This window comes from Myodes glareolus, chromosome 4 (assembly GCF_982192425.1).
Source record: "Myodes glareolus chromosome 4, mMyoGla1.1, whole genome shotgun sequence".
Classification (NCBI taxonomy): Eukaryota; Metazoa; Chordata; class Mammalia; order Rodentia; family Cricetidae; genus Myodes; species Myodes glareolus.
Window position 1 is genome coordinate 2,086,989 of NC_142029.1, and position 65,725 is coordinate 2,152,713.

A 65,725-nucleotide genomic window follows, 5' to 3' on the forward strand; every position below is an offset into this window, starting at 1 on the left:
CTCTTTGGAGCCCAGAGATTCCATCACAAGCCCCACTGCCAGGCATGGAGCTGCAGGACCCATGACCAGCCCCAGGCTTCTCTTCGGGTATAGGGATGTTCACTGGGAACCACTGTATGTCGGAAGCATGTAGTTGGTTTATAGGCACTCACAGCTAAGGTACTTTGAGCCTCAGGTAAGACTCTGGACTTTTGAATAGTGGAACAGTTAAAGACTAGGGGACTCCGGAAGTTGGACTCATTATTTTGCACTGAGATAGCCATGAACCTATGGAAAGGGGAAAGAGGCTGTGGCTTCAAATTGCTGTTTGGAAATCAAGTTGGCAGGGGGTAGACCTGTCATGTCAGAGTGACAGCATCCAGAGTCACCTAGGAGACAGTCCTGTCCATACCTGTGAGGACTGTCTACACTTAGCCTTTGGGGAGGTCTGTGAGGAATTATGGGCTAGCTGAGGCGAACCTCCCTCCCCCACTGTGGACAAATAAAAGGTGAGCTGAGCCCAGCATTCAACTCTGCTCCCTGGTTGTGGACGTGCATGACCAGTCAGTCACCTCGAGCTCCTGCCTTCCCTGAACCAGAGTAAAGCCCGCCTTCCTCAGGCTGCCAGCCAGGTGTTTTGTTACTGGGTGAGACAGGTCACTGATACAGGCTGCTACCAAGAATCCTGGTTCACAGAACTTCTGTGACTGCCATCTGATGGGCAGGAGGCATTTCAAGGGCAAGTCGGGGGCTTGGACACTGCGATTCTCTCTGGATGGATCTAGGTGTTCAGTCAAAGAGGGGACTAAAATATGTCCCTGGCAGAGAGGTGGATGTGTCTGGAAGACCGGCGGGCGTGTGGTTTGGAGCCCGCATGAGTTGGTCAAAGTGAATGTTGAGGCAGGGAGGAAGAAAGGTCTGCTAGAAAGATGGGGCTTTTCCAGCTTGAAGAGCCCAACCACCATCCTCACAGGAATGAAGCTGGACCCTGGACGGTGACAGCTTAGGCCAGCGGGAAGGCTAAGGAAAAAGATATTGACAAAAGACCTTTTTGGATGTGTAAAAATGGATTATGGAAATGGTGACACAAACCACTGAACTGTGTAAGAGACAAACTGTACCATGGCAGGAGCCCTCAAGCCTGGAAGATTTGTCCCCTGGGTTCTGCAAGTGGAGGTGACAGCGTGTCACCAGTGAGAGGGAGGGCGCAGGAACAAAGGCTGACAGACCGAGGCAAAGGCTCGATGGCTCCAGGGGAAGAGCAGACCTGGAACCACGAAGACTGCAGGGTCTTGTGGTTTGCGAAGCCAGGTGAGGGAAAGCAGGTGAAATAGTTACAGTTCTGTCTGCCCAGGCAGTGTTCAAGGAAAGGCTGCCGTGTGGCTGACACTGCAGGCAGCAGTGTGTTTTCAGCTCCCCACCCCCAAGCGATGGGAAGCAAACTCCACCTCCTTGTGCTGGACTGGCATGGACAGAGCAACACTCACGAGAAAACCACACAGACTCGGCGTCTATTGCTGAACACTGTATGTCACTTTATTATTGATCACTTCCCGTCTGTCACACACCTGTCAATGTTCACACAAGGAGAAAGACTGGTCAGAACTAGAGGCGATGACCAATCAGCCAACGAGTCTGTGTTCTCAGTGCACACCAACTCTGACTCAGTAGGACATCTTTGTTCAGTCTCATGACTATTAAAATTGGTGTCAAGATTGTCACATCTTTAAATACAGATAGAATTCCAGAAGTACATAATTATATATATACACACAGAAAAATACAAGACTAACTTTTCCCACAATATTTAATTTATACACTACTGTAACTCTAGGTGACTTCTGAAGACAGGTTAGGGGACAAGTCACTGGTCAGAGCAAGAAGTAGTTTGGTCCACTATTGGTGTGATGGTGTTCTGCTCCTGCCCCGTGACAACATCCCAGGACATAAGACACATGCACAGACATCCACTTGTCAACGAATGGGTAAGACACCACTCAACAGACATTTATGTGCCCAGAGGGTCACCAACCACACACAACTAATAAGGCTATGATACAGCTCTGCAGCATAAATGGCCAACACTGATCTAAAGTGAGCACCGTATATACACCTGAATATAAAAACCACTGGAGACCAAACGCATACGGCTGAGTTCAGAGGCGCCACTCCAAGGCTGGACGTGACCACAGAAGAGTATGTACATTACTCGGAAAACAGCTGCGACAGTTTATTGCAATGCCCCTTATAAACGTCTCTCCTCGCTCACACAGACACAGCTCTCACTGTCTCTGTGAACCACACTGGTTTCTGGCCCTTTGAAGATCCCTGCTTAAGAGTTTCAAGCAAATATGTTCTATGGCTTCACCCACACATCTATCTTCATCACTTCAACTGTATAAATGTCACGCTGAATGGGACTGTAGCTTAAAGCACAAGCAGTTAGCCTAGGTCTAGGAAGTATCTTAAGTATCGTTTTTACTTAGCATAGTCAGATTATACTGTGAAGTCGGAGTAATATACATTAACTCTAACGGAGCTGAGTCTGAGCACTGACGAAAGTGACCAGCCTGTGCCCTGCCCGCTCTGAGTTACACGGTCACTCAGAGTCAGGAAAGAAAGCGGCAGAGTGTGGGAAGGACTCTGGGCCCAGTGACACCCATCCCACAGGTCACTTACGTACTGCTTTCAAAATCCCTAGGGCACAGTGTAAAAAACAAAACCAAACCAGCATCCGGGCTTCCCAAGATTAGGGAAGACGTGCATCAGAGAGGATGCCTGGGGAGATGATTATCAGTCGGGACCAGAACTCTGGTCAGTGTGCGGCAGGAAGGCAGCACAGGGCCACAGGACGGCTCGGAGCACTACCCTTTCCTGAGGAGTTCTCGTCAGCTGCTCTTCACAGCTGAGCCAAATGCTGCCATGGAATGGAGAAACCAGAGGCCACCTAACCACCAAGCTACTGAAAAACCAATCCCAGGAAGCTGTTTCACTGTCAGTGTTGACTCTGCTGCCATCTGTGTGCGCTGTGACCACTGCAGCGGGAACTCCAGTGACTCCTCTCCACACAGGTTTGAAGGAAACCCCCGCTGTGTCCTGCAGGGGGGACTTAGAGCCTCTCTTTGATCTGTCAGACAGACAGACATACACTCTAAGAGTTAAGACGAGAGTTCACCTCATCACCTCACAAAAGATTGTCTCCTTGTAATTCTACAGGGGAAGCTGCCTCACAAAGCTAAGTAGCTGATCTCACCTACTACAAACAAGAACATCTTTGTCAATGAAAATGTAAGAGCCCCAGCTGTTCTCACACTATCGCTTAAGACAAACAGGTGTGGGCGCTCAAACCGTGGCTCGGTTCTTGGTGCACAGACCCTGGGTGGCTGGCAGCGGCTGTAGCTCCGCCCAGGCCTGTGGGCATCACCACGTTATTGCTTTGGTTCTGTCTCAGGCACCAGCGTGCCTCAGAGCATGAATTTTCCCTATCACCGGAGGTCAGGACAGGAATTTGGGCTTTTCACAAGGAAACGAAAGCATTTTTCCTCCAGGTTAAGTGCAGAACATGAATTTCTAAGCGCTCCATTTACGTTGGGTTCCAGATAGACAATTTCATCCTGGTCATCCACACTGAAATCATGAATGTAAAATCACACAGTAGACTTTTCGGCTGGAAAAGAAAAGTAGCGTGTAGCAGCATGCACAAAGACCATGCATTGTCACGTCAGAACAAACGAAGTGAGCGGAGCGCGCTTTACAGGTCAGATGACGTGGCAGCAACTGGCGGGGCTGGAGGCGCAGAGCAGCCCTTCCTTGCGGCTGCGCTGGATGTTCACGGAGATGGTCTTTTCGCACAGAGGTAGCTGGAGCACGTTGTTCCGCAGCTTCTTGGTCCTCACGGGGTCCAGGTCAGCAGTGGGGCCAGGGCCTGGGGTGCTGATGCACATCTTCCACGTGGACTTCTCCTGCACCTTCACGCTGGAAAACAAGGCCTTCTGTGGGTCCAGAATGTACTTGGCGCCGTGCAGCTGGGAGCCTAGGCACAGGCTCACAAGTTTGAGGCTCTGCACAAGCTCTGCACCGCGTGGAGCAGCAGAGGCCGAGGCTGGGGAGGATGAGGAGTCGGGGCCTGCACAGCGCCGCGAGGAGCCTGCTGCACCTGATGGGGTCCCGCCTGAGCCACCCTGGCCACCACCGCCCGTTCCCTGCTCGCCCGGGCTGGTCTTATCCACCCCGCCACCACTGCTAGGCTTGCTCTGGCCGCTGCCATCACCCTCACTGCCCGGAGGCCCCTCGCTGCTGTCACGCCGGTGCCATGAGTAAGCAAAGCCGCTGTCCTTGTCCAGCCGCCTGCGGCTCTCAGAGTCATCATCGCTGGTCTCAGAGCTGCTGCAGCTCGAGCCGCGGCCCTGGCTTTTCCTGCGGTGGTAGCGCTTGTGCACCGTGCCCGGCGAAGCGATGTTCATCTTCAGCCGGCTCAACTTGGGCGGCAGGTTCTCGTCCATGTCGAACTCATCGTCGGACTCGCCCTCTTCGAAGATCTGGTTGAGCACCGGGGCACTCTTGCGAGAGGTCAGGCGGTTCGTGACTGACGGCTTCCTGCGCAGCACCACCTGCGTGGACAGAGACACAGGCTTCTTGTCTTCCTCATCCTCCTCCTCATCTTCTTCCACCCTGAACAGACACTTCCGCCCACTGGCAGCAGGCGTCAGGCTCGCGGGTGGCACAGTGGGCAGTGCTGGCCCAGCCAGCTCTGGGAGCTCGTCTTTCTTGGCTGAGTCACACAGGCCTTTGCTCCTGTGGCCATTAAGAACATTGTCAGCAGCCCGAGCAGGAGACTGGGGGACTGTGGCGTGTGACAAAGGCGTGGCAGTGAGGTCATCCTCAAGGTCTTGGGGCACATCGATTTTGGTTGGCCATGACTGCCTGTGTGACAGAGGAAAGACAATCGTCATGTAGTAGCTGGCCTGTCCTGGGGAGACAAATAGCTCAGTGAGTAGTGTTGGCTGCCCAGGTATGAGGACCTGGCCACCCATAGAACGTAAGATGTGACAGGCCCAGCACCGTCACAAGGTGGTAGACAGAGACTGGATTAGTTCCAGAATCATCGGCCAGCAATCCCTGCACACATGGCAGAGAAGACCCTGTTTCAAACAAGATGGAAGATGAGGACCAAAACCCAAGGTATCCTTAAACCTCCATACACAGCCAAAGTACACAGGCCCTCACATACACACAGAGCTAGGATGAAATCCACAGATGTAAAAAGCATTTCAGGTCCATCAGCAAAGATACCAGAGGGAGATGTGGCAACTTCATCATACCACAGAAACCAGAAAAGAACATGAGGCACTCAAATGTTGGGGAAGCACAAGTTCTCCCTAAACTTCAGCACCACACACTTCTACACATACACCCATGTATACACATGCACACCTACACACACGCTCACATATACATGCACAGCTGCATACATGATCACACACACATACACCTTCACACATGCACATACAAACATGCTCATATGCATATACTATCATCTACACATATACACATGTATACCTACATACAAATATCCAGTATACTCTCACACATAAACACATGGACAGACTCATATGCACATGGGACATGTTCATCACACGTCCCATCTACATATGCACATGTACACATGTGCGTGTGCTTGCGCACGCGCACGCATACACACACACACACACACACACACACACACACACACACACACTCTGGCTCTCACAGTACAGATGAGATTCACCTGGTATAAAGCCCTACACAAGGGTACTGGAAAGCAAAACTGTTCAACACTGTCTCTCAATCTGGAGGTCCCATGTGGGAGGCTCTAAATGGTCTTAGTTCCTGCCTGTCCTCTCTGCTGAGGGAGTAAGGGTGAACACCACAGGGTGCAATGATGTTGAGGGCATTCACAATAGCTATTTTCCTAGTGACATCTGCATTTCATACCAATTAAAACTGCACTTGTAAAATAGCTTAGTGCAGACATATTCCCCCAGTGTGGAGCCTCAGCAACTGTGTGGGAGGAAAAACTACTACTAGCCTCAGCCATTGCTGGAGCTGTGTACCAGGCAGGTTTTCAGTAGGACCACCAAGTGAGAAAATAACCAGCCAGAGAGCACTGAGGGAGGCACAGGACCTGCAGTCAGGCCATGGAGAAGGAGGAGCAGCACGGTAGGATGCAGGCTCAGCTCTTCTCCATCAGCTTAAAGTAAAACCCACTGAGTAGCCGCACTCAGGGATAGCCTTGGCAAACACCTGGCGAACAGTCCTCGCCCATGGCTGACACTGTGTGAAAAATCAGTTAGGGGGCTCACCTTTCCAAACGGTGTCAACTGGAAGAGCCCAACAAGGGGAAGAGCATATCTTAATGGAAGAGAAGGGAAGCCGCTAGAGAGCACTGCAGATGGAGCGGAGACTGCGGGGGAGTGCACGGACAGGTGCTGATTCCAAGTCAGCCACACAGCTGCAGGTGAAGACCCAGGACTGCTAACCCTCAGGGCAGGCTTCACTCCACCAACCAAGGAACTCCGTCAACTTCAGGGAAGGCTCTGGTCAGTGGCCCCAACAAGAGTCCATCTGGTCTAAGTCACTGAGCCAAGCCCTTCTCACCTCAGGAGGTCAACAGTGGTATTCAACCAAATCAGAGATATGTGTTCCTGAGATTCTAAATAGCTAATCAACTAATTGATGTGATGCAGCTCTCAAATCTCTGAAACCCTAAATGCCCCATTTAAAACAGTCTTCCAAGTAACTAAAGGGACATTCACACTGCTCTTGGGAGGCGGTCTTTAAGGACCTAAGAGGTGAGGCGTCATCAGCACACCGCAAGGAGCGTGGCGTTCCCTCTGTGGAGGAAGCTGTCATGGCCATGAGGGTGAGGAACCTCCTCCCTGCAGAATTATGAGGCATCGACAGACAGTTCTCTATTTCAAAACATTAACTTATTAATATCAATGAAGGTATTTTCTCACCTAAACTGGGCCTTGATGTTGCTGGGGCTTGCAGATCTGGTCTGTATTTCCTTCTCTTGCTTTTCTCTCAGGATCCTTTCAGCGAGTAAGAAGTAGGTGGCTGTGATGTGGTTGTATCTGTTGGTTTCCAAGGCTCTGGAGAAACAAATCAAGAGCGATCAGAAGCTCAGCAACTAGGTTTTTACAAGATTAAAAAAAAAAAAAAAAGGTATAACCTAATGAAATCCAGTATCTGGGAAGCTTTTAAAATGAGACAAAAATACAAACTAGAGAGAACTAAACCTTGTAGCTTCTTAGGTTATTACTGAAATTCAAAAGAAGCAACTGAACAAAAATGTGCGGATCAGTGAGAAAAGGGCAAACTGCGATGTAGCTGGACTGCTATCAGCATCCAGACATAAGAAGAGGCATCAGGCTTCTAAGAGTGTGTGTATTTTCTGAAAACATGGCTCGCATGTGGAGCTGATTTCTGCTGAGGAGGATCCTTTGCTTTCATGAGAAGAATGGACTAAAGACAAGGACCATGTTACCTGGACAGTCTGTGAGCCAGGGTCAATCAGAATGGCGGTGTACGGGCAGTTGAGGCACCGGACGGCAATCAGTGCGACCCAGAGGGGGCCACTCTCACCCTCTGCTTCAGTGAGGTCAATGTGCTTGTTCATCCATTCAAACAACAAGCTCCCAGGACACCACGTCAGGCCAGGCACCACGGTGGCCAGGTGCTGGAGACATGGCAATAAAACACATGGCCTCACCTTCCCTCTGCAGCTGGCTGTCATGGGAAAACCTCACAAGGCTGAGGAACACACAGCTCTGGTTTCTGGAAGCCTCTGGCTTTGGGAAACTACAGCATGTGTGAGAAACAGGGTTCAAGATCACATACAGGGCAGCTGGTGAGGCGGGACATCCTGGGGTCAAACTCAGGGAAGGGTGACTTCTCACAAATGTCTGTGTTCAGAGGCTATCCTTTAAGACACTTAGGTCTTTAAACTCAGGAACTGCTCTCAGAATGAGCAGATCCTCTGAGCATGAGCAGTCAGCAAGAAGTATGAGTGGCTGGGAGCCACATGCTTGGCAAGCTGCAGTCACCCATGGGCTTGCAATAGTCTGCACTGAGTCTACAGGTCTGACACCACAGCACATGTGGCAACATATGCAACTCCAAAAATGAAAAAAAAATGCTTCCTACACATCCTGACAGTGTCTGCGGAACCAGCAAGTGTCCTGCACTTGTTCAGGTCATGGAGGCAATGGACACCAACCAGGGAAGCACCTGGGATCCTGCAGGAAACTAACACCAAGATTAAAAGTCTGGCTTTATTTCTTCAAATATTTTTACTGTGCTAAAACTACTCTAAAGGAGTGTGTCCTTTCTACAAATATGTTCTTTCCCAGAGACCAGAGCTCACACCGAACATGTCTGCTAATAGCCAACACACAAGGCCTCCATGTCAAGCCTGTGTCCACCTCTTTCCCAGGTCAGGGAACTGCGATCCACAGCCAGACCCAAGTGGCCACCCCATGGTTACCTCTTTCTTGCTTCCCTGAGCTGGGGCATCTGTTTCATTAACACATTAAGTAACTTCACTCTTCATCTGTGGAAGGGCTCTGTTTCCTGACTGTCCTGACTGGTCCTGACTGGTCCTGACTGGTCCTGACTGGTCCTGACTGGTCGCTGCAGCAGAGCAGAGCACTGCCACTCTGCACTAAGGTCACTAAAAACTGTTCTGATGAGCTCATGAGCAAATATGTAACGTGCAGATTCCAGGATGTTGCAGAGGCTCCAGGGAATAGATGACAAATCCTTCATAGGCTTGGGGCCACTCCGCCCTGGTACGTACAGTGCAGCCAGAGGGTCACAGAACTCAACGATCCCACTGGAGCCACACGCACAAAGGTTGTCATGCCCTGAACTCTGCACTTACAGCGGGACCCAGGAATGACGGAGGAGACGCTAACCATCCTATCCCATCCCACTTCTACAGGTGCTTACCCACTGACACCGCCTGGCAACAGCCTACCTGTCCCCTAGAATAAAAGAAAACAAAGGTTCCCTGGCTGCCAACTGGGAAGTCCATCTGTGCTGTGGTTTAAATGTGGACTGTCCCCAGCTGATGGCATGTTTGGGAAGACTGTGGCACTTTCAGGAGGTGAAGAACCGCTGAAGAAGCAGGCCACTGAGGGCGGACCTTCCGGTCTGGCCCCAATCTCCTGATCACTGTGTGCTTCCTGATGGCAGACGCAGTGTGACTAGTTGGCTCCTGATCCTACCACCATGCCTTCCCCACCAGGTGAACCACATCTCCTACACTAAAGCCCAGGATTAACTCCTTCCTCCCTGAAACTGCCTTTCCTCAGAACCCAGTCACAGTGGTGAGAAAACTAAGCAGCCTGTTAGTGTCAGGAAGCCCAGACGTACTCGACAATGGCGTCTCGGTCTGCGATGTCCCCGAGCACCATGCGCTGGATGATGCTGTTGTGCTCCTCTTCTGAGAGGTTCTTGTAGGACACGAGGGGGATGTTGTACTTGGTGGCTGGTGAGGGGTCTACTCCCTGGAGCCAAGGGTGGCTCTCAATCTCTTCCAGAGAGGCTCTCCTTTTTGGGTCTCTCTGCAGCATCCGTGTGATCAGGCTGCAAAGGAAGGAAGCCCGTTACTGAAGCAAACTTTGCAAGAACTAGTAATGATGGATGTCACCAACAAGCACTGTTTCTTACACAGTCACAAACATTTCTGGGTTCATTGACAAATGAGCATCTGGTGCCACCACATTTGTAAAGCAAAACAATCTCAGCCTGCTGGTGTCCTCTGGGCAGATACTGGAGATGTCAGCCTCTGCCCCACAACAAGCCAGCCTGTGCACAGCAGACAGCACTGCCCAGCTCATCCCACAGGAGTGAGTGACTCTCCTGATGAAGGTAATGCCATGTGACAACTTTTTAGGAATATATTGACGAAAAATTAACAAGGAATATTTGATAACAAAAACAGAGTGAAAGCAGGAACCATGGAGACAAAGAGCTGGTAGCTCCAACTGCTCCTGCTTTGTTTGGAAGGCTACACAGGGTTCATATTACTGAATGCAATGGGCAGGGCTAGTGACAGTCGGTCACAGAAAGCTCCAGGAAAAAAAGAAGACTTCATCTCAGTGACCAGTGAGAAATGAGAAGAGGGTGAGAAGGGAGCCTGTGAGCCCAGCGCTGGTTCTGAAAAATAACTCTTTTCTGTAGAATGGAACTTAAAAGAATTTCTAAACAGTGTTTCAAAAACTAGCGTAGATCAAACCCATAAAAGAAATAAGGAACCATCAGCAAGACCTCACCAGCAAACCAACGCAGACACTGGAAATGCTAGACATGCAGCACAGACTTTCACTGTCAAATGTGCTTCAGATATAAACAAAACTTGAAAATATGACCAGAAAACAAGAACAGGCAAAATTACACTAATCAATCTTTAAAAAGGGGCTTCAAAAACTGAAAAATAACCCCTGTAATTGAAAAATGCAAACAATGGGCACATTTAAGAAATTGTAAGAGAACTCATGGAATGAAATACGTTTGTTTTCGGGCTGAGAGAAAATACCAAGAATGAAAGACGAGACCGAGTGGAAAGAGCTATCAGGCATAAATCAGCGTTCCAAGAGGACATGAAAAAAGAGGAAGAAAGCCTGTTTGGGAAGGTAGTAGCTGAGAATTTTCCAAATTCATAAAAAAATGTAAATCATAAGCCAGGGAGCCTAACACAGTCTAAACACAACACGGAAGCTCCAAGCAAAACAGAAAGGCGGACATCGGACTTCTCAACGCAGCAGCGAAGGCTGAGCAGAGAAGGAAGAACTGGGCCGGGGCTGTCTCACCAGGTGACCTTCACGGGCACACAGTGCGCTCCAAAGGAAGCACTAACCACCAGCAAAAGGAGATGTGAAGGGCGGGCGCAGTTTTGGTGAAAGAATGGAATTCCCGCCGAGAAGGAGTTGGCAAGGTTTACATGAAACAGGCAGAAGATCTGACTACATAAAATGTTTAATTTCTAGATTAGAAAACACTACTAAAGTATTAGTTAAAACATTAGGATTTTAAAATGTTTTAGAAGAAAATAGAGACAAGTATTAACTGTGGATTTCTGAAAATTAAAATAATAGCCTACAACTTCCCAGCTAGTTGGAACCTAAGACAAATGACAGAGGGAAAGTCAGAGAAGTGTACAGAGATAGCCCACACCTACATCCCCCCCACTGACCACAAGAGAAGTGTACAGAGATAGCCCACACCTACATCCCCCACTGACCCCAGGTGCAGGGGGAACAAGTGCACAGCTGAAAAGACAGAAACTGCGGTCCTAGGTCCGGACTGTTAAAAAAGGTGAGGAAAACTGTCACACACAGATGCTGACCCAAAGAAGACAGGTGCAGGTGCCCAGGAAATACGACACAGAACCAGACAAGAAGCATTACTCTCTGATGAAAACTGATACAAAGGGCAGAGTCTACTCATCAGGAAGATGGTAGTTTTCAACTTACCTGCAGCTAATAACTTTACCTCAAAACTCTCAGAGCAAAAATTAACAAATCTTGAGGAATAAAATAAAGCTATCATCACAGTCGGAGATTATCTCAGTAGGTGAAGAAAATTCTGGATGCAAACAACATTTAAAAATATATTTACTGAACTTGACCTTAAAGATGTATAGAGACCTCTGACCCCAGTTGAAAATACAACTCTATCAAGTACAAGACTGTAACAATTATCTTCATGATACACATAAACAGGCCTCAAAAATGTGAAAACATGGACCACCCAGACTGTATTCTTTGACTATAATGTCACTTAAGACATCAAAAACAACACTAACTAGAAGTACATCCGCCTGTGAACAAGGCAGGCATCAAATAAGACAACGAAAGCGAGGAGACTGAGCCGAATAGCAGAGGTGCTGATCAAATCCACTATGATGAAGCCAGCCTGTCCAGAAGCAATTTAATCGTAAAAGAAATTCTGTGAGCTGAATAACTGAGGATCCAAATAACAGAATCAACTTCTGGGTCAAGCAGAAGAAAGAACACCAACATGAGGACAGGCAGAGCATGTCAGAAGCCAGTCCTCGGGAAGAGACAGGCAGCAACAGGCTTCAGACTGATGACCACAAACGGGAGGATGCACACATGGAGTTGTAGCACCCAGTCAGTAAAGGCATCACGAACACTCAAGACCAATACACTGAAAAGCTAGGTGAAACGGTCAGGTTCCTTAAAATACACCACTTAGCAAAACACACCAGAAAAAGTTGGTGTTTTTTGTTTTGGACAGGATCTCTCTGTGTAGCCTTGGCTGTCCTGGATCTCTCTGTGTAGCCTTGGCTGTCCTGGAACTAGATTGACCTTGAACTCACAGAAATCCACTGCTCTGAAGTACAGGGATTAAAGGGATAAGCCGCTTCCACCACCACCCGATGTTTTGTTTCTTATCTGAACACTCTTATAATTATTAAAAACAATCCTCCTAGGAGGGAGACATGGAGGCAACATCTCAGATCTTGGGAAAAGAAGCATCCATGTTGATTCTATAACCTGCAGGCTTTCAAATGATGTAAAATGAGATTTGTTTTTGTTTTTAACCTGCACTTGGTGTACACCTGCTTCCTAGGGGGAACAGTAAGATCAAGAACCTAAAACCACCACCACCACTACACACACACACACACACACACACACACACACACACACACACAGAGCTTCCCTTGTCCTATAGTACAAAATCACCTACACATACAGTCCCCTATTTTTGACAGCCAAAAGTCAATACCACTACAACACACACAGCTTCCCATGTGCTCCAACCTAAAATCACCAGAGACATCAATATGTCTCCAACCAAATATCACCACCAACACACACACACACACACACACACACACACACACACACCCTCCCATGTGCTACAATCTACCATCACCACCACCAGCCTCCTGTGTGCCCAATCACCACCATGACCAACACACACCCTACAATCACCAATACCACCCCACACAGAGTCCCCCATGCTTTAGTCTAAACTGCACACTCTACACTATCACTTCCTATCATTCCCACAGTAACCTGTTGAGTACACTGTGCCACGCTCACATGAGAAGTCAGCAGGAAAGCCAGGATTTGAGTCCACGGGGTTGAATGCCCAAGCTGGACTCCACCTGGAAGAGACCCCTCCGTCTGCCATCGCGTTCTTACAGCTGACGGGAAAAACTCAATTTATCTGGTAACTACAATCTCATTTATTTATTTAAAAATATCCTAATTTCAAATAGCCCTTTCCACAACTGCACCTCTCACTGCACAGGCAACGGCACTATCAGGGCTGGCTTCCCACTGTGGCGCACACCAGAGCACAGGCTTTACTCAGCTGTGGGAGGATGTGAGAATACAAGACATATGCTATTAAGACATGATGCCACGAGACAGTCAGGAGGAACCCTGCAATGCCATGCTCCTGCCAAGGGCAGCCCAACCCTTTTCTGGAAACTCAAACAGTTCCAAATGGTCTTGCTTTTGCCACCAAAAAGGCAGCTGCCAGGAAAGGTCTGATAGCCACCACTTCTAGAGGCTGAAAAGGCAAAATGGATTTCTTGAAAACATGTTTAAGAAATAAGCAAGAATGTTTGGTACTCTTCTCTTTGATTTCTTATCAGATATTACTGGGTGGCCCCAAACAGTAACAGCAGAAACAGTAATCTCATAAATTAAATGAACTCAAATCACTGCACGCTGAAGGCGTGTCAGGTGTTGGAGCCGTGCTACGTGCCCATGCTTTACTTACTCCCTGCACCCTGCAGACACACGGGGCGGCACAGTGTACTTGCAGTCCATGATCATGGTCAGTGTCTCGCTGTCGTTGGCCTCTTGGAAGGGCGGCTGCCCACACACCAGCATGAAAAGGATCACACCCAGGCTCCATATGTCTACAAACGAAAGACAGCATTTAAATCTGGAGAATCTAGAAAACCAGAACATCAGGATGAGGAAAGAGAGTCTAACAAGTATTTTGTCCTTAAAGTAAAAATATACAAAACAGACTGCAAAACCTCAACAGAGCAGAGGGGTCAGTCTGACTAACAGGAGAACTAGGCCATCAGTGCCCAGGCTTCTGAGTCAAGGGACAAGGTCTGCTTTCCCCAATGACTGTAGCACACCCAGCATTAAACACATTAAAGCTGTGAGGCTGGAAGGGTCTGCCTGAGGTTAGCATCATCTCCGTTGTTTTCTCCTCATTTTGGGGTGGTAACTGGGTCACAACCCCTGAGAAGTACAGATGAGAAAACTGAAGCTCAGAGACAAGAAATACGGCTGTCACGCAAGCCAAGCCAAGAGCCCACACTGGTTCTGACCACATGACATGGTGGAGCTGGGTCCTAGGTTTAAGTTCTTGGTCTGCAAACAGTAAGAGCTGCTCCACAGAAGGGTAAGACATGGGGGCTGGAACAGAGACAGCGCGGCTGTGAGAGCACTGGCTGCCCTGGCAGAGGGCAAACATGGCGGCTGACAGCCTTCTATAACTCCAGCCCCAGGGGATGTGATGCCCCCTTTTGGCCTCCGAGGACACTGCACTAATGTGCACACCCAACACACATTCTTGAAAAAGTAAAACAAACTTTTTTTTTAAAAGAAGAAAAAGTAAATTTGTCATTAGTATCCCAGGATTGCCCAGCTTTGGACAAACTGCTGTCCTGGCAGGACCCTGCCCATGTGAAGCTGCAGGAACTGACACCTGAGGACTCACAACAGCAATCAACTTCCTACCTCTTGTTTACAAATAAAATATAAGCCTTTTAATTAGAAAAAAAAGTGATTTTTTTTTTGGATTTTTTTTTCAGGTCAAAAAAAGGATTTAAGAAGGGCATCACAAATTAATTCATTCCAAAAATGAAAATGTACTTGTGGTAATATTCACACACATACACCACTTGAGGCAGTACTCTGGATACACAGGCTCAAAGGAGAACTGACCCCACAGGGTCTGCCAAGCCATCACACCTGCTAACAGGCAGCTGCTGTTTTCATGTGAGCCTAAACACCTAAAATAATGGAAGTTCCAACCTAAGAAAATTAAAATTTGTTAATCAAATACCATTTCCTTGGTTCAAAGAAAAAAGAAGGGCAACAAGTGAGAGCCCACCATTCCTCACAGCATGGCTTTTCAGGTGTGTGGCACACTTTGCTGTGGGTGTACTTATGAAAAGCCACTGAAATGAAGGCACACTCACAGACCGCTAGGTCTGATTCCTAGGACATGCCTGGCCGTGCTCTCAACACGAGCTGCCCTGATCTTGGGCCTCAGAGGTCTCTACTCAGATAACTTCAGTAACAACAGTCGACTATACTTGTTCTTTAAATAGTCATTGAGAAGTATTGAAAATCTCGATTCTAATCAGACCTGAAGGTCTTTAAGGGAAATGTATGTAACTGATTTTAACTGAAATTCTCCTTGTACAACTTTTAAAAGATTCATATGTATGTGTTTGAGTGTCTTACCTGTATGTATGTATGCCACATGCATGCATTGCCGTGGAGGTCAGAAGAGTGTGTTGGATCCCCTGGAACTGAAGTTACAAACAGCTGGGCACCATGGCAGTCACGAAACCAGCCTCTAAACTGGAACCCACAATAAATCTTTCCTCCTCTAAGCTGCCTTGGTTGCCACGTCTCAGGACAGACAGAAGCGTAACTAAGACAGGGTCATCTCCTCCAGCAAATGAACACTGTCCGTCTACATGGTCAGAGGGCAGCGAGGGAAGAGGTGGAAGAGGACATGACGAGCAGACCCCAGTCTGGCTAGAGCTCATATCGCTTCTCCAAACACAGCTACTCAGAAACACAGCCCTGTACTAAGTGATGTGCAAAATTTTGAAATATTTCAGTATGGACCACATGGCAACACAACAGACAGCTTCAGAAGTAGAACACTTTCCCATGAAGGAGAGGGATCAGCACTGAGCGCGCTCAGACTTGCTCTTATCATCCACAGTGTAGCTTCAACAATGTATGTAGCACTATGTAAGGGGTCTATAGATTCCCTTCTCTCTCTCTCTCTGTGTGTGTATGGGAATTCATATATATATAGAAATGTCTGTGTAGGCACTCATCTAGCTCCTACTGTTGCTGCTATGAAACAGTCTGACCAAAAGCAACTTACAAGACGACAGGATTCATCTGACTGGTACACGTCGTCACTGAGAGAAGTTAGGGGCAGATCTCAAGCAGAAACTTGAAGCCAGAAAGCCACAAAACACACAGGCTGGCTCACTCTCTGGCTCATACAGCCTGGGGTCACTTGCCCAGGTAATACCACCCATGGTTGGCTGGGCCCTCCTACATCAATTAATAAGACAATTCTTCATAGACATGCCCCAGAGTCCAGCCCAATAAAGACAACTCCTCAATTGAGACTCTTTCATGTGCTTCTAGGCTGGGTAAAGTTGACAGCTAATGCTAAGACAGCCACACAGCAGCACTATTATCACAGATACACAGGACTTCAATGTGCTGGGGCTGATGTGGGGCGTCCTGGAACTAATCTTCTGTGGACACTGAGGCTGGATTTCTATTCTACTTTCTATTCCAAATTTGTTTTTCTTCTCTCTTTATCCTTGAATGATTTTATTTTTACCTTTGGCAATATAAGGGTCAAAGGAAAATCATAAAAACAGGCTACTATCCAGGCATAGTGGCACCCACCTAATCTATCAGCGCTCATGGCTGGGGCAGGTATAAGGATCACAAGCTGAGATCAGCCTGAGAAAGAACCCACCTCATAACAAAACAAACAACGACATCAAACAAGCCATGAAACAAATGCAGAATATTCCCAAGTGATTTTAAAATGTGTGGATTTGGGCTGTAAAGACGCTTCAGTGATTAAATGCTTACTCTGAAAGCATTAAGACTGGAGTCTGTATTCCCAGAACCCATATATATGTCAAAATGGGCATGAGAGCCTGCCTGTATCTGTCTACCCTTGGAAAGTGGAGACTGCATCCCCATAAGAAGTTGTCTAGTGAGTGGTCATATCGGGGCACTCGGGTTTGACTGAGAGACACTGCTTCATTGAATAAAATGGAAGAGCAATCATAGGTAATTCATATCATATCTAAAATAAAGATTAGAAAGTAATAAAAATGGGAAGAATAAAAGGTTTCAGGTAGAAACCTCTACTATTTTTCCTCAAGCTTTCTTTTAACAGAATCAGTCACGAGTCAATAAATAAACAGAACTAGAATGGTCTACACTACTGCTAGTAAAACAGCAGCACCTACACCACCTACAGCAGCTAATAGCTACACCCTTTTCCTCCAGTGTCAGACACCCAGGGCTCTTTTCAGAACTGTGTGGATCCTGGTGGCCTACGATAAACGCCAGGTCCCTTGTTTCTTGTATGATACCTTGCAACCTAACTGTCTGTGGTTTACCATACTGAATGGTAATCCTATTCACCCAGCAAGAACTACTGTTCTGCATCCAAAATCACCTGGAGTGCTGGTTACTGAAGACTCTTTCCTACTCCAAACAAGGTTTGTGGTTAGTCCCATGGATACCAGGACTAGCGCACACATCAACTATCAGGTTATTTCAACAGATTGCTAAGAGTGAAGCTGAGGCAGGGCCACAGCTCAGGGGTAAGGCACTTACCCGGCATATGCAAAGCCCTGGGTCTGATCCCCAGCACCAAAGGGCAAACCCAGAGCAAAGTCAAAGAGGGTGGAGGAACCCAGACAAGCTCTTCACAAAGTCAATAACCTGTCTCTGTCCCCTTAGTTTCAGCCATTCTCTAGTCTGAAGATGGTTTCAGGGGAAACAGAGCCCAAAGGAATGTGTCCATCCCAGCCTACTTCTCCACATCTCCTTTCCAGCAAGACCTGAATGCATGGAAATGCTCCTCGAAACTAAAAATCAATGCCACCTGAGCTAAACTATGGACTTTGCCCCAAACTGTCCCCATCTGCAGCCTGGCCTCATTCATGGCACTTCTACCTGTGTCTAAGCTTAGCAATCAGCACTGACCACTACTCTACAAGTCTGTGACTCCCAAGTCAAGGACACAATTCTGCCACGTGCTTAAATTCTCAAAGAGCTCCCCTTACAATCCCCATCTTCCCTGAGGTCCCTCACACTGCCCTCCAGTCTGGAGACCCAGCACCAGAAGATCTCAGCTCAGCTGTGGGTTGTCATTACAGTTTTTTACCACTGTGCTGAGGTCTCTGAATACAGGATGCATCCCCTGGACCTAGCTGAGCCTGCTACTGGGGTGAACCTAAGACCATGGACAAGACAGCTCTGCAAATACTGTGGGAAAGGCGGTCCCAGACTGCAGGGGCAGGCAGTGCTTACTCCTAGACTCCAAAAACCACCAAAGAGAAGGAGTCTAAGAAGTCTGCAGCAGGTGGAGGAAGGTGAAGTTTGCTGTAGTCAGCTGCTTATTGCCTTGTTTGCTCAAGTAAAATGGAAAAGTTCAAGAAGCCAGAGTTATCAGCCACATTGTGAGCACATGTGCATGCACGCGGGCATACACACACACACATGCACATACACACGCACGCATGCATGCACACGCATATACATGCACATACACACCCCTACACCAGGCAGGCAGCAGATACCAACTCAGCATCCCCTCACACCCACTTTACAACCTAGTGTTGACAGGAAACAACTCCATAAAATGGAGATGAGATTGCTAGGACTAAAACAAAAACAAAACCACAGCTAAGTCATTACTTTTAGTATGGCTTCAGGAGAGGAACACGCCTGCCAGGGCAAGAGTCATCTCACCCAACTTCTCCAGCTTTCTGAGCCTAATCCTTTCTTCTACCATTTCTCGGGTAACTTCTTGGTGAGATCAGCTGCCTCTGGCTACAGAGCAGGACTGGGGGTGGGGGTGACATTCTCTGCAGGAATGAAAGGGGTAAAGAAGGCAGCCTCAACATAGTCTGTGTTCTTGGAGACGGGAGTCTCCACTTGTGATGGGACAATCTGTAGGATCCCCTCAAGGGGCTCACAACTCACAGATCAATCTCTCCAGAACAAGAGAAATAAGAATTATTTCAATTTTTAAAGCAAGTAATTGCTTCAAAGATTAAGAAAACTCAGATGAGAAAAACAGCTATTTTCTACAAAAATATGTAGCTGTTATAAAACATTTTTTAAATCCAGGATAATGGACCATCTTTGTATGTATGTCTATGTGTGTGTGTGATACTATCATGTGGAGGGAACTGATCCCATGCTCATGACCCAGGAAGGAGTCAGGCAGTGCTGGTGGCTGTTCTGACTACTTCCGTTCCCCTTCTTCAGGACAGATTTGCATGTTCTTAGCGAAAGGGACAACCAAGTCAGAGCAAACATAGGCAGCCACCCAGGTACATCACCAGACAAAGTCCACCCGAACGCCTGATCATCTCCAATTCTCTAACTGGTCAGAACAACTCCTCAAGGTATTCCTAAAGACTACGGTGAAGAATCAGTTACAAATTCACACCTTACAAAATTAGATCTTTGAGGGCTGGAAAGATGGCTCAGGGGTTAAGAGCACTGACTGCTCTTCCAGAGGTCCTAAGTTCAATTCCCGGCAACCACATGGTGGCTCACAACCACCTAAATGAGATCTGGTGCCCGCTTCTGGCCTACAGGCAGGATACTGTACAAATAAATAAATCTTTAAAAAAAGAAAAATTAGATCTTTGATGACTACGTCCCTTTCACTAGCCCTAGGGGAAAGTATCTAGCTGCCACTCAATGTTGTTGTAAAACTGATCTCAAAAGTCTAAGGTGCCGATATCATCGAAGTAAAAAGCATGAGACAAGGGCATGGGCAGAGTAACACACAGAGATGTTGTGTCTTTCATGGCGTGTCAGTGTGGATGCTCTCCAGGGAGGAACCACTGCAGAATGCTCTGTCGGGACTCAGTGACTTCAAACCCCCACAGTGCAGTGCAACACAGCAGTGACTCTCAAGACAAAGCACAAGGATTTAAAGTCAGCACAAACGCTGTCCAATTCCATTTGTCTGGTTAGTGCAACACAACTGGGGTACGCAAAACTGCCCTTTCAAGAGTCATGCTAGGTGGGCGTGGACTATTAATGAAGCAGGTTGTCATTTCCAAAGAGGTATCTTGATCCTATGGTTCCACCAAAAATGAGCCTGAGTTTGGGTTGTCCCATTCAACTGAACTCACAACGTGAGTGTCCCTGTCACTTCTTGCTATTCTCAGTTTAAAAAATGACAGCCATCCTAATAGGTGTGATTTTCAGCTTGAATATCCTGAGTGGCCAATGGAACAGAGTGCCTAGGTGTGTTCACCTGGCATCAACTCTGGTTTTTTGTTTGTTTGTTTTTGGATAGAGGGTTTTTCTGTGTAGCTCTGGCTATACTAGAACTTACTCTATAGATCAGACTGGCCTTAAACTCAGACCCGTCTGCTTTGCCTCCCAAGTGCTGGGATTAAAGGTGGTGCCTTTGGCCCATTTTTAAGTTAGGCTGTCTTTTATTACTGAGTCTTTTTTACTGTCATAGTTCTGAGACAGAATGTTCCTGTATAGCCCAGACTGGCCTCCAGTTCTCGGTCTGCTTCAGACACCGTGCCCAACTGGAAACAAGTTCTCTAACAGATAAGCGACCTTTTCTCTTACTCATGCTTTTTGCTGTGACATCTAAACACTCTAGCTGAGCGGAACCTGCACACACTCCATGTTCCTTCGAGGAGTCCTCTAAGTTGACATTTGGCCTCTGAGCCAAGCTGAGCTTCCTCGCTCACTGTCTGCAACCACGCTGAGAAATTATCTTTTCTCCACTGACTCACGCTGACACCTTTCTTTCTGGGAAGCAGATGACTATATGAGTGTGTCGTGTTGTTTATGGGCACCCCACTCTGTCCTGTCACTGTGTTTTCCTTCCAAGTCTTCATCACTAAAGCTTTATACCACACCCTGAATTTATACTACAATCAACTGTAAGATTAAATGTTTTCTTCTACTGTGCGCATTACATAAGCTTTTTAATGAGGTCCTTTTCATCTGCTCAGAAAGGCCAAGTATACATTAATGCTCACCTTCCCATTAAATCTTCACATACAAACCCTTAGTTGAAGTAGAATTCATTTGACAGATTTCAAACCAAGGGAGTCTGTTATTCCTTATCCTCCAAATAAACTATCCTTAGAGTTGGCTTTTGCAGGATATTTGATCAGACTGTGTGAAAGGCACCTTCTGATTGTTTCAATAAAATGTTAAATGGTAAATAGCTAGGCAGAAAGTAACAGGCAGAACTTCTGATGAAAGAGAGGAACTCTGGGAAGAAGAGAGGTGGAGAGAGATGCGGAACAAGTCAAACATACAGAATGGGAAAAAGGTAAAATCCATGTGGCAAAATATAGATTACTAGAAACAGACTAATTTAAGTTATAAGAGATAGCTGGGAACAAGCCTAAGCTAAAGGCCAAGCTTTTATAGTTAATAATAAATCTGTGTCATTATTGGGGAGCTGGCAGTCCTAGTCTGACTACATTTGGGGTTCCAACACTTGGCATGATCTCACAGAAGAAGTCACACCAACCAGCACCACAGTCACAGCCCAGGCCTCTCCACAAGCATGACAGTTGGTTGTTGCTCACAGGGACTCTGGAAAGTGGGTTCAGCAACTTCCCAGAGTTGGGATGGCTAGACCCGGCTAGGACGGTTAGGTGTGGCTACCACTGGTGTCCATGAACCTAAAGGGGGCAGAGCACCAGCACCATGTGCTAAGCAAAGTGGCACAGTGGGGAATTTAGTCACTGCCTAGTAGTTTAAGACTTGGCTCATGCGGTCAGGGAATGCTACCGGCACTTAGTAAAGCCAGGTCCTGACTGGAGGAAAAAAATGCCTCTAAACAGGTACATCATGCTTAGAAATGTGCTTAAATGCTGAAGAAAGAAAAGAATATGGGTATAGATCGTCTTAGAAAAAATAATTTAAAATAATAAAGGAAATCTTTAAAGAAAGAATAAAGAAATATAAAAAGAAGCCATATAAGGATGAGAAATAAACAGGGGTCTGGACCCCGGATGGTGCCTTGTTCACTGAAATTTTTAAACGCTAATAAACAAAAACATGTCAGCTGCTGAGAGATAGTGGACTGTGGGAGAAACTACTGAATTAAATCAGTCTGTATGGTTCAAGAATGTCTTAACTTTAGAGTGGAAATCAGAAAATATGTTGTATCGGGGGAGAGGTTACACCTTTACTTTCACAGGAAATAAAGAGCTATGAATTCCTTCAAAATTAATAAAGATCAGATTTGATCAGGGGAGATCACCAGAAAATCTTGGCTGCAGACATGAAGGAAGAGACCAGGAAAGACTACAAGACAGGTGCATGTGAGCTGATCCCTTGACATGGGGGCAGCTCAGAGGCTGAGTGAGGCAGGACAGATCTAATTACAGAGTCCGTGATTTATTACATGCCACCCTTTCATACGGCACGGCTGGAAATGTAAATTACAGTCTGGTTATTCAGTCCAAACGGACTTACAAAGTTGACAGATGCCTCTTACCTGATCAAACACAGAACAAAAACTTATCTTTAGTTGACTTGCATACACTGCACATTCCATATCTGTGTTAGTGCAGACATGTATGTTACCTCTAGAAGCTTGTATGTTTTCAGAAAAAAAGTCCAGACACCAATGAAGACAAGCAGCCCAGGTGACCCAGCCTCAGAATGTCTCTGCTGCAGTTTCCTCAAAAATATGCACCTAGAACAGCTTCAAAGTTGCCAGCCAATCGGAACACGAGCTCTACACTTCCCCATCCCACGGAGACTGACACAGCTAGCTAGCTCTACCAGGACCTGACCATTACCTCAATTTTCTCAGGGTTCCCTAAAGACGTCATCATCCCCGGACAACAAGAAGTAATTTTAAGAATATAATGCCCACATTCCCAAGAGGTGGAGTGGGTGATTTCTGGTTGTTCAGGGAATGTTTGCCCTTGTTTGGGGAGGGGATGGTTGCAAGTTGTTTCTGGTCATGGTCAGGGAAAAAAAAACTAAGCCAACGTTAGATTTAGGGATCTCTTTCCGAGAAGAAAATGGGGGAGTATAGGAATGATAGAATAAAAGGGTAGATTTCTAAATCTACTTTTAAATTGAAAATCAACTATTAATCTCAAATATTTTACATTGGTATGGATTTTTATATACGATACAAATTTAAGATTTTTTTGTTAGAACATACTGCATATATGTTTCTACTCTAAGGTATTTTTATATATTGATACAAAAGTTTAAGGTTATTTTTGTTAGAACATGTTGCATATATGTTTCTACTCTTGTTTAAGCATTATACCTATGCCACTCATTTAAAAATCTAATGTAAAGTTCTAATCCTTGAAAGTTATTGAGGATAGTAAGAAATGCACATTAGTAGTTAGTCATCTATAACAATTAAATCTGTGGCCATGTTAGGTATGTTTTTATGGTCAAACAGAGATATATTTTAGATAGATGGTCTCCAAACACTTAAGAGACCTAAAGAATATGGCATTTAAGATGTTTTAATAACATAAGGCTTTTCCTGACAGTGAGACAAATATGTTCCTGGAAGCAACAATTTACTTCAAAAAAGAATTAGAGCATCAAATAACCTTCCTACAGAGTTTGCTTTTATTGTGACAAAGTCAGTCACTGGGCAAGAACCTGCCCTTTACTCAACTGCTGACAGTGTGCTGTCCAAACTGGACAAACAGGACACAAAAGAAGGTGACAAACTTTGCCAAGATAAGACAAGACAGTCCTTAAAAGATTCCTGCTTCACAAAAAAGTCGGTCAGATAGTCTAAGCCTGTTTGCTCAAGATAGATGCCCCATCCTTGCAGAGGAAACTTGGGTGACTGTCCAGGCAGCCAGCTGTCTCTATCAGTTCTATAATTTTGGAAGTTATTTGTTCTATACCTCCTGTTCACTCAGGTAATATTATATCCTTCTTGGGTCTCTGATGGGGTTGAAGTCTAAATAGTTATAGTCACAGTTTTGTTACCAAATTCAGAAAAGAAATTCACAAAAGAGAAAATAAAATGTATAAATTTAAAGACATAAAAACTTAAATTACTTCTCTAAGAAAATGTTTTATGGTCTAAAAAGATATTTTTAGGAAGGTAATACAAGCTACGATAGAATGTGGGTTAGGTATAAAAAGTTAGATTCATCAAGGTAGAATAAATAGAGTATTTTCTCCAAATTTGCCAAATATCAATGGACTAGACATTGTAAATGGAATTCTTATCTGACAACTGTTCTTAGTGTTAAAACCTTTCCTTTTTATGTAGACAAAAAGGGAGAAATGTTGGAGGATATTTGACCACACTGTGTGAAAGGCACCTTCTGATTGGTTTAATAGAGCTGAATGGCCAATAGCTAGGCAGGAGAGAATAGGCGGGACTTCTGAGAAAAGAAACTCTGGGAAGAGAGATGGAGAGACACCAGAGAGATGCTGAGCAAGTCAGATGTACAGAGTGGAAGAGAGGTAAAACCTACATAGCAAAATGTAGATTAATAGAAACAGGTAGATTTAAGTTTAAAGAGCCAGTTGGGAACAAGCCTAAGCTAAAGGCCAAGAAAGGCTTTGGTATCTAAAATATTCTTCTCCTAGTACCTTCTGAAAATGTTAGGCCAGTTCCTTTGTTCACACAACTTGAGCAGCTGGCTGAAGAACCAGTCTCAGATGCAGAGGTACCCTCGTGGGCCACCGGTCCTCCACTAAAGGGCCACAGGCAGACACATACATCCACTAGGCTGTGCACCAAGATGCCATCAGAGTGAGACCTGGGAGTCCACCTGACCTCAGAGGTCTTTGAGCACTACACTCCTCCTGACTCTTGCCCATCACCTGCTGCCAACAGGAAGCTCTCCACAGGGGTCTCCACGCTATCTACTAGCTGAAAGTTGTAAATAGGGAAATATTCAGTCTGATAGCGTTTTATATAAAATAACTGCAAATCTGTAAGAGACTCTAAATGACAGCCATGAACAGAACAAACAGAAAATGTGGTTTGTCCATTTTAGTTACCGAGGACTGTGGGTTTTATTTGTTGTTTCTTTTTTTCAGCTTCTGGTACCCTGGCAAATTAAGGCCAACTCAAAAGTTATGAGCAGGGTGTGGTGTTGCATACTTAGAATTCAGCACTGCAGACTGAGGCAGGAGGACAGGAAGTACAAATACCAGCCTGGACTACGGGGTGAGATTCTGCTTTTAAAAAGGAAAGAAAAGGAGAAGGAAGATATATAAGCAGGTCTCCAATGAACAGAGTGACTGACAGTTTAGGAGTCTGAGCATCCTCACCCCATCTGCTGCAGCCCCAGAATCCCATGACAGCTGTCTCTCCCTCCCTTAATAATGCCAGAGAGTCAAAGGTCAGCCATAGGCCACTCAAATTCTCTAATAGTTAACCCCAACTCCCCTAATTTATGCTATCATTTTGATATTGAAGTTAGATGGTCAGTCGTAGCAATTTGTATTAAGTTATTTTCTTATAATTCGATAACAGTTCTGCCTGTATTGGACAGACAGCAAAGCACCCACTGAGCACAAAGTTAAGACTGATTAATAACTGGGACTCTACCCCCTCATGGAATCATCGGTTTGGCTGGTCCCACTGTGCCAACTGAAAGAACATTTGCATCGGCTGACTGCAGATTGAGACACATCCTCAGATGAAGCAGAAAGCAAGCCAACAGGAGCCCAAAGGTGTGACCTCAATGCCTCCCTGTGACAGCCAAGTCCAGTTAGCAAATGGTGTTCTTTAACAGAAAGGCTCTTTTGCGAAGTATCTGAAAAGCACAGAATCACTAAAAGCCCCAAACCAAAAAGGCTACTTTGGCTGTAGAAACAGTGTGGAGCTGACTTCCACTTAATATGCTTTGTTTACACCACCGACCCTGGTATTCTGATGGACTCAGTGTCTTGTAAGAATCTGTTCCACCAGTGTCAGTCCCCTAGAAAGTAATTACTGCTCAACAGAAAAACAAGAATCCCACCCTGGTACACAGTGACGGATCATACCATCTGGGCCTTCCCTCCATCTACTGAACTCTCAGCCCACGGGGGATCTCCTGAACCTTAGCAAAGATTCAAGATGCAGTGAAGGGCTGGTGCATATAAACTTAGTTAATAAAATCAAATGAGTTTAAAAACATACATCAAACGTGCTGACCACTTCCAAGTCCATGACACCATATGCAGACTGGTTGATGACCTCTACAGGAACAGTCTTATCTTGTTGCAAATTTCCCTCAGCATCTCCTACCCAAATCACAGCTGGATTTAATTTAAACTACAGTAAGAAAAAGGGTGGAGGTAGAGAGATGGTGCAGTGGTTAAGAACACTGGTTGTACTTTCAGAGGACCTGGGTTCAATTCCCAGTGCCCATACATTCATTGGCCCATAACCATCTGTAATTCTAATCCCAGGTTATTCGATGCCCTCTTCTGACCTCCACAGGCACTGTACATATGTGGCAGACATGCACACAGGCAAAACACCCAAAACCCTTCACCTTCTTTATTCAATGTCTCCACTAGCCCTCCTTCATTTTACCACCATAGAAACATGCCCAATGCCTTCGCTCCAGGACTTAGATCTACCTTGGAGAGGGCTTCCACTCTCAAGTCTCTAGATACAAAATCACAAAAGCTGTGTTGCTACAGTTTCTGCCTCAAGTTTCAGAGCTAACACAATTCTAAGTTACATTTTAGGGATGTATTTATGTGTACTTGTGCAGCAGGTAGAAATGTCCATGTGGAGGCAGAGGACAGCCTCAGATGCCGTTCACTGTGTTTATTCCTTCTGCGACAAGGCTATCACTGACCTGGAACTCACCAAGGAGACTAGGCTGGCCTCAAGGATCCACCCGTCTCCAACCCCTTAGTGCATACACTAACACATCTGACTTTTAACAGTGTGGGTTCTGGGGATGGAACTCAGGTCCTCCAACCATTTTACCAACTGAGCTATCTTTCTAATCCTTAGTCATAATTTAAAAGCAACAACAACAACAAAATCTCACCAATAAAACCTGGGTAAATCAGTGTTTTAAAACCCAAAGGAATTACACAGGTGTGTGCACTAAAGGAAGATGGGAGTGAGAAAGGAAAAAGTAAAGACACACTAGCTGTAAAGAAGCCCTGCACCTGCTCTTGCTCAACCACAATCAGCACAGACAGGTGAGCGGCTGACTGAGCGACAGCAACCACACCACTGAAAGAAGTAAGAGACACTCTGCAAGGCCACTCTCACTACATAAGTCAGTGTAAAGCCAGCCTGGGCTACAGGACACTTCATTTCAAAAAAACAGAAAGAGATTTGTTCTAATCACTAAATTCTGGTTTACAAGTCAGTTTTTCTTTGTCAAAGGTTTACATTTCATACATAAATATAGTTTTTAAGAACCAACAACAGAAAGCACAGACCCACTCTTACAACTTCACACTCAGACAGCTGAGACAGGAAAATTCTGAGCTGGAGGCCAGCCTAGACTACATAACAAACCCATCTCAATGAAAGGTGTGTGTGTGGGGGGGGTCACTGTTTTGAGCATGTGACCCAAATGAAGATAAGTCCACTCTGCACCTATACTCATTTCTGAGTTAAAATGATTGCTGCCTGTCTGTTCTGAAAATGATTCTGAAGTTTTGGCCTCCCCCATGTCCACAGTGATATGAAGAGAAAGATGGGTGCAGAGGTTATGACCTTTAATTTCTGAACCCCACTTTCATCTCATGAGTGCTAGGATTTCAGAGCACCTGGTCAGGACAATATCCAGTTTTACATAGTACTAGGGGTTGAAACCAGGGCCTTGTGCATGTTAGCAAGTGCTCTACCAACTAAGCTACACTTTTTCACAAAGACGAGTCAACTATGAAATAAATACCAGTGCTTTCATTTCTCACAGCGGAAGAGAGATCCCAGCTTTAGAAGTTGATCTAGTACGCCTATGTAAACAACCTCCTGAAATTAAAATACAACTAAAACCAACATGTGGGAAAACATGTGAGCAAAGGTCCCAGGCTCACCCTTTCTCCCCATTTTCCCAAGGCAGCCAGCATTGTAGAAATTCCCCGAGGGCAGGCTCCCAAAGTAGACAGCACCTTAAATACTCTTTCTCCCACAGCAGAGACAGCCAGGAACTAAGGCCAAATGTCCCCATGGGACAGCAGCCTCAGCACAGAGCAAGGCATTCTGGGTCTCTCCAGAAGAGGAAGCACTGAGGCAATTATGTCAATGGTCTGGAGGGCTTCTGTGTCAGGAGCTGCAGGAGGTAACGGAGCCTAAGAACTGGCCATGCAGGGGTCTCCAGACCTGCTGACATATGCGGGAGAATCCTAGACAAGATTATTCTGTTCCAGGCAAAAGAAAAGGAGATGAGAAAGTCCAGAAACAGACTCGGGCCCAGAGTGTGGTCAATAGCAGTGATTACAGCAGAGTCAATCAGAACCACCTAACAAAACAGCAAGTCAGGAGGGCACAGGAAACCAATCCTGAGAGTTGTGCTGACCACAATTCAGGATCGTCTCAAACACAGCAGTCCAGTCCTAGGGACTACAGGCATGAAATCATGATGCCCAGAAGCAGTCCAGTTTTGTTTCTGACTGAAAGATGAAGTCTCTAAACAATACCCAGGATCTAACAAATTTTACAAGAAATGGATCACACGGTTTCCACATGATTGGTGGTTGCCTGATCCAGCCTCAACCCAGATCCAGGAATCCCCTCCCTGTAAACGCTTGCCTTCAGCAACTGATTATATAGAGGCTCGGGGAGAGACTCCTTCTCAAGAACAAGGTGGAGACAGACTGCTCTCTGCCCCATTCCTCAACTGCACACACACACACACACACACACACACACACACACACACACACACACACCCCTGTACAGAGACAGGTGTCATGTGGTGTTTCCCAGTGAGACTACTGAAGATCAAAGGTAGAAACCGACATTGGCACAGCTCAGACAGCTCGCTCAGAACTCAGTGTTTCACCCATACCTGTGTGCAGTTTTGATGCAATTTTATCAAAGGCAGACACAGAAGTCTCATCATAAGGGCCCTCCCTGCCCTGTGTTGCCAAGCTACCCACCACTACCTTTAGCCCCGTGCAATCACCAATGTGCCCCTACAATTTCACTTCAAGAGAATTACATTATAGAGTCTACAATGTTCTGAGAGGAGGTGGGGTTTTCTTGTTTACTTTTGTTAGGAGATAATTCACTCTGTAACTAAAGCTGGCTTAAATTCCTCATCCTCCTGCCTTTCCCTCCCTACTGATGGAATTAAAGTATCCACCTCCCGACCCTTAAAACAGACTCAAGTCACATCAACAGTGGGCATCTTTTATTGCTGCACATACCCGTGGTAGGTGGTGTAGCTGTCCTTACATTGGTGGACTTGACGGTCCATGTGAGAACAGCTGTTTTCTCTGGGGCACACCAGGCGTGACTACAGGGCTGCATGGGTAAGTAAACACCTTGTTTTGTAAGACGCTGCCACACTGTTTTCTAAATCTGGTTGTATTAGTGATTCCTCCGTAACCCTGGTTACTCATGTTTTTTTTTCTCTGAAGTTTAGCTGTTCTAGACCCTCTGCTCCTCCCTACAGACTTCAGCTATCTGTGTGTAAAGAGCCGGTGGGGCATCAGCTGGGAGCTCTGCGGACTGGATCCCTGTGGACAGGTGAGCATCCAGGCTGCACTCTCCAGCCACTGACTGGGCATGCTCTGCATTTATTTACTCAGCTCCTGGGTTTCCCATGAGCATCACCACCTCAGTTAGATACGCTTCAGTTAGAGATGCTGACACACACTCCTATATACTTCATCACAAACACTACTGTCTTACATTTTGGCTAAGGCAGGGAATTCTTAAGTAAGAATAAGTCTCTGTGTATTTATTTGGGAGCTAAGTGGCAGGACCCCAAAGAGTAATAAACAAACAAAAAAACTACAAGTTTTCAGATCAAGAAATGTAAAATGCCAGGAAGACTCCAAATCTCAAGAGAGAGTTTAAAAAGTCTCACTGCCAATTTTAATTTTAACTTGAAACTTTTAAAGAGACTGAGCTGCCCTAAGCAGTATCACAGCTCTGCAACGCAGGAGGCTGGAAACCTAAGGCTCAAGCAACAGCTTTCACATCTGGAGCTTTAAAAGAAGACTCAGAGCACAGTTTGAAGAATAAGTGCTTTCTTAGCACTGTTTTGGGAAACAAAAAAGCATATCCAGAAATCCCTGTGAAGCCCTCCCCACTCCCAGCAGCCACACCCCTCCTCCCCACGGCCAACAGAAAGGTGGAGCAGTCCCAGTGTACCAGACTGTTCTTCCATGGGGTAACTCCATTCTCTATTGCTGCCCTGCAACCTCCCCACAATTCTCACAAGATCACAAGAGGATGCCAGGGCTTTCATAAACACCAATAAGTCAGCTTGGCATAGCTGTGTGGAAGCCCACAGAGGTGAGTGGAGCAATAGTTTCCAGAATGTGATCTAGCCAGTCCTTGACCCCACCCCCACACGCACTCCTAGACTTGGCAGAAAAGAGGCTGCAGGTGGGATCCAATGAAGGAGGAATCCCAAACCCAGCTGGCAGGACTTCCTACAGTGCTCTTTTCTAGAGACGTACACTGGACACAGGAAGAAATTGAACCAAGGGAAGGTGTTCTAATTTTTCTACCTCCCAGCTACATAGGAGCCCTAGCAGGGGCTGTGGTCACTGGGGGAAAAGGACGGCATCTAGAGGGTGTACTGAATCCGCCACACAGTAAGTCCCCAAACCAAGACTCCCACTTAAGCACACACCCTGCTCTTCTCGACCCACTAGAAGACTACAACACGAAGACAACATATTCACAGGTAAACTAGTTGAAAATCTCAGAAACAAACAACCAGTGTTCCCACAAACCCAGGCAAGTGAATGTAAGAAGAATTAAGGTCCCAGAGCACAAGAATAAACACCCGGGCCGACCACTTAGCAGTGCTCACAGATAAGTGAGGATACACACAGCGGAGTGCACAGAATCAGTGACAAACACACCAGTCTCACACCAGACACCCAGCTGGGCACTGCAGAGGCAAAAGGACAGAAGAAATGATCTAAAAGTTAAGAGGAAAATTAATTAGAATGTGTTTCTATATCCAGCAAAAGTATCACTATGAGGACATTTTTAGATAGATAAAAAAATTTACAAATCCTTCATAAAAGGATGAAAAAAGAACAAAGAAATACGAAAAGAGAAAAAATAATTATCCAGGTGAAGGACAGGGAAGTCAAGACAGTTATAAACTAAGTAAAGAGTAACATCAGCCGAACAAAAGCCACTCCAGATCCCACCACTGCTGTGTCTTAGCTGCAAGGGAGGAGAACTACCCCCAACAGCAAGAACTCTGGGTGCTGAGAGCAAAGCCAATGGAGAGGAACCAACTGCACAGACTGCAAACAACTGGGAAAGAAACCTGGGTAACCTAACAAAACCGGGAAAGATGATATGTAAGAGAACACACACACACACATCAAGTAAATTAAAATATTCCAGCAAATACCCATAGACTAAATTCAGCTCCTTAAAGCAGACTCACAGATTTATGTAAGAATAAAAGCTATATATTACAGAAGGACATGAACCTAAACACCAATAACTAAACTACAGGTGTCTAAGCAGAACTGAGGTATAGCTGAATAACCAAACAAGTTGTTTTTATATTAGTTTATTTCATGGGAAATAAACTTGTAATTCAAATTTCACAGTTTAAAAACAGCATGCACAAAGCAGAAATTGATCACAACAGAATCCACAGACCAGAGTGGGAACAGCATCGTTCCTTTGGGAAGACAGCGGTTACAAAGGAACAGGTCACAGGATGAACAAACTCACGTATAAAGTTTCTTCAAGCACATGAATCACACAGGGAACACTCTGGCCACCACTGTGAAAGTCACTATGATCAAGCCAATGAGGAAAATCCAAAAATATCTCCAAAGCAGAATGCAACTGGGTACATCTGTTAACTTCAATGAACTAAAATTAGATATTAAAAATCAATAAGCTAAAAGGCAAAATTTATGCCCATTGAGTTAAAAAAAGAACTCATTCTAAATGGCTTTAGAGCATAACAGGAAATCAAACAGCGAAGACAAGTCCGGCCAGGAGCAGTAACTCCACGGGGAGACGCTTGGGAGGGGCAGAGACTGCAGCAGAGGCAGCCCCCGTTCAGTGCTTACAGAAGTGAAGACACCATGAAAGAGGGAACATCCAAGCTGAGAAAGGACAGGGAAAGAAAAAATTCACAGAAAGCAAAGGTACAGTTAATAACTAAAACCAAAATCTGATTCTCCGAAGAATAAAATGACAGCAGCCTTAAGGCAAAAAGTCATATAACAAAAAGGACGGCACAGGCCCACATCTGCACCAGCAACACCTGCCAATTTCATAGTGACATGGTCTTTTCTAAGTTCATTTTGCCAAAACATCACTAATTTTGACATAAGAGATAGCATGTTAACAGAGAGAAAAGTGTTGGTTCATTTATGAGACCAATTTTGTATTTATCAGAGTCAGTTAAAATCAACACAAATAACAAAGATAAAGAAATAACCTGTGAACCCAAACCACTCTGCACTTCACCGACACAAAGTAACCACCTGCCAGCTTGGTCAACATTCCCCCAAACGTTTTCTTTCTTTTTGTTTAACTTTTCTTAAGTTTCATTATGCGATATTTAGGATAGAAGAAGAAGGAAGGGAGGAATATGAGGGGTAAGAGAAGAAGAAAGCACACAATGAAAATACCAGAACATCAGTGTAGAAATGCCAAATACCAAATAGAACAGAAACACAAAACTTCCTGGAAATAATCTCCATGTGCTCACTCTGTGTATATGCACCGCCCCTCAACACATGCCATCATACTACACTTCAGACACACACAGAGTTTGTGCTGCATGTGTTCTTTACCAGTTTGCTTTCTGCCCTTCAATACACTTAAGGAAATCCACCACTAAGACATACATGATGCCTTTTAACCAAGATATAAAATTCAGTAGGAATACTGAAACAATTCATTCAACAGTAACGTAATCATGCTTGAGTAGGGTGGGGATGCGCTTGGGCCAAGGCTATGTTCCAAAGCCTCCTACCCCCACCCCACCCCGACAGAGTTTCTGTGTAGCTCTGGCTACCCTAGAACTTGCTCTGTAGACCAGGTTGGCTCAAACTCACTGAGATCTGCCTGCCTCTGACTCCCAAGTGCTAGATTAAAGGTGCGCACCACCACTACGAGGCCCGTTTTTCATCCCCCTGTGCATACACACACACACACACACACACACACACACGAGCTAACGAGCTACTTAGTCACATGATGTGTATATTTTTCTTAACCAGGGTATTGCCGAACAGTCTTCTAAATTGTGTAACATTTCCTGATTTTCACCACACTTGACTTAGCCTCACTTTAGGTGTGGAAAGCAGGAAGGTGTCTCACATGCTTACATCATGCCTATGTCAACCAGGCTTTATGTTCTGATTTAAATGGCTTCACTCAGCAAAATCTCTGGCTCAAATACTCTAACAAAAGGTTGCAGTGAAACCTGGTTGGCTCTGAAGGCAGAGGCCAACCACCGTCCTTTCTTTTCCAGAACACAACAGTCTAACAGGAAACTCTGTCTAGCCACAGTGTGTTTTGCTATGGCATCGGCAATCTAATATGTCAGTACGCTATTGTCATCACTTACCTCCTGTGTGCAGTTCACACGGCAACACTCTAGTCTTATAAAGTCTGATGTCATATACACGTAACATCAGAATACACTTCTAAGAGTAAATCAAATTTAAAGCTGACAGCACCTTCAGTTCAACAAGTCCTTTCCAGCCAAAACCATTTCTTGTATGACCCCCACAACTGGCATGGTCCCACGGGGACAGAGCTGATCTCACCTGAGGGGCAGCGAGTGCTTCCACCACAGACAGGGAATTCTAAGTATGCTGGGGAAGGCAAGGGCAGCCAGAAGGCTAAGCTGCTATCCGCTGCCCCCCCCCCCCAGACATGCGGCACAGCAGGTCCTGTGCTATCCTTTGCTGCTGTGGCACTGGGGCAAAGTTCCCATCTGAACAATGAGAAAGCAAACAAAACGGCACAGGAAAGCAATCCACTTTACAAGTGAAGAAGTCAGCAGGGCAGTCAGTTTCTTACTCAAGGTCAGTTAGCCTGAGTCCAATTTCTAATTCTTAAACACTGTACCATTCACTTTATTACCACAGTGTGGGTGTGACATGATTGTTAAAGGGTGTCTGCAGGAAAAGACAGCCAGGGTCACAGCCAGAAAACAACCTAAGACAGAAGGAAATGAATACAGACTTCAAGAAGAAAGCTACAATGAGTGCCCTGAGAGGTTCCTTCAACAAGACTCTAATTACCTTTGTTTAAAAATACTCTTAGACATTGCCCTTGTAAGTTTGAAATAACCTGCCTGCTGGCTTAGGAACACACCGTGTTATTCATAAAACCAAATCTGTTAAGTAAAATACATATAATCAAAATTCTCTTTGGAATTATTTTCAGTTATAAAACTGACTCAACCAATACCAGCTGGCAGAGCTCCGACGGGGAGCCCTGGGCAGAATACCTACCTACTGCAGGGGCGTCATACTCATCGCCAAGCAGGATTTCTGGAGCAGAGTATGCAAGAGAGCCACAGCTTGTAGTGAGCTTCTTTCCTGGCTGAAATTTGTTGCTGAAGCCAAAGTCTGTCAACTTCACAAGACCTTGTTTTTCAAAAAAGACTACATTCTCTGGTTTTAAGTCTCTGTGAACCACATGGAGTTTATGGCAGTAAGATATAGCATGAACTATCTGAGCAAAATACTTCTTGGCCAAGTCTTCATTAAGACCTTCCTCATGTTTCATGATGTAGTCAAACATGTCTCCTCCATCTCCAAGCTCTAGAATGAGATACAGTTTGGTCTGGGTGTCGATGACTTCATAGAGACGAACGATGTTCGGGTGTTGCACTAGCTTCATGCACCTTACTTCCTGGAAGAGATGACCAGTGGCCAGGGTGTCTAGCTTCGTCTTGTCAATCACCTTCACTGCCACCTTTTCACCGGTAAAGACATGTCTGGCAAGTTTAACCACTGCAAAGTGACCTCGACCCAAGGTTTTATCCAGATCGTATAATCCAGCAATTTTTCCATCATATCCTCGCTTGAACCCTGCCATGCTGGTGCAACAAAGGGAAAATACTTAAAGTGCTTGACGTGAGTCTTCTCATAGAAGCGTATCTGCTGGAAATAAGGCCTTCATTGTCAACATAGCAACGGATACCTGCAAAACAAGAGAGACAATGAACACGTGGATTTTCTTTCTAATTATTTGTTTGTTTTATTTTGAAAGCCTTAAGTCAATTGAGATACAAAACAAGTCAGGGTCATTATTAAAAACCTATATACTTAGAGTATACAATTCAAAACAGAGTTTGAGAAGTAAGCACAACTCCACAAACAAAAAGTAGCCTCTCACTGAAATCACTTGCCTTCTCTTACCTCTGTCTGTGCACCTCCAAGTGAAATCATGTAATCTGTAAGTGTCTAAAGGTTCCTGAAGACCCATGTTATCCATCTCCCCAAATCTAAATCAATACTGACACAAAGAGGGCAATCAAAACTGCCTTACTACATTTGCAATGCAACTTATTTTCCAAAATGTTTTCCAAGCTACTCTCTGCCCCAGGACAGCAGGGATGAGACAGTCCTGGACCTAGCAGGTACTTAACAAATAGCTCTGGTTGGAGATCACTCACTCTTTCGCTCATTACCATGGGCGTTTCCTAACTCCCACATACACTGCCATCCGTGGCTGCTCACTTCCCAGGGCACAGAGGCATGCACTCTTACAGACCATTTAAATCTCAAAGAGGGTTTGGTTTTAGAAGCCATATTTCATATCAAACTTAAAATTTTCAGGCTTTCTAATATAAACCTCTAACATAGAAATATGTTCTTATAAATGACTTTGTCTCAGGAAAAAAAATAAATAAAATTATACCACTTAAAATATCACTTTGAATCACAAAAACTGGACCACCACTCTAGAAATGAGTACTAGAACCTGTGAAGTGTGCTGACCTCCCATCAACCTGTGGCCTATTGGTGTGCACACACTATTTTGTGGTGGAGATGCACATGACTGCACCTAAAGCTCAGGCACAGTAGGTTGTGAGGCATTAAAGCACTAGCATTCCATTCCCGCATTTCAGTTACTCCAAAGATCAGAAGAAAAGCCCATACTTAGTGACATTCTACCACAGACGCTCACGAAGGTGAGCCTGTCTTGTGTCACTGGTACCTAAGGTCAGATGGTCTCATTTTGAAGTCAAGGAAACTCTATAGACAAGTGACAGATGGCATTAAAGCTAAAATTCAACATAACTGAGATGTTAATGCCCATATTGGAGATCAATGCCAAGGTCTGGCATTGGATGGGCACTCCTGCCACTGGGCTACACCCTCAGCCATTGAGGCTGCTCTTGATGGACCTGACCACTCGAGTGACACTTCAGCTGGGACTCTGACATAGCAGGAGTTTAAATGCAGTTATGAACAAGACGCATGGACTCATTATCACATCATCATCGCTTCCAAAATCACCTAAACCACCTCAAAAATTCACATCAACAGACTTAACAGGCCAACAAGAATATATTCACTAGCATGTTCCGATTTTAGAAGTCACTGTGACCATACACAACACTGCCACTCTGGAGGTGCATTACACACCAGTCACACACCAAGCTTTATACTATCCTGTCCCAGCTTTCACAACTGCCTAGCAAAAAGACTACTCACCCCATTTTGAGGCAAAAACAAACAAACAAACAACAACAACAACAAAAATGAAGTAAGTTGGCCTAGGCTGCAGGGCTAAGATAAGGAGGAGTTATATTCAACCCCAGGGCATCTGACACCTGTCAAGGCTTTAAAACAACCTGTTGTGTTGTTTGACTAATTCTCAAATCGAATTAGTCCTGTTTCTACTAAGATTTTTAATTAATAAACCAGTATAGGAACTTGGGAAATGGCTCAGCAGTTAAGACTGCTTACTGCTCTTGCAAAGGACCTTGGTCCAATTCCCAAAACAAGTGTTAGCTCCAGTTTCAGGGGATCTGACACCCTATTCTGGACTTCATGGGCACCTATACCCAGAGCATGCACACACACGCACGCACACACACACACACAGAGAGAGAGAGAGAGAGAGAGAGAGAGCGCAACAGACAGACACATACACAAAATAAAATAAAATATTACTTATTTATATATTCTATGTATAAGAGTGTTCTATCTGCATGTGAGCCTGCAGGCCAGAAGAGGGCACTGGATCCCACTATAGATGGTAGTGAGCTACCATATGGTGGCTTGAAATTGAACTCAGGACCTCTGGAAGAACAACCAGTGCTCTTAACTGCTATGCCATCTCTAAAGCCCATAAAATCTTTTTTAAAAAAGAAAATATGTAAAAAAATATGTTAGAAAAGGAGACAATTTTTTCTGTACTCTGTATTATCCTGGTTCATCTGAACTAATAATTTCAACGACCAGCATAAACAGGAACATCTAAATTGAAGTGTTTCTGCATTTGGACAGCAGATTCTCCCAAAGAAATTTTAATTCATATATATTAGGCTAGAGAATCTGTTTAACCTCAATTAACTCTGCAACTTCAGTTGTTCCTACCTATGTATGTATATGCCACATAATTTTGTAAATTCAACTTTCACCTTCAAACAGACTTTTTGGGCTGCCTGCCCCATGTTTTTCATCTTTGTTCTTTTCATCTATTATTTCTGTTTAGACGTATTCCTGGAAAGTGGCAAATAGATCAGATTAGATAAATGAGTCTGGGGATTTTTAAAGTTAATCCTGGGGCTGCGGAAATGGCTCAGTGGGTAAAGTGAAGGGCCTGAACACAATCCCCAGCACCCACATGAAAGCTGGACACAGTGGTTCCTACTTGTATCCTCAGCATGCAAGGCTGGGGAGGTGTGGGCACAAACAGGTGGATTCTATCTCAAAAAGGAAAGTGGGGAGGGCCAGTGAGATGACGGGGTGGGGGGAGTAAAGGCTCTCGCTTGACGACCTGAGCTCTATCTTTAGAACCCATGTGATAAAAATAAAGAACAGACTCCCAGAAATTGTCCTCTGACCTTCAAAAGAGACAGTCATGGAGTGCATGCATAAGCATGTGCTCATGCACATAAGCGCACATGTGCATGCACACACACAGAGTGAATAAATGTTTAAATTTGGGGGATCAGCTGGGTCATGATCAAGAGGACACTAATGATGAGCTCTGGCCTTCACACATGCGTACAGCAAACATGTACATATATACACACAACAAGCAAACTGTCATTTGATCTCTGAGGCCCTCAGTGCCTGTCATGCCAGGAACCGTGGCAGTGTTGAAAGTGAGAGGTGTAGCTGAGTCTGTGCTGGCTCTAGGACCTACCTTGTTACTCTGTTACCACTATTTGTTAGGTGCTTCTTTCTCCTAAAGGAAAATACAGAAAATGATTTCAGTATACTCTATGTTCCAATTTTGCTTAAAGTAAAACTATATTCTAGCACATGACAAACCTAAAAGCAGCAAATCTGTCCTCGGTGACCCAGTTTCCTAGTCTCTCTCTCCCCCTCTATTCAATTTCCCCCTTTCCCTTCTAGTCCTGGAGGCTGAAGCTCATGCTAGGCAATTTCTCTGTCAGTAAGTCCTGGCCCCAACCCCCACGCCGGCACCCCAGCCCCAGGCCCTGGCCGACCCCCCGCCCCAGCTCCAGGCCCAGCCCTCCAGCCTTCCAGCCCCAACCTGAACCCCAGCTCTACGGAAACAGTGGCAATGAGCACCACAACACTAGTCGCTTTCTAAAGACTTTCTGGGTAAAAAAGTCCTGACCTGGCACCTGCTGAATCCTGACTCAGCTTGTCTGAGCAGTCTCTGACAAGGATCCTCGTAGTCTGCCTATAAAGTCCACCCCACTCCAGCAGCCCCTAAACAAGCTCACCGAGCCCCCACTACAGCAGCTGAGGAGAGGAACCTGCATAAGACACTCTTCAAGGCAAGGCAGAAATGCCTTGTGCTGCCTGAAACAAGCAGCACACAAGACATCTTCATGCCTGCTGCCAGACAGTAAACAAAACTATCACTATGAGCAAAGCGGCTGCACTGTCCCCAGTTCCTAGCACAGTGAGGGGTCCTTTCCAATCCAAGGTGGGCTCATGGGTTTTTGGCAAACCTGAAACACCACACAAGTAAGTGAAAGGCCTGAATATTCCTGGCAGCCAACGCAACTCACACCCCATGCTAAAGGTACCGGGTGTCTGGGCAATCAGTGAGCCCACATTTAGGTTTTCTTGAAACAGAGTCCAAGGTGTGGGGAAGCAGACATAAAGGATGGCATCCAGATGCAAAGGCAAGTCCACCGCTGGAGTGAAAGTAAAGAGTAAGGCCTCACAGTTGTGGGCAGTCCCTGGCTTCCCGACAGGTAAACCTCGCCGCCTGCCCGCCAGACCCTCCTCCCCCACCCAAGTAGGACATGGCAGCTCCGCCCACTACCCCTGCCTGCTTCTGTCTCCAACAGCCATTCACAGTTTCTGTGGCAAACAGCACTGTGGTCAGTGGTTAAACACTGGTTCTGAAATACATCCAATATGAATCCACCACCAATCACAAGCCACAGGCCCTCAGCAAGTTACTTGACCTTTCTGTACAGTTAATTTCCTCACCAGACAATGTTAGTAAGAAGAACACAGCCCTGTCTGTAAGACCAGCGCTCAGAGGCAGAGGAAGAAGGATTGTGAGTTTGAGGCCAGCCTGGTTTGAATAAAATACCACTGTTTCACCCCAAACCAAACTAAATCAAGCACACAAACTTTAAAAGCTGTGAAGGGGGCTGGAGAGATGTCTCAGCAGTTGAGGGCTCTTATGGTTCTTGTAGAGGACCTCAGCTCAGTTCCCAACAACTCAGGTCACATGGCTCACAACCATCTGTAACTCCAAACCATCTGAAACTCAAACTCTCGGTGGCACCTGCATTCACACGCACACGTGTGTGCACACACACAACTAAAGGCAATAAAAATAACTCTTTTAAGGGCTATTTGGATCAAGTGTTCAGCGTGCTGAGCTGCAGTATTCCTGCTGTTCCCTCTGGCTGCTCGTCGACTCCAAGAAAAGAGCTCCCTGAACTAGTAACCTTCTCTTGCTTTCCTAACACATCAAAACTGAAAAAAACAGTGCTGTAAAATCCTGAGATACAGAAAATAACAACTCTTAACTCAACACTGAAATCTGATTTTCAATAAAATTCCTTTTTAAAAATCTAAGTATTTGCTTTCCCCACCCCAATTTTTGATTTAGTATCATTAGCAGCCCAGGCTGGCCTCCACTCAAGATCCTCCTGCCTCAGCCTCCCACATGCCACTTTTTTTTTTTTTGGTTTCTCGAGACAAGGTTTCTCTGTAGCTTTGGAGCCTGTCCTGGAACTCACAGAGATCTGTCTGCCTCTGCCTCCCAGTGCTGGGATTAAAGGTATGCACCACCACCTGACTACTTCACCATCTTAGGGTTACAGACTCTTCCAGCACAGCTGTACGAATGGAAAGCTTTAGCTTCCAGAGTGAGGGAGGGGCCGCATGGAGCAGCAGCAGCAGCACTGTTAGCTGAAATGCTTGCGCGTTCATGCAGCTCCGTTCCCCACTCAACCCTTGGTCTGCAGCACTCACCTCTGTTCTAATATTGTGATTTCAATTATGAAAAAATATCTGTTTAGTTTCAGAAAAAAAAATATCACCTGTACCTCTTCTCTGGTAATGAATCAAGACAGCACAGCTGTGGAGTTGTTCTCTAGGTACAGAGCCAGACACAACTTTTTAAATAAACTGGCAGAAATACACAAGGCAACAGATGATGATTATCAGGGTTAGCGAGGGGTTTTTAAGTATTTAAATATTTCTCTCCCAAAAACAACCTGAATATTTTACTTCACCAAGTTTGGAAAATGCAAACCTGCACAAGGAAAAGCACCTGAATCTCTCTTGGAGGATGATACCAGACCTGACACACTCTTATTAAGCCAATGCCTTAAATGCAATGACTATTCTTCCTGTCTTTGTAGAATAAACTTTTTCTTATGCTAAGTTCTTCAAAAATCAGATCTTTAACAACTGCATAACTGAGCCAACATCTTTCTGAAGAGCAAATATCACTGAAACCAGCCCTTGTTAAGCAGCCTGAGACAAGGCACATGCAAACACATGTGCATACCTAAGCTAGACCTAAATGAAGCAGGCTAACTAAGTCAACAAGTGTTTGGAATATGGAAACTCCTTCTGAGAAACAAGGGCTGGTAGGTGTTACAAGAATATACTGATGCTCTCCCAGCTCAAGCAGGCAGAAATGACTGAGCATGTAGGTGTGGCTGGAGGGAGGAAGGAAGTGTGGGTGGCCCGACACATACTCTTCAAGCTGCTCAAACAGTGGTAGAAGCAGCCTCTGCTAAAACTGCTGTCAGTTTGGAAGTCAGGGTTCCTCTCGCTGAAACTCACAGCACCACTGCTGCAGTGGGGTCCTGGTGTCAAACATACCTCCTCCATCTCTTCTTCCCTAGGAGAGAGAAGTGACCAAAGACATCTCTGCGCACAACCGAACAAACGCACAGCTGGCTGAGGAATCAAACAAAACAGGCTGTGTGCAACTCAGGCTACCCCTAAGTCTCCCAACATTTTGTTCAGAATATAACATTCCCTCAAATGAGACAATCAATATTCTAGTACACTAAATCTCCCATAGGTACTAACTACCAGAAAAAAACCAAAACAAACTAAGCTAATAGTTCTTCACATTATAGAGAAAACCAAAAGTGCAAAGCTAACCTGACATTGTAACCTTCTTTCCCAAAGAAACAGCTAGGGGTTTTTCCCCCACAAATATCAAAAACTGAAAATTATAATTCTTACTCATAGGAACAAGCAGACTAAAACACACACACCTATAAAAGAGACACCTGAAGTCTTGGTGCAGGTAATACTCAGTGAATATTTCCAAGGTGATCTGCCTGTTTGCTAAAACCTCATCAACCAAAGTGACACAGTGGCGAGAAGAAGACCATGACGGACCCTTCAGCAACACCAGGAACCCCAGTCAGCACAGTGAACACAGCCCCATCATACACGCTCTACTGCTCTCTGCACCAAGAGTGCGCGTCCTCCCCCTGGGAGTGACACCACAGACCACAGCCCACAACAGGTCAGCAGGCCCTAAGGTACAGGGAACTAGAGTTCCGTACTCGGGGGGAGGGGGGGAATGGAGGGCGGAGGGTGCTGAAAATTACTCTGGGGTTACAACAGCTTCAGTCTGCACTCACTAGATGGAATCGCCATGTCATTAAAATTAAGAGTTAAGCCAATAACTCCTATTAGAAATGTCCTAACAGGCAGTTATACCTCCAAATCTAAGGACGTTGCAAAGGAAGGTAATGCCTACTAAGTCTGTTCTAAGTTTTCTTGTTTTAATTAAAATACATTACAACATTTCCCCCTTTCCCTATCCTCCCCACAATCCTTCCCATGACTCCCTTATTCCCTCTCAAATCCAGAATTCTTCTTCTTTGTGACAGATACATACATGATACAGATACACACACAAACACAACCTGCTGAGTTCGTTAAGTGCTACTTGTATATGTATGGTATATGATTTCTGGGCTGACCACTTGGTAATGGACAACCAATTAGGGGTCTCATCCCCGAGAAGATGAATTCTCCCGCTAATTCTCAGCATTTCTTAGTTGACTGTAGTTCTTTGTCTAGGGGTCGGACCCATGAGATTTCAGAGACCATGACAGAAAATCACCATTGGTGAACAGCACAGGAGAGAGGGCAGAAAGCCTATGAAGACCAGAACATCCACTGTGAGAGTATGTCTGGAAACTACTGGGGAGCTCCACTTGTGACACCTCAAAAATATAGCTGTTAGCACTATCTGTAATAGCCAGAACCTGGAAACAACCTAGATGCCCCTCAACCAAAGAATGGATAAAGAAAGTGTGGCACATTTACACATTAGAGTAAAACTCAGCAGTAAAAAAACGAGATCTTGAAATTTGCATGCAAAAGGATGGAACTAGAAAACACCATCCTGAGTGAGGTAACCCAGACTCAAAAAAGGCGAATATGGTATGTACTCACTCATAAGTAGCTATAAACAAAGGATATCGAGCCTATAGGTCATAATCCTGGAGAAGCTAGGAAACAAGGTGAACCCCAAAAGAAACATATATAGATCCACCTAGAAAGTCAAAATAGACAAGATAGCCTGACAAAATTGGGAACATAGGGGTGGGGGAAAGAAGGAAGAACAGAAGGGGAAGAGGCGGGAGAAGGGGAGGGGTGAGGAAAACTTGAGGGAACGGGATAGTAGAGATGGAGGAAGGACAGAGATGAGAGCAAGGAAAGAGATATCTTGATTGAGGGAGCCATTAAAGGGCTAGCAAGAAACCTGGCTCTACCCAGGAATCCACAAGGATGATCCTAGCTGAGACCCTAAGCAATAGAGGAGAGGGTGCCCTAACTGGCCTTGCCCTGTAGTTAGACTGATGAATATCTTAAATATCACCATAGAACCCTCATCCAGCAACTGATGGAAACAGAGGCAGAGACCCGCATCGGAGCACAGGACTGAGCTCCCAAAGTCCAGTTGAAGAGTGGGAGAAGTGAGACTATGAGCAAAGAGGTCAAGACCATGATAGGTACACCCACAGAAACAGTCTACCTAAGCTAATGGGAACTGACCAACTCCAGCCGAATAGGAAAGGAAACAGCATAGGTCCAAACTAGTCCCTCTGAATGTGGGTAACAGTTGCATGGCTGGGGCAGACTGAGGGGCCACTGGAATTGGTAGCAGGATTTAGCCCTACTGCTTGTACTGACTTTTTGGGAACCTGTTCTCTTTGGATGGATATCTTGCTCAGCCTGGATATAGTAGGGAGGGCTTTGAACCTTCCCCAAAGCAATGTGCCTTACCTTCTCTGAGGAGTGGATGGGTGGGGGGTAAACGGAGGGAATGGAAACTTGGATTGGTATGTATAATGAAAAAGGTAGTTTTTCTTTTTAAAATAAAAATAAATATATATAGCTGCTAAGCAAGGCCTGAACAAGAATGACACCAATAGACTTTTCATCATGTTCTAAATTTCCTTTTGAGTAGGGCAACTGTAATGGACGCTTAGCCCTTGACAAGACAGCAATGCCAGCTCAGAGGCCTCTCTCAAGGCAGCTACTGTGTGGTTAATGCAGATCAATCTTCAAAGTGCCAGCTTGAGTAATCTTATTCTTGTTTAATCAGATCAAGTTGTAACTGGAACACAGAGGAGCCAGGCCAGCGCCAATAACACTGAGCAGGTGAGACAGGGCAGAATTGGTATCTGTGGAGGTGGCTCTGACACCAAGTTACAAGCCTGTGAGCTACAACACGGGTAAGTTCCTCCACCTCAACAGAACCTGCCTCTTGGCTAAGCATGCCATCCCTTCCCCCTGAGGGTGAGTGAGCTTAAACTGCTGTGGTCACAGATCTGGTACAGGTGCTTACATAACAAATAACAACTTAGACAAAAGCTCACGCGTGGAAATTATTACAAAATAAAAAAGTCAGCCACCATTACTCACCTGTCCCAGGAACATAGAACATAATTGAGAAGTCATGGAAAATTTAAAACAATATTTTAAACCTCCTCTGTTTTAAAGCCTGTATAAACACTGTCAAACTCATTTAAGGGTCTTTCTCTGATTTGGGATGGAGACGGCCATTTAAAAATGGTCATAAAAAATGCTGGAGCTGGGCGGTGATGGCGCGCACCTTTAATCCCAACACTCAGGAGGCAGAGGCAGGAAGATCTCAGTGAGTTCGAAGCCAGCCTGGTCTACAAAGCAAGGTCCAGGACAGCCAGGACTGTTACACACTGAGAAATCCTCTCTCGAAAAACCAAACCAAACCAAACAAAAAAATGCTAGAACAGAAAAAGAAAACTGATCAGCAGACTAAAAATACTGGCTGATTCTGACTTAAAAGAAATCAATTAGGTGGTGGTGGTACAAGCCTTTAATCCGAGCACTCAGGGAGGCAGAGGCAGGCAGATCTCTGTGAGTTCGAGGCCAGCGTGGTCTACAAGAGCTAGTTCCAGGGCAGGCACCAAAGCTACAGAGAAACCCTATCTCGAAAAAAATACAAAACAAAACAAAACCACTAGATTTTTCTTGCAGGGGTAGACCTAAAAGTTAACTTTCCGAATAGCAATTTCACAGTGTATATATCAAAAGCCTTAACAAAAATGAACGTCCTTAATTCAATAGCCTTACCACGGGGTTGGACATCTGCAGCCCCACAACCTGAAGTGCTCACAAGTCATCCAAGTGGCACAGGAGAAATTTTACACCAAGAAACTAACTTCCACAAACAAATCTTTGCAAAACTATCTTCAGAATGTGTGTTTACATTGTGTGAAACATAAATGAGTTTTAAGTTTAGAGTTAGATCCCACCCTTCAAATATGATATCATACAGACATTCTAAATATCCTCAAAAAAAAAAAAAAACCAAAAGGAGTGAACTCCAAAACACAGTTCTGATCCCAAGCTTTTCAGATAAGGAGCAACTAACTTGTTCTAAATGTGTCTAAGATAAAGATTGACAAAAAATATTTTATATTTAATAATGTTGCAATACGTCAAGACTCAGAAATAACATAGAAGTACATAAACACAGAAATGGTAAAAATCAATCAGTCTACCCAGTAATAACATCATACTGCACAGTACTAAGGACAAGCAACCCGGAGGCCAAGCAGACAGCTCAGCCAGTGCACACATAAGCACCATCGATGCCCAAAACCCAAGTAAAAAGCCAGGTGTGACTGCACACACATGTACTCCCAGCACCAAGGAGGTAAAAACAAGTGGGTTACAGGGTTTGCTGGCCTGCCGAGCCTAGTCTAACCGGCATGTACCCAAGGCTGACCTCTAGCCTCCACATGCATACACACACACAATTCATTCACTCTCATACCACACATCCCAATTTTTTAATAGCTATGGGCTTTGTTTGAATGTATATACTGTAAGAATCTAAAATGTTAAAACAGTAATATACTCTCTAAAAAGAATTTATTTTCCTTCTTTACAATTTCCTGTTGTTTTAGAATTTATTAATGATACGTACTGCTTTTATAACCCAAGGAAGATATTATTAAAAGTTTTATTTTCTGTATAATTACTCACTCAATGTAGCTTTGCGATAAGAGAGCTATGAACAGGCCAAGTTCCTTGAAAGACACTGTTGAAGGCTAGTCTGCACTGTGTTCTGAGCAGGGACACAGCTCTTCTGGGCTGGAGGCAGCACTGAGTCACTTTTATTAAGCGACAGTTTGTGCCTTAGAGAAAGACACCACACCACCGTCATTAGGACCTTACAGACCAGTAAAGAAAGCAGGATCCTCCAGAATCCCACCAGCAGTTTGTCACAGGGTGAGGAGGGGAGCCACAGACCAAGGCTCCTGCAGAGGTAAAGGGAGAAGCAGAGAGAATGGCATGTGCTTGGCTCAGGGAAGGGAAACACCATTTGAGTCAGGTTATGACTGGGAAGAGGTGAAGTGCATTTTGTAAGCTAAGGAGCAGGAGATGCTGACCATTTACTTTATTTGTTAGTCCAAGTGTCATTAATTAAAAGTGCTGAAAATGCCCGGGAAAGACGACTTGTCAAGGAGCTGATCTGAGGTCTCAAGAAGTAACCAAGAATAAGATCAACAGAGATTTCAAACTAATTTCAAAACTTCCTAAGCATTGATTTTTGTTACTTTATTAGCTCTCCCATCACCACCATAGACAGTGCTCTCCTCTGCTCCCTCATTCTGTAAGGACAAAGTGAAGTGGATTTTATGGGAAGACCAGGGATGTCTTTATTGTTTCAAATTTTAAAATGTTTCTTCCTGCAACAAATTGCTCATGTGATTCCAGTTTGTTTGGAAGTGGCTTAAAAACAGTAACACAAGGAGCAACTGAGGAGGTTCAGCAGGTAAAGGCACTTGCCACCAAGCCTGACCATCTGAGTTCAATACTAGAGACAGAACCAACTTCTGCAAGTTACACTCTAGCTTGCACAAGTATGAGCACAGATGCACACATAAATGTAATTTAAACAATCAAAAAGAGGAATTTACGTACATAAGGGTCTTTTTACATCTGATGTAAAATCCTCACCCTGGCCATTGAATGAGAAGTAAGACAGCAGGGCCACAAAGCCAAGTGAAGAGCCCCTCTGCCTCCCAGCTGTGCCTGAGGGCTGCCTGGGTGAACCCCACCCAGGACTAGAAACTTCTCTACAATGATGCAGTGCTTCCCTTGTACCCAGGTCTCGCTAATTCCCAGAAGAACCAAAGTACTGAAGTGGACCTCTGGGGGTTTCTGGTCTCCTCCGATTGTGACACGCCACGGAGAGCTGGTCCAAGCACTCCACTAACCAGAAGAACGCCCAGTGACACCCGAGAATCAGCATTATTAACAAACAATTTGTGAGCTGTTACGAATGTCTGTTTAAGTTAAGAAAGGACGTTAAGGGCAAACAACTCTGTAGAAGACAGACTTAAGTCATTCCTGGTCACCTAAACATGGAGCATCCTATGACCTCGTGTACATCTGTGCACCACGAGTCTCCCAAACCAAACCAGGCAAGCAAGTCAAGAAAAATTCAAGCAAGTTGAAGTTACTTCTTAAAAACTTTATCCTTAACGTACTTTGGAAATCACATTTTTCTCTGTTTCAAAAAAGCAGTTCCCTTCTTAAGGGGAGAATAAATCAAGCTCTGAAAGCAGACTAAACATGGTCACTCAGTTTCTCTAGCACTACCATAATCCTTCACATCAACAAAAACTATTTAACCTGCAGAAAGCCACACAAACCAGGACACTAGCTTCCCAATCCAGTCTCTCCGCTCTTATTTGTGCTGTGTATCATCATTAGAGATCCACAATTCTCTTGTACGATACAGCACGACATCTACCTAAGAACACATTCGCACACTGTCCTAGATCCAAATGAACTTTCGCAGACAAGTCATACTAAAAAATCTAAACTCCACTCTCCCCAACACCGGTGAACCCATCCCACAGATCACTCGCCCTTTCCTCCAGCTAGCCAGCACAGACAAGGAGCTGGCAGTGGGTTTAAGATTCCATATCTCAAAGCGTCACTTGGTAAGCTCTTCCTTCCTACCATCTCCACGGGTTCACTTTAGGGATATCTGGTAACTATGCAGAGTCAAATGCAGAGCAGTGGGAATGGCACCTACGGTCCTGTCTACACAGCCAAGTGCCCACCCTGGACAGTTCTCCAGACTAACAGACTGACTTAGTAACAGGGTGTGAGAGGGATCTGAGCCACTCAAGCATCCCCTCCCACTTCTCAGTTTCCTCCCTAAGGAGGACTGTAAAGTTAGTTCCCTAACCTACTGTTAAACTCCATAGCAACCACAACAAACTACCCCTAAACAACTCTCCAGGACACCAACCTGGAAGATCTCTGCCTCAGGCCGTTTACAACCTCTTGCAGGGGAAGACATAAAATAATAATAAAAATAATAATTGGTGGGTTCACAGAAGGCATCCCAGAGAAATCTGTCTGCACTTGAACTACAAACTAAAATCATGATGTGGGAAAGAGGCTTTCTGAAAGATATCTGAGAGCTTGCTGTGATGGTACACTATCACAAGCAGAACACAGATCCAAAGGACTGGGTACCAAATTATCTTTTTCTCAGCTCTGGCTGGCCCTAATTCAGGCTTTACCACCAGCTTAAAGGTCCCCACCCCTGTCACACACTAGCTCCCTATACACACTCCCAGCACAACATCCAATACCATCATCATCAAACTGTGTGTCACAAATTTGTATGACTATGTAGTCATTAATCTGCATCCTCACTGACTAGGTACTAATTATATATGTTTTACTCAGTTCTGTACCTACAGTAACTGTTAGGTATACATAGGATCCACCCAAAGACACAGACTCATTTTATTACAGGAACAAATGAAAACAGACATGAGCTGCCAAAGGAGTCTTGGGTGAAGGAACGGCAATCAGACAATAGCTTCAGAAATTAGTCCAGGTGCTAATGAAGATACAACTGGAAGGCAGAACTGAGCTGGGAAACAGCGAAGAGGACGACTAGAAATGTCTCCAGGTGATTATTCCCGACGGCTTAAAACTGAGAGTGCCAGCATCTGGACAGCGATGGCGGGGACGAAACAGAAGAGACTCACAGAGACAGAACCCAGGAGCACAGTGCTCAAAGCAAGGCAGAGGACACGTGGAATGAGGGGAGCGAGAGGAATGAGGGGAGCGAGAGGGAGGTGGTGCCAGCGTCAGAAGGGGAATGGAGGACAGCATCTACACATGCTGGCAGAGTGGAAGATTTCCTTCTAGCTCCAAAACTGTAAGACTGAAAAGCAAGTAAAATCCAGTCTAGCCATATTTAAACAGGCATGTTTTCCATTAATAGGCTTATAAAAGTCATTTTAATTGACCAGGACACTTCTTGAGTGCACATACTGTATCAGGCATGACTCCCACCTGGGGATACAAAGACCAAAGCAAAATAACCACCTGTCAACAATTGAGAAAATCAGGCCCACTGAGGCTGTGATGCTTCTAGAACACTGACTTCACACTCAACAATTAATGGTTCAGGCAAATCTGCAATGGACAGATGAACAGAAATGGATGGATGGACCCTCTCACTTTGCATCTGGGGACACTTACTGCATCATGTCCCATGGACAGATCATGCCCTGTCACTGAGTTGTCCTGGGCTGAGCTGCTATCGGCAGCACACTGAGGGTCTCAGTCCAAGAAAGGGACAGGGGCCTGATTCGCACACAAGAGCCTAGGTGAGCACAGAGCAAATTCTGGAGGTGCCAACGCCAATTCTCAGGAGGCTCTCGAAGTGACAATGGAGAGATGGGTGTTCAGGGAAGCAGGGTTCTCTCCTACCAATGGCAAGAAATGGTTTCCCAAGGGCTACAAGGCCACAACCCAAAACAGATGTGCAGAAAAGCAGAGGAAATGATTCTGTGAAAGTAACAGTTTAGATCCAGTCCATTCCAAGCAGACCACACTTCCAGTGCTCACTCCCAAGGTCACCAGACCTCACGGACATGACAGCATGGCTCTTCCCAAACCATAACAAAAAGCAAATATACCCCAAGCTGGTGGTACGCCCTCCTTCCTAAACAAATGTTTTGAAGAATGCGCAGTTGTGTTGTGTCTGCCTCGACTCCCTTCCACACACTCAGTCTGAATTCTCTCACAACTGATATCTTTCTCAACTACCGGGCTTTGAGACTGTTTCAGCCAGGCCTTCTGTGAGGAGCACCCCTACTGTTCAGGGTCTCATGCTCTGTGCAGATGTCAAACTCCTGTCAAGAGCAATCCCACTGTTGGTGTACTCTGTTGTTCCGCAATAGCGTCTAGGTACCCAAGAGCAGAAACGACCTCCCAAACAGATAAAGACCAGGAACACATGGTCGAAGGTAAGGCTTATCCTCCCAAATCTACTCAAGCAGACCTTAAGAGCTTTCCCTGCACATAATGGGGAGCCCCTGCGTTCTCAACAGACAGAAAGGTCTCACTGTGGCTGTACTTGCTAAGAATCCTATGCCAGCCAAACTCATGATCCTCCTATCTCAGTCTCCCAAGTGGGGGATTACGTGTGTCTGTTACACGCTCTTTTGTTCTTGAGATGTCACACTCACTGTGCAGCCTAGGCTGGACCTGAACTTTGGCCCCTCCTCCTCTGACTCCGAAGTACCAGTACTACTTGGTGCTGAACTATTTTCTTACAGAAACATCTCAGCTAAAAACTCTAGTTTGTAGCTGAGACACTGTAAATTAGGCTGTTAGTATCTCTCACCTATGTGTTTAAGTCAGAAAATTCAGGCTGTTAGCCCCTTTTCAGCCTAGACAATGTAATGAGCCAATCGGTGCCCAGAAAGGTGCAATAGGGAAGAAATTTTAATGTCAGTGGTTAGAACCATAGCCACTCAGTATCTCCCCAAAATTACCATTTTCTATTTAGTTTCACTTCCAGCATGAGGGAAGCACCCTCACTGGTGTGGACGTGCCCGGCAAAAACAACGTAAATGCCCTTCAACTTTAACTAAAAGACATTTAAAAGGCGTCCTTTTAGGATTGTTATTAAAGGCACATGATCACCGAATAAAGACTAATCCGCATGTCTGGCCCACAAAAGTAAAAAAATAAAAATTAATACAACTTTTGAGTTTTTAGATATTCTAAACCTTTGGTTCTCAACCTGCGGGTCGTGACCTTTTGGGAGTTGAACAATCCTTTCATTGGGTCATCTAAGACCATTATTTAACACAGAATTCACATTACGACTCTTAACAGCAGAATATCAGTTATGAAGTAGCAACAAAAATAATTTTATGGCTGGGGTCACCACAATGCAAAGAACTGTATTAAAGGGTTGCAGCGTTAGGAAGGTTGTTTAAACTAAGGTGTCATACTGCAATCATTCATTAAAATTTACTCAGAACGGTATAAAAATCTCCTAACAGGGTGAGAGAAAATTTTGTGCAGAAAGTAAAGCTGACTGTGCTGTGCAAAACTTTAAAGACCCAGAGTGGCACAGAAAGTTCCTGATCCGAGAGCCCTGAAGGTGGGAAGTCCGCGCTATGCTCCGGACTTTTTACCCAGCTTCAGTGTTGACCTTGGGAATGTCCTGCAACTTTTTTCATTCCTAGTTCTGTAAAATGGGTCAATTTTACACCAACAGATAGAAGAACTGCTATGTATTTGGTGTTCTCTAAAAGAAACTTGTCTAATAAATCACCACACACGTACAGAACATTCCACTTCAAGAACCCAATTCCAAGAGAAATATTTAAGCAGACGCTGAAGACAGATTTTTCTGAAGGGAACGGTTTTATAAATGTGGAAAGGGACTGTAGCAAGATTAGAAATTAACAAACTGATTACATAATCCAACTACACTGATGTGTACGGTGATAAGTTAAGGACCGAGTTGGGACAGTGTCCCAATCGCCACAAAGAATCCAAACTGAGCCTTTTGATGTTGGACAGGAACCTGGGGGGGGAGATCTGCAGAAGGAGCCTTACACCTGTAGAGGTCCATCACACATTCACCTTAAACCTTACAAGATGCTTCAGCACTGAGGGGCTTCACCAAGGCTCCCGAGACTTTGAGAATACGTTCATCTAAATGGAAGGGAAAGTAAGAAACCAGACCGAGAGGCCCGATATCACTTGACTTCCAGTCTTAGGAACCCCCGAAGCTAAATTCTCCTCCAGTGCCCACCTGACCCGAACTCACAGCGAAGCTCCTAGACTGTAGCTGATAGGACTGTTAACACAACAGCGCGACCAAGCCTAAGCATAAAGGGTTGCCACTTTCCTGGTTCCCGAACCCAAGCAAAAGGCAGCAAGGTGTTTGTTTTTTTATTTTAAATGCTTCGGAAAGAAATCAACAGGCGATGTCTACGGAAAAGAACGGCGTCTCCCGACCCGAAAAAAAAAAAAATCCTAGCAGTCTCCCGGGGAGCCGCACTGCTGCCCCTTCCGCAGCCCGGCGCCCTTCGCCACCGACAACCGCGTCCCCTTGCCAGCGTGAGGCGGCGGCCGCTCGCGGACGCCCGGCGCAGCAGCCGGACCCCGAGGCCCACGGGGAAACTGAGGCCCGCGGAGCCCGTGCCGCCCGGGGCCCGCAGCGGGCGCGGCGACGACTCCTGTGCTGCGGCAATCCCGCGGCGGCCGCAAGGGCAGGGCCGGACCGCGCGAGGCCCGCAGGCCCGAGGTGGGAGCTCGGGGCCGGGGTGGCGCCGCGGGCCGCGTCCTCCGCGCAGGGCGCCCCGGGCCGAGCGCGCAACTTACTTTCCGCCTGCGGCGGCGCCCGCCCAGCCCCTCTGAGGCGGCCGCTGAGGAGAAGCGCAGGCCCGGCCCACGCTCCCGCCCGGCTCGCCGCACTCGCCCTACCTCAGCAGGCAGGCGGGCATCGGTCCGCAGCGGCCGCGGCGTCGACAACTCCCTCCCGACCGCCGGAACCCCGCACCCAGCGCTAATCATAATACCGAGCGAGCGGCCGGGGGTGCGGCTGCACTGCGCACGCGCGGGACTTACGTCACCGTGACGCGAGGGACGGGGTGGGGTCTGGCGTGGGGGCGGGGCCTCGGGCTGGCTGGGGCGGGGCGGGGCTGGTCGGGCGCACCTGCAGGCCGCTACAAGGACTGCTGGAGGGCGGCCTGGCCCCGGGCCTGAGCACAACCCACTCTGGCGGTCTGGGATGCTGGGGAAGAATAGGGATTGCACGGGAGGAAGCACCAGGACGGTGGACAGCGACAGGATTTAGCAGCTCCAGCTGGAGCTTTCAGGTGACATCTGAGGGCAGGCACTGCATCTCCGGGTGGAGGGCAGGAAGCACACGCACTTTACCCCTGAAGATTCACTCCATCTCCCGTCTAGCTTTAAGCAAAAAGAGACAACAAAACGAATATACATATGCACATGCATATATATATATATATAATATATATATGCACATATGCACAAACATGCATACACATATGCATACTTGTGTACACACACACACACACACACAGATTTTTTTTTCTTTACTGTTTCTTCTCTCTGGAAATCCATTTGAAGAATTCTGTTGATTTTGCTACTACTTAACAGAAAGGAGCAAAGCCCAACACCTGAATGCAGACTTGCCTCCAGAGTCAGCAGAAGACCCTGGCCAGGCCAGACAGTCTCTGGAAACAGCATAGAGAAGCACACATCAGGCATTAGGTGGGCTGTCTGTGGTTCTGCTCCGAGGTGGCTCAGGAAGGGGCCTCAGTGGTGGCAGGACCAAAGAAGGTGGGGACTCCCCGCTGTCTCTTCTGGAAGGATGGTGAGCCATAGAGACTAGTCCTCTGGGGTTCCTGAAGAGGAGTGCGGAGAAGCCAGGCACTTCTTCCTCCCTGTTGCTGTTTCCTATGTTTTCCTTCATCCCTGTAATCCCAGCACGCAGGAGGCAGAGGCAGGCAGATCTCAGTGAGTTCAAAGCCAGCCTGGTCTATAAAGCGAATTCCAGGACAGCCAGGACTGTTACACAGAGAAACCCTGTCTCGAAAAACAACAAGAAGGAAGGAAGGAAGGAAGGAAGGAGAAAGGAAAGAAGAAAGAAGGGAGGGAGGAAGGAAGGAAAGGAAGGAAGGAAGGAAGGAAGGAAGGAAGGAAGGAAGGAAGGAAGAAAGAAAGAAAAAAGAAAGAAAGAAAGAAAGAAAAAAAGAAAGAAAGGAGGTTCCCAGTAAAGAAAGACATGAGCAAAATTAATGTCTTACGTGTCCAAGGCTGCCTCAACTGACTGGTCAAAGAAATCTAAATGGCTTTCAGCATTCTCTCTGTTGATCAGAAGATGACAAAAATCTTTTTCCTTTTTTATGTATTACTACAACATCTACTTTGCATGCTTGAAGACGGCTGGGAAGTGAAGTGAACGGAAGGTGGTCTCTGGGTAATAAAAGACTTTCTGCGGAAATGGGGATGTGTTTAGCACATGGGAAACCCTCACGCCTGGCCTCTGCTCCTTCAGGCTCCACCTCAGCAAAGCTCTGACTTAAGATCATGGAAGGACAGTGTCATTTTGACATGGAAATTCTTTCTTTTTCATTCTTTTTTTCTTCCTTTTTCTGTGTGTGTGTGTGTGTGTGTGTGTGTGTGTCTGTGTTTGTGTGTGCGTATAACAGCATCCATGTAGGAGTCAGAGAACTCGTAGGAGAGATGAGCTCTGTCCCTCCATCCCTCCATCATGTGGGTCTCTGGAATGGAGCTCGGGTCATGGCAGGAGGCCCCTCCACCTACTGAGCCATCCTGATGGGAGATTCTAATTTAGACACACATTGAGCAAGTGCTTCTAACCCCCAACTTGGACTTGCACAACTCATTATTTTGCTGAAATACTATGACCTTTCATCTTTGGGAGCTATCACTAGTCAGGGGACACTGTGGCCAACAATGGAGTAAAGTATCACTTCCCTTGGGAAGTCCCGTGACTTTTGCCCTCAAGCCTGTACACCAAAGAGACGTCTGTGAGCACAGGACAGTGGCCACAACACATGAGAACTTTAAAATGGGGTATTTATGTTGTACTGTATAACACGGACTCTGACCAAAACAGTATATTGAAGTGAGTCAAAATTATAAACTGAGTTAAATGAAGTCAGCATCAGCTCTCTTCGTGAGATGAACATACAATGCTGTCCACATGGCAGCCATTTACCCATCTGCAGGGTTTTCCGGGAGTCAGGAGCACTGCTGACGAGAAGGTGACCCATTTTCAGTCCCACACCTTCCATGTGTTAGTTAACATGATATGATTATGCTTGAGAAATATTTTTTAAAAAAATATTTAAATACTACCTTACTTGGCTTTTAATCACATTTGCTTAGTTTAATGAAGAAACCCTTTCTCGAGTCTGCCCCAAGGCTGTCTTTGATATACACTGCTTTTTTAATGTTAGGTCTTTTCATGGACTAGCAAGAAGCTTTAATTAGATACACAGTACAAAATGACAAGATGGAGCTTGCAAGCTTGTGTTAGCCTCTGATTCAGATCTCAAAAACAACAGAGTGGCAACTATTTAAGGAGGAAGCTGTTTATTAGAAGAAAACCGGAGAGGTGCAATGAATTAGATCAAGCTGTGAAAACCAAGCACAATCAGGGAGAATCACTGCGCTGTTCTTGACCCCCAAAAGTCGCGTGTTTAACAAGGCTGCCCCGTCCAGACAGTATTACTTCCATCAATTACAAAAAGAACATGTTGAAAGTAAGTATATTTAAAGCAACACATATTGATTATCCACCTAAAGTGAATATTTTGAGTTGTGATTATTGATTTTTCTCTTACATTTTCAACTAGTCATTTTGTACAATAATACATTTCTGAATTTCCTAATGCATTTGTAAATCCTGGCTTCATCCCAGTTCACAGAAATACTTCTTGACTGGGATGGACTCAAGAGCTCCCCAAAGATTCCTTCCTCACCCTCCAGCATTGGTTAACTCCACAGGACTCCTATCCCAGATGTGAATTAATGCCGTGTGTGTGTGTGTGTGTGTGTGTGTGTGTGTGTGTGTGTGCATTTGTGTGGGTGCATGCGTGTGTTTCTGTGTTCCTGTGTATATGGGTACACATGCATGTGTTACACATCAGTCACTCTCTACCTTGTATTTTGAGGCAGCATGTCTTATTGAACCTGGAGTTCACCCACCCATTCTGCTATTGTCCAGGAGGCCCCAGGGATCCTCCTGTCTCTGCCTTCCCCAGGGCTAGGATCGCAGACATGCACTATGATGCTTGGTTTTGTGCATGGGTTCTGAGGATCCAGACTTAGTATCTCATGCATTCTAATACTTACCGACTGAGCCATCTCCTTCACAGTCATGGTAATGGTAACTCTCTCAAAGGGTGATGCAAAACAGTGATTATTATTATTATTATTATTATTATTATTATTATTATTGATTTTTATTGTGCTCTACATTTTTCTCTGTTCCCCTCCCTGCCTCTCTCCTCCCCTTCAACCCTCTTCCAATGTCCCCATGCTCCCAATTTACTCAGGAGATACTGTCTTTTTCTACTTCCCATGTAGATTAGATCTATGTATGTCTCTCTTAGTGTCCTCATTGTTGTCTATGTTCTCTGGGATTGTGATTTGTGGGCTGGTTTTCTTTGCTTTATGTTTAAAAACCACCTATGAGTGAGTACATGTGATAATTGTCTTTCGTGTCTGGGTTCCCTCACTGAAAATGATGTTTTCTAGCTCCATCCATTTGCCTGCAAAGTTCAAGATGTCATTATTTTTTTCTGCTGTATAGTACCCCATTGTGTAAATGGACCACATTGTCCTTATCCATTCTTCAGTCGAGGGGTATTTGTTTCCAGATTCAAAACAGTGATTCTTCAACAAGGTTCCCTGTAGCAGCAAAATCCACTTCTCCTGGGAACCTTGACTGAATTCTCTTGGACTGACTAAGTCAGAAGTTCTCATTTTTCTGTTTGCAGACTGTCAGGAGCTCTTGATGGAAATAAAGTCTGAGAGCCACTGTTGAAGGGATTGCGGTTAAACTTCAGACAGTACTAACATACCATAAGCAGTATATCAGTGAGCATTTTATTAAAACAACACAACATCGTGTTGTCAAAATGCAGCTTTATGCCCCTAAATTACATGTGTATTTTTCTCCTGTAGCAAATAATCACTTGTCCAGAACTTCTATATAGCCTACAAAACCCCTTATGTCCTGCCCCCTACACTTCTTTTCCTTTCTTTTTCTTCTCTAACTCTCCCCCTGCCCCCGCTCTCTCTCACATCCTCAAACTCACAATCCTCTCACCTCAGCCTCAGGGAGAAATCATACGCTCCTGTGCCCACTGCAGTTTCCGTGTGCCTCCCACTTTCCTGCATCTCAGAACGAGGGCTGCCCTTTCACCCAAGCCTTCGTGTCTCTGTTCCCTCCACCTACTTTTTCTCCTGCCTCCACACTTTGACCACTTCTAAATCCACACACAACTTCAAGACCCAGCCACTCTGGGATGGCCACCACTGCCCAGCTCCAGTCTGAAGCAGGGGTTCTCCGGAACTGCACAGCCCATGTACACACCACTTAAAGACGTTGTTTTCCTTTTCCAATCCAGATGTCTTTAGTTTATTTTGCTTACTTAATTGGCTGGGTATAACTTCCAGCACAAGATTAAATAGAACTGGGGAAAGGGAGGGCAGTTTTGTCTTTTTTCCTCAAACCTACACACACCCATAGTGTGTCACTAAACACACCATAATTGTCACTATTAAAAGTGATGTTTCTTTCTACTGATGCCTCTTATCTGGTTGATGAATTTCATAGTTTGTTTTGATTTTCATCATGAGTGGAATATTGGGTTTTACCAAAAGGTTTTTCTGTGTGTGTTCACACAGCCATTTGGTCTTTGACATGAGACTTAATCTCAGGGTCATGGACTCATGACCCACATTGGGCGCCATTATGTAAATGGAGACTGCTCATTTGTTTCCCAGCTGCTCCGATCCGAATAATCACACAGAAGCTATATTAATTACAACACTGTTTGTTCTATTACCTCAGGCTTCTTATTAACTAACTCTTTTTCTTTTTCTTTTCTTTTTTTTTTTTTAAACAGAGGCCCTGCTACGGCTCATCCTAGAAGACAATGGCTCTAGGAATAGCTCTTACATTTTAAATTAAACCATTTCTATTAATTGATGTATCACCATGAGGCTGTGGCCTACTGGTAAGTTTCTGGTATCTTTCTCCTTTGGCAGATACATGATATCTGCCTGATTCTGTCTTCCTCTTCTCCTTGCTTTGAGTTTAGTTTTCCCACTTAGCTCTATTCTGTCCTGCCATAGGCCAAAACAGCTTCTTTATTAACCAATGGCAATAAAACATGTTTATAGCATACAGAGGGGAATTCCATATCATTTATCCTTTGTTAATGGTATGTAGTGTTGATTTTCAAATACTAAACCAACCTTGTGCCCCTTGGATAAATCCAGCTTGATCTTTCCTAAGTGTTACTAGATTCAGCTTGTTGATACTCTAGAGGCAATTTTTGTTTGTGTTCACGTACTATTTTCCAATGTCTCAGGTCTCACAGAATCAGAAAATATGTGTCTCCTTTTTTTCTGAAAAAGCTTGTCAACATTTGTCATTATTTCTTCTTGGACTGACCAGTAAACCCATCAGGGCCCAGACTTTTACTTATGGAAAAACTTCTAATTCAATTTCTTTACTTATTCTGTTCTGATTTTCTGTTTCTCCTCAGATTAGCTTAGATTGTTTGTCTGTTTCTGAGAGTGTCACTTACCTTTCCCTGAAGATATCTAATTTGTTCTTCATGTCATCTCTCAGTAAACCTCTTTACCTCTGCTGGGCTGAGGGTGACATCACTCACTTAATCATCATTAAGATTTTTAATTTTGTTTTCTTTGCTTTGCTTTTACTATTTTCTCCTAGTTTCATGTTTTTATCAATTTCCTTTTTGACTATTATCATCTATTATCTCTTAGGGGTTTAATTTGTTTTCTTCTGGGACCCTTTCTTTTCTGAGTTAGTCATTAAAAAGTGCATTTACCTTGAAATTCTGCTTAACCACATCCCTTACATTTGAGGGGCTGTGGTTCTGTTTCTAGTCCTTTCAAGGAATTTCTACTTTGCCGTGTGATTATCCTCAATCCGTGGTTTATTTAAAAGTCTGCTGGTTAGTTCCAAATATTTGAGATTTCATAGTTATTTCTGACCTCCAGTTTTGTTATTTTGCCATTCTTAGAGAACATGCTTCAGCAATTTTGATTTTCTGAACAATATTGGGCCTACCATTGATAATTCCTTTCTTCTTAAATATGAATGAAACCTGTTACATGAGATATTGCTCCTAGAATTATATAATGTTGAAAAAGAAATTATATGATGACCCTCCTGTCCCCATGGGTCCCCTGCCAACAAATGGGGGAACAGAGAAAGCTTCTGGTTTGTAGGAGAAGGAGAAATCAGAGCAATTCAAAGCACAAGAAGAGGTTGGTGTAGCACTGATATAAGGACAGAAGAGCATCATAGAAGGGACCAAAAGGAAGTCCCTAGAAGCTTTGCAATCCCTAATCGAGAGTCAGAACTCATGACGTCATTCTTGCAGCTGTGAGAACCTGAATTTCTTCAGCAACCTGAATGAACCAGGAAGCAAACTCTCTCTGGAGCCTTGGACCCCAATCTCATAGCTTGGCTTCAGCCTGGTGAGACACTAAGCATCAAATACATGTTTTTACACTGCTAAGTTTGTGGAAATTTGTTGTGCAGCAATAGCAAATTAATATAATATTGGTAGGCATAGTGTGCACACCTGTAGTCATGGCACTTGGAAGACACAGTCAGGAGGATCAAGAAGGCTACAGTCATTGGCTACATAGTGAATCTGATACCTTCATGAGCTACATGAGATCCTGTCTTAAAACAAAGACAAAAAAACAAGGTGAGAAGAGAAAACAAGTAATTTTTTAAAGGCAAATACGGTTTTACTCTGTCAAAATTAGAAGTTCTACCTCCAGCAGAATTCTAGATTCTAGATTTTCTTTAAGTCAAAAGCCCCATTCTTTGAGATTTAGATTTCTAGCACCTGCAAGATCTGAACAATGACTGTTCTCACCTCCCTGTCAGTCAAGGTATGATCAGTGGCTGTTCACACCCTCCCCATTAGCCAAGGCCTGATCAATGGCTGCTCACACCCTCCCCATTAGCTAAGGTCTGGACTTCTTAGTTCACATCTGTGTATCCCCTGGACATTTCCTGAACCTTGCGCAGAACACGGAACACTATAACATCTAGTCAACACAGGCCAACTGTAGCAAGTACTCAGTGTGCTTGATTTAGTGAGCAAGCAGCATGGGGGGTGAGATTTCCATCTGAGCATAGGAATAAGTCCTTGAGATGGCCAAGTCCTACGTCACCTAAAACTGAAGGATGTAGCCCCAAAGCTTGTCCAGCTCAGGAGATATCTTTTAAGTCCCACCAAGAACTTTTGGTTACATTTCATTGGTCAAGTATGTCACATGACCAAATCTGACTCCCCCCCCCCCCAAAAGAGACGGAGAAATGTATTTTCAGGTAACTACACACTCCCTTAGCCCAAGCAAGGAAATGGGGGCTTTGGCAGGAAGAAGAGAAGAATGGACTTTGGGCTAAGTGGCTCATAGCCTTAATTTAACTTCTAGGTCATGAAAAGGACCGAGATAAGCTTTCAAGAAACTCTCAAGGTCTTTCCCACCAGTACGTACCCCAGGCAACTGCCTGACTTTACAGACTATGTTTTATATATGTTGCCTCTTTTTCAATTTCATACAAATGAAATCACTCAATGGGTTCTTCTTTCACTTACAGATTGAATACTGAAGGCAAAGAAAATGAGATCAGAATGGTTTAAGCTTTCTAAGAAGGAGCTTAATTATTAGACTTAAGAAAATCAAGGCTAACAGTGTGATGGTTGGGCAGCCCTTGTTGAGTCCACGGTCACGGGGTACTCTTTCACCCTGAGGAGCCCCTGCAGCTTGAAGGCTGTGTCTATCACGATGACTGATCTTTCCCACTACAGACAGGAGGTGACAGGGTGCCTGGCAGTGCAGACCCCGTGGCTGGAGATGACATCTGATGAGTGAGCAGAACTGAGCTGAGCCATCTGGGCACAAATGTCAAAATAGCAAAACTCATTTCCCAAGAGTAGCCTTGCAAATACAGCTTTACTCATTTCTTGTTCATGATTGTGTGCGTGCATGCTGGTGCACATGTATGTGCAAATGTGCATACAAGCGTGTGTGATGCCAGAGGACAAGCCTACCTGACATTCTTTGGGTCCTACTTGCCTTGGTTTTTAGACAGGACTGCTCATTGTCCTGAATCACGCTAAGCAGTCTAGGTATGTGGCCTGTCTCTGCCTCCCCACCGCTGAGGTTACAAGCATATATTAGCACATCTAGTGTTTTTTTTACATGGTCGTAGGGAGTGAACTCATCTTCACACTTGGGAGACAAGCACTTTACTGACCGAGCAATCTCCCAAACCCCAACAAATCTATCGTAACTTTCCAGTGTACCTCAGAATCAGAAGCAAAGATAAGTAAAATTAACAACAATGAAAAGCAGAATAAGGGAAGCTGATTCAGGACTTAAGAACAGCCTCCCAGACCAAACAGTAGCCCTGCATCTACCATCAACACTAACTCCCCAGCCTGCCGTGGCTGTGGCACCAGCATAATTAATTGCTCTCTCTCTCTCTCCCAGTCTCTTTTTCTGGGCAGCGTAACTAGGTGGAATTCAGCTGTGGGCCAAGGCGGTGGGTTTGGGAATAGCTTTTGTTTTTCTCATACAAAAGGACAGCTGCCGCTGGCGCTGGCCTTCCTTTTTCCTTCCTCCCTGGCTGTGGGCATGCTGCCTGGAACTGGGGCTGCTCTCCTGAAACTGTGAGAGAGGCTGGGAGAATCGCAGTGATGCTGGCTCAGGACCTCATGAGCTGTTGAACAAATGCTAACAGCTGCCTGCTCCAGACTGTGCATTCTGCGTCTCAATGGAAAACTCTGCCCTCTGTGTTGGCCTATATGTGAAAGCAGTTCTAACCATCACGACCAAGATGAGCCGCCCTGTGTCGTGGAGAAGCAGGAAAGTGGTACAGTAAGGGTCTCCAGGTCTCAGTCATGTGTCAGGAAGATGACACGGGTGTTTATCATTCATGAAAGCAAGGGGAATATCAGATGACTATGGTCAGATCAAAAAGACATGGAAATGACGTAAAGGAACTCCAGTTGGCCAAGAAGGAAACAGGAAATAGTTTGAGCACTAAAAAAAAAAAGAAATTCATGATTACGATGCATTGCAAATTAGTCAAAAATGAGTATGGGGGGGGTGAATAGAAGCCTTTCCCTTATTTTTAAAGCAAAGGCCTAGGGAGATGTTCAGTCTATAAAGTGCTTGCCCTGATAGCAGGAAGACCTGAGTTGATCCTCAGAGCCCATGTATAAAATCTGAGTGTGGTAGTGTATGATCGCAGTAGCAGCACTGTGGAGAAAGAGACAGGGAGCGCCTCAGAGCTCACTGGCTTCCAGCCCCAGACCAGAGAGAGAAAGACAGAGACAGATAGAAACAGAGAGAAACAGAGAGAGATGAAAGAGACAGACAGACAGACAGGGAACAACAGAGAGACAGAGAGAGGGAAACAGACAGATGAGAGACAGAGAGACAGAGACAGAGAGAGACAGAGAGAGACAGAGAGACAGAGAGAGTGAGACAGAGAGAGAGACAGAGAGACAGAGAGAGACAGAGAGAGACAAAGAGACAGAGAAAGAGAGAGAGACAGAGAGACAGAGACAGAGAGAGACAGACAGACAGACAGAGAGAGAGACCGAGACAAACACAGAGAGATAGACATAGAGAGCGAGACAGAGAGAGAGACAGAATAAAAGATGGCACCCGAGGAATGACACTGAGGTTGTCCCCTGGCTTCACACCCATGCACACTCGTGTGTACCCATACCTACATACACATGAACATGCTCACACACACACACACACCACACACAAAAATTACAAGTTCTTATAGGAAAACTTCAACTCCTAAGGACAGGAGGCGTGACAGATTAGGAAGTCACTACTTTGCAACACCTCCTAAAATGGTCGGCTGGTCATTAGCCATCATCAACCACTGGGTGAAGTTAACAGCTGTTTAGAACAGATAGAAACTGAACTTGTTCTGTTGCTGTTTGTTCCCCTATCTCTTAAAGCAGGACATTCACAAACTCCACAGCGTTTTCCATGGCAGTTCTTACCAAGCATCAAATCTCCTTTCCAGGAAACGGAAATGAGAGACAAATTACACCAGAGGGAGCCCGGTGGTGGGGGCATTTGGTCGGGTTGGGGGTGAGAGCAATGAAAGAGATATCTTGATAGCGGGTCGTTATGGGGTTAGGGAGAAGCCTGGTGCCAGGGGAACTCCCAGGAATCCACAAGGATGACCCCAGCTAAGACTCCTAGCAATAGTGGAGAGGGAGCCCGAACTGGCCATCCCCTGTGATCAGATTGGTGACCACCCTAATTGTCATTATGGAGCCTTAGCCCAGTACCTGATGGAAGTAGATGCAGAGATCCACAGCCAAGCACTGGGCTGAGCTCTAGGAATCCAGTTGAAGAGAGGGGTGAGGGGTTATATGAGCAAGGGGAGAGAGGGGGTCAAGATCACCATGGCGAAACCCACAAAGACAGCTGACCTGAGCTTGTGGGAGCTCACAGATTCTGGACCAATTGCTAGGGAGTGGGCATGGTACCGACCTAGGTGACAGTTGTGTAGCTTGGTCTTTTATGAAACCTGAACCTGTCTTTGACATATAAGCTGGTTCTTTGGAACCTATTTCCTGGGTGGGATGCCTGTTCAGCCTCGATGTAGGGGGAGGAGCTCGGTCCTGACTCAACTTGATATGCCATGCTTTGTTGACTCCCAGGGGAGGCCTGCCCCATCCAATGGAGACAGAGGAGGAATGGATGGGGGTGGGGATAGAAGGGAGGTGGGGGAGGAATGGGAGGAGAGGAAGGAGGGGAAAGTGTTGGTTGGTGTGTAAAATAAATAAAAGAATGATGAATTAAAAAGAAAAAGAAATAACAACATCAAAGGAAAAAAATTATACCGGAAGGAAAGAGTTAAATCCAAAGAAGAGATCCTATAGGAAAACTGCACAATGGGCAAACAGAACCCAAGTCACCACGCCTTATATCCAAGGAAGCATAGAGCCCCAAAAGATGAGATTCCTGGTCTGGAATAGGAACATTTCCTGTGACCCAAAAATGGCAGCACCTTCTCATGAATCTGCTGCTTCTGAATCCCATGCCTGGCCCAGGAAGCCCATGTCTGACCCAAGAAGCCCATGCCTGACCCAGGGAGCCCAGGCCTGACCCAGAAAGCCCTCTGTCACCAGCCTTGCGAGTATCTTTTTTAATGCCTCCCTTCACCCCAACCCCAGTGAAAACACCTTGATTTTCTCTAAGCCATGCTGGAGTCTTGAGCGTTGGTCCGAGGTCATCCTCAGTGCTATGCGTCACCTGCCTTCAGGAAGGACTGTTTTCTGATGGTCATCAACGGAAATCCAGCCTACCTGTCTCTTACCTTAATGGTTTAGGTTTTAAGTTCCTTCAGGTCTTGGCCGTCAGAGTCACAGTTATGACTTCCCATCCCGATTAGCGGCCTCTTCGGTACCTTCTGCTCCCATAACACATCCCCAGCAGCCCCTTAACGTCATTCTAGCCTCTGGGCTCCTCACCAGGGTAGGAACTGCCAGACACTCAGCTCTGTGTCCCTGGGGCCTCGCACTTGGTAACCGCGGACTAAACATATGCTACGCTTTAATAAATGGATTGTGAACGGCCTGGGTAGTTGAATAAATAACTCTGATGTTCAAACACCCAGCAGATGACACCTCAACTACCCTGCTCGTTAGGACGGGAACCTCGTCCGCAAGTCTTAAAGGAGTTCTGCTGGAGACCATGTAATAGTCTCCACGGAGTGATCAGAAGGTCTATGGGAGACGGCCTGAGCTATATGGCCTCCCCAGCTCCCTTTTTAGCTTCCTTTCACCAAGAAGCTGCCTTTTCTGGAATGAGCAGCCTGAGGGCTGATTGTCCTCGGCTAGTCCCCCTCTGCCTCTAAAACCCAGGAGAGGGCTGGAGGGATAAGCCAGCAGTCAGAGCACAGGCTGCTCCTGTAGAGGACCCCAGTTTGTTCCCCAGCACCAACACCAGGCAGGTCACAGCTGCCTGTGACTCCAGTTCCAGGATGGTCTGACACCTCTGGCCTCCAAAGGCAGCAGCACCCCCACGTGCAGAAATAGACACATAAATAAAAATAAACAACAAATCATTAGGAAAAAATCCAGGAACGCTGAGGGGAAGGGTAGAGGTGAGGGCCAGGGCCAAGGACAGGAGGCCAGGGCCATGGCCTTTCTAACACTTCTCACCTTAAGGTACATGGG

General features: G+C 45.4%; 1 protein-coding gene across 3 annotated transcripts; it reads right to left on the minus strand.

Annotated features, from left to right (window-relative positions):
- Positions 1 to 1,491: 1,491 nt before the first annotated feature.
- Positions 1,492 to 53,272, minus strand: Snrk (SNF related kinase). 3 transcript variants are annotated; one of them, XM_085689084.2, is made up of 7 exons: positions 53,145 to 53,272; positions 38,539 to 38,580; positions 34,662 to 35,355; positions 13,789 to 13,930; positions 9,397 to 9,609; positions 6,978 to 7,112; positions 1,492 to 4,902 (listed from the first exon to the last, which is right to left on the minus strand). In XM_085689084.2, the coding sequence occupies exons 3-7, from the start codon at positions 35,248 to 35,250 to the stop codon at positions 3,738 to 3,740; spliced, it is 2,244 nt and encodes a 747-aa protein (XP_085545210.1). In that variant the 5' UTR covers positions 35,251 to 35,355; positions 38,539 to 38,580; positions 53,145 to 53,272; the 3' UTR covers positions 1,492 to 3,737. The 3 variants fall into 3 exon arrangements, with proteins under 3 accessions (XP_085545210.1, XP_085545211.1, XP_085545212.1); XM_085689085.2 differs by lacking the exon at positions 53,145 to 53,272 and adding an exon at positions 53,043 to 53,063; XM_085689086.2 differs by lacking the exon at positions 38,539 to 38,580.
- Positions 53,273 to 65,725: the final 12,453 nt, after the last annotated feature.

Coding starts and splice junctions, on each gene's coding strand:
- Snrk (XM_085689086.2), bottom strand. CDS start 35,250: ATGGCAGGGTTCAAGCGAGGATATGATGGAAAAATTGCTGGATTATAC. Junction 9,610..13,788: donor GTGTCTGCAGGGTGCAGGGA/GTAAGTAAAGCA, acceptor CTTCCTTTGCAG/CCTGATCACACGGATGCTGC. Junction 7,113..9,396: donor GACCGAGACGCCATTGTCGA/GTACGTCTGGGC, acceptor TTGTTTCTCCAG/AGCCTTGGAAACCAACAGAT.